Here is a 65,032-nt window from a genome sequence, read left to right as displayed (position 1 = left end):
GATTTTTAAGCCTTTAGACATGGATTGTGTATCTGTGCCATTCAGAGGGTGAATGGGAGAGGCGAAAGATTTAAGTGCCTTTGAACTGGGTAGGTGCCAGGCATACCTGTTTGAGTGTGTCAAGAACTGCAACGCTGCTGAATTTCTCACACTCAGTTTCCCGTGTGTATCAAGAATGGTCCACCACCCAAACGACATCCAGCCAACTTGATACAACTGTGTGAAGCATTGGAGTCAACATGGGCCAGCATCCCTGTGGAACAGTTTCGACACCTTGTAGAGTCCATGTCCAGAGGAACTGAGGCTGTTCTGAGGGTAAAAGGGGTGCAACTCAATATTAGGAAGGTGTTCCTGATGTTGGTACACTCAGTGTACAAGTAAACAGGAGAAAGTGACCAGTAGCAGGATAAATAGATAAAACATTAATGGTAATGGTAATCAATTATCAATGGACAGCAGTGTAATGGAATAATACATCTAATCAATAATCCTTTTAAGCAGAAGTGTAGGTTGTGTCTGAGTAGGTGGAGACCTGTGGATGGGCCTAGAGTCAGTGTGGATAGGCTGTGGGAGAGGGAGAACAGTAGTTGGTTTGCCATTTAACATGTGTGCTATTAAACGGAGTCAGTCTACAATAGGAAGTATAAATGTATTTCATTTTATCTAACAGACAGGGTCCGGGTCTGCGTGACCTTGTCAACATGACCTTATATAAGAATAAAAGGTTTAGGAAGAAGCTTTATCTAAGCTGTGGCCTATTCACATGACCGACGACACACATGGGAGTAATGACTAAAGAATGATTCTGCCCTACTGCGTCCCAAATGGCACCCCAGTCTACTACTTTTGACCAGAGCATATAGGGCTCTGGTCAAAAGTAGTGCATCATAAAGCAAATAGGGTGCCATTTGGTACGCATAAACAGCGCGATACAAGTCAAGGACAGAACATCTGTCCACCAAAACGAGAGTAAATAAACATCCATTACATCTAATTTCTCACAATTATCTATAAAATGTGATGTACAAAAGGATGAAACTTGTGGTATCTACAGTTCTACATAATGCATCAATCCCTCCTGAAACAGAGCAGCTGTAGAAAGCCTTTTAAACACATTCTCTCCTTAGACAGCTGGTTGTTGCCTGTCTGCACAGTGTTCTTTTATTTGGAGACAGAAGTTATGTAATATTAAGTCTTAATTGAGAGACGTGGTTCACTTTGATTAAATTGGTAAACCTAGTGCTAAGCAAAGCAGACATTTGGCAATTCTCTCAAAATAACAGCAATTTATAACCGCTTATTAAAAAAAATCCAAAAGGAGACAATATACAATTGCTATGTCATACCATGACGTCTGTGAAAGATGACAAGTTAATATGTTGTTGTTTATGACCTCAGCCAGCAATAGAAAGCGGTGGACTGGTATGTTGTCACGGCCGTTTAAAGGAGTAGACCAAGGCGAAGCAGTGTTTTTTTTTTTGTATTTTTATTTTATTTTTTACACTCACTCACTCACTCACTCACTCACTCACTCACTCACTCACTCACTCACTCACTCACTTACTCAACAAAACAATAAATATCCAGCCGCCAGCTTAGTGCATCCAGGCAACTAACAAGGACAACTACCCACAAAATCAACATGGAAAATGGCAACGTAAATAGGCTCCCCAATTAGAAACAACGATAAACAGCTGTCTCTGATTGGGAACCCATCCAGGCCACTATCAACCTACAGACCCCTAGACAATACAAAATCCCCATAGATAACAAAAAACCCTTGACAAGACAAACCCTAGACAATACAAAAAACTAAACAAACCACCCTTGTCAAACCCTGACCTAACCAAATAATAAAGAAAGCAAATACAACTAAAGTCAGGGCGTGACATATGTGGAATATGTCACGTAAGATGCTGTGCTTTAAAGATATGTTTGGCACAGAGCCAAGACTGTAAATAAAAAAAGAGGGTGAGCCAACAGCCCGGACAGAATTCTTCTTGAGGAAAATAGTGTCTGTGACTGCTCTGAGTGGTTAAAACGGAGACAACTCTGGTTACGCCGTCTGGGGGGAGACTGTCTGTGACTGCTCTGAGTGGTTAAAACGGAGACAACTCTGGTTACGCCGTCTGGGGGGAGACTGTCTGTGACTGCTCTGAGTGGTTAAAACGGAGACAACTCTGGTTACGCCGTCTGGGGGGAGACTGTCTGTGACTGCTCTGAGTGGTTAAAACGGAGACAACTCTGGTTACGCCGTCTGGGGGGAGACTGTCTGTGACTGCTCTGAGTGGTTAAAACGGAGACAACTCTGGTTACGCCGTCTGGGGGGAGACTGTCTGTGACTGCTCTGAGTGGTTAAAACGGAGACAACTCTGGTTACGCCGTCTGGGGGGAGACTGTCTGTGACTGCTCTGAGTGGTTAAAACGGAGACAACTCTGGTTACGCCGTCTGGGGGGAGACTGTCTGTGACTGCTCTGAGTGGTTAAAACGGAGACAACTCTGGTTACGCCGTCTGGGGGGAGACTGTCTGTGACTGCTCTGAGTGGTTAAAACGGAGACAACTCTGGTTACGCCGTCTGGGGGGAGACTGTCTGTGACTGCTCTGAGTGGTTAAAACGGAGACAACTCTGGTTACGCCGTCTGGGGGCAGACTGTCTGCATCCCAAATGGCATCCTTTTCCCTGCAGATGTAGGTTCTTCATTTGAGCCACTTTGCTACAGCAGGAAAATAATCCTGCAGAAAAAGGAAATGTGAATTATTATGTGGATTATAATGAATGGACATTTTTGTAGCGGTTGACACATTTTTCATAAACTAAAATTTAAGTATGAAATTTCAAAGTGGAATTTATAAACTTCAGAAATCTTTTTAAAGCACAAATACACTACACGTTTTAATTTCCTGCAATGCAGGAAATCAACAATTTGATTGAGAGAAAAAAATTGAGAACAGGGAAAACGGGAATTACGCTGGTACAACATGACAAGATGAATTTGCAACAGACAATAAGAAAACGCAGGTATAAATATCCAGGAGATAAATGAGGAAAAATGGGAGACACCAGGTTGAGGGTGGAGACAAGCACAAGACAGCTGAAACAGATCAGTGTGACACTTTAGGGGAAGAAAACCTTTGAAGTAAACAGGGAAGAAAGGGCGAGGGCAAGGCTGTTTTTTCAGTGAACATTCATAGCCGCTAGTGAAATAATTCTGGATGATGGATGTGAAACCATACATTGACGTTTCCAATTAGAGATGGCAGTTAGAGACTTGCCCAGGTACATTCTCACAGAGAAATATAATTTTGATTTTATGATAGCCTAGTTTAAGACACAATAACATGTGACTCGGAAAGATAACCAGGAATGTGTTTTATATCCTGGCATTGTTTTTTTTCTTCCTCTCTCAAAAGTCCTTTTAAAATAAATGATTGAAATGGATTGTAATAATATTAGTTTACCTAGCATGTTAAATCAAATTTTATTAGTCACATGCGCCGAATACAACAAGTGAAGACCTAACAGTGAAATGCTTACATACAAACCCCTAACCAACTACGCAGTTTAAAAAATACGAATAACAATAAGAAATAAAAGTAACAAGAAATTTAAGAGCAACAGTACAATAACAATAGCGAGACTATATGCAGGGAGTACCGGTAAAGAGTCAATGTGCGGGGGAACTGGTTAGTCGAGGTAATTGACGTAATATGTACATGCAGGTAGAGTTATTAAAGTGACTATTGTCGTGGAAATATTGAATCAAACATTTCTCAGATACCGGAGCTTGTGAATTCAAATAGACTTTATTACAAACAAAGCTGAGCAATTCCATTCCAACCTTCTTGTTCAGAACATGAGTATTTCTACATTTCCATCAGACATGTTCCCTCCCTTCTATGTAGGTTAGATTATATTGGTGGTGCAAACACAGGTCCACTATAAACAAAATAATACATATATTACATATATTTTCCCATTATAAGTACATTTCCAATAGATTTTAGTGAACACAACCATGTCTTCCCAATATATAGTTGAGGTCGGCAGTTTACATACACCTTAGCCAAATACATTTACAGTTTTTCACAATTCCTGACATTTAATCCTGTAAAAATGTCCTGTTTTAGGTCAGTTAGGATCACCGCTTTATTTTAAGAATGTGAAATGTCAGAATAATAGTGGAGAGAATGATTTATTTCAGCTTTTATTTATTTCATCACAATCCCAGTGGGTCAGAAGTTTACATACACTCAATTAGTATTTGGTAGCATTACCTTTAAATTGTTTAACTTGGGTCAAACATTTCAGGTAGCCTTCCACAAGCTTCCCACAATAAGTTGGGTGAATTTTGACCCATTTCTCCTGACAGAGCTGGTGTAACAGACAGGTTTGTAGGCCTCCTTGCTCGCACATGCTTTTTCAGTTCTGCCCACAAATTGTCTTTAGGATTGAGGTCAGGGCTTTTTGATGGCCACTCCAATACCTTGACTTTGTTGTCCTTAAGCCATTTTGCCACAACTTGAGGTATGCCTTGGGTCATTGTCCATTTGGAAGACCCATTTGCGACCAAGCTTTAAGTTCCTGAATGATGTCTTCAGATGTTGCTTCACTATATCCAGATAATTTTCCCCCTTCATAATGCCATCTATTTTGTGAAGTGCACCAGTCCCTCCTGCAGCAAAGCACCCTCACAACATGATGCTGCCACCCCCGTGCTTCACGGTTGGGAAGGTGTTCTTCGGCTTGCAAGTCTCCCCCTTTTTCCTTCAAACATAACGATGGTCATTATGGCAGAACAATTTTATTTTTGTTTCATCAGACCAGAGGACATTTCTCCAAAAAGTATGTTCTTTGTCCCCATGTGCAGTTGCAAACCGTAGTCTAGCTTTTTTATGACAGTTTTGGAGCAGTGGCTTCTTCCTTGCTCAGCGGGGTTTCAGGTTATGTCGATATAGGACTCGTTTTACTGTGGATATAGATACTTTTGTACCGGTTTTGTCACGATCGTGTGGAGGATTGACGGACCAAAACGCAGCAGTAGGAAAATAAGCCATATTCCTTTTAATGAATACAAAGGTAAAACGAAACAAAAACACTTACACACTAAACAAAACAAGAAAACGATCGTGAAGCTAATAACGAAGTGCACACACAGGCTACAAACGTATAACATAGACAATTACCCACATCAAATGAAAGCCTATGGCTACCCTAAATATGGCTCCCAATCAGAGACAACAGAAATCAGCTGTCTCTAATTGGGAACTCATTCAGGCAACCATAGACTCTCCTAGAAAACTAAACCAACATAGACACAGCTAGACACATGCACTACACACAAACCCATACACTACACCCAACACCCCCTTTACCATATAATCACCCAAAACCGACAAAACACAAACATTCCCCATGTCACACCCTGACCTAACTAAAATAATAAAGAAAACAAAGAATACTAAGGCCAGGGCGTGACATAACCCCCCCCTTAAGGTGCGAACTCCGGGCGCACCATTACACAGTCTAGGGGAGGGTCTGGGTGGGCTTCCTTCCACGGTGGCGGCTCCGGCACTGGTCGTGGTCCCCACCCCACCACAGTCACTAACCGTCTCCTTAGCTTCCTCCAAATGACCCCCCTCCACATTAACCCCACTGAATTAAGGGGCAGTTCCGGACTAAGGGGCAGCTCCGGACTAAGGGGCAGCTCCGGACTAAGGGGCAGTACCAGGGTAAGGGGCAGCACCAGGATAAGGGAGAGCACCAGGATAAGGGGCAGCACCAGGATAAGGGGCAGCACCAGGATAAGGGGCAGCTCCGGACTGAGGAACGGCAGCTCCGGACTGAGGGACTGCAGCTCCGGACTGAGGGACGGCCCATGGCTGGCTGACGGATCTGGCTGCTCATGGCTGGCTGACGGATCTGGCTGCTCATGGCTGGCTGACGGATCTGGCTGCTCATGGCTGGCTGACGGATCTGGCTGCTCATGGCTAGCGGACGGATCTGGCTGCTCATGGCTAGCGGACGGATCTGGCTGCTCATGGCTAACTGACGGATCTGGCTGCTCATGGCTAACTGACGGATCTGGCTGCTCATGGCTAACTGACGGATCTGGCTGCTCATGGCTGGCTGACGGATCTGGCTGCTCATGGCTGGCTGACGGATCTGGCTGCTCATGGCTGGCTGACGGATCTGTCTGCTCATGGCTGGCTGACGGATCTGTCTGCTCATGGCTGGCTGACGGATCTGGCTGCTCATGGCTGGCTGACGGATCTGGCTGCTCATGGCTGGCTGACGGATCTGGCTGCTCATGGCTGGCTGACGGATCTGGCTGCTCATGGCTGGCTGACGGATCTGGCAGATCCTGTCTGGCTGACGGATCTGGCTGCTCATGGCTGGCTGACGGATCTGGCTGCTCATGGCTGGCTGACGGATCTGGCAGATCCTGTCTGGCTGACGGATCTGGCAGATCCTGTCTGGCTGACGGATCTGGCAGATCCTGTCTGGCTGACGGATCTGGCAGATCCTGTCTGGCTGACGGATCTGGCAGATCCTGTCTGGCTGACGGATCTGGCAGATCCTGTCTGGCTGACGGATCTGGCAGATCCTGTCTGGCTGACGGATCTGGCAGATCCTGTCTGGCTGGCGGCTCTGGCAGATCCTGTCTGGTTGGTGGCTCTGGCAGATCCTGTCTGGTTGGCGGCTCTGGCAGATCCTGTCTGGTTGGCGGCTCTGGCAGATCCTGTCTGACGAATGGCTCTAGCGGCTCCTGACTGATGAACGGCTCTGACGGCTCGGGACAGACGGGCGGCTCTAATGGCTCGGGGCAGACGGATGGCTCAGATGGCGCTGGGTAGACGGATGGCTCAGATGGCGCTGGGTAGACGGATGGCTCAGATGGTGCTGGGTAGACGGATGGCTCAGATGGCGCTGGGTAGACGGATGGCTCAGATGGCGCTTGGCAGACGGGCAGTTCAGGCATCGCTGTGCAGACGACAGACTCTTGCCGGCTGAGGCGCACTGTAGGCCTGGTGCGTGGTGCCGGAACTGGTGGTACCGGGCTGGGGACACGCATCTCAGGGCTAGTGCGGGGAGCAGCAACAGGACGCACAGGACTCTGGGGACACACAGGAGGCTTGGTGCGTGGTTTATGCACTGGTGGTAAAGGGCTGGAGACACGCACCATAGGGCTAGTACGTGGAGGAGGCACTGGTTGTACTGGGCTGGGGACTGTCACAGGAGAGTTAGTACATGGGGCTAATATAGGAGGTGCAGGACTAGGGAGGCGTACAGGAGGCCTGGTTCGTGGGACTGTCATTCCCAGACGGTTAGCACGCACATCAGGACGAGCATGGAGAGCTGACTCAGGTAACCTCACATCCCGCACACGCTCTGTCGGGTGGATGTTGTGCCTCACGCACCAACACAGCAGCTCCCTCATTTCACTCTCTTCCAACCTCCCCAATAAATCCTTAACAGTCTCTGCATCATTCCCATTGCTCACCTCCAATATCAGCCCGACTGGCTCAGGTTCCTTCTTAGAGTCCTCACGGGTAGCACGGGAAGTTGACGCAGTTCTCCTATCTGGACTCGCCACACTCCCCATGAGCCCCTCCCCAAGAAATTTTTGGGTATTACTCGCGGGTCTCCAGCCTTGCTTCCGTGCTGCCTCCTCATATCGCCTCCTCTCGGCTTTCGCTGCCTCCAGCTCTTCACGAGGGAGGCGATATTCTCCCGGTTGTGCCCACGGCCCCTTACCATCCAGTATCTCCTCCCATGTCCAAGAATCCTGTGTAGGTGGGTCCTGTTGCCGCTTTACATGCCGCTTGGTCCTGTAGCGGTGGGTAATTCTGTCACGATCGTGTGGAGGATTGACGGACCAAAACGCAGCAGTAGGAAAATAAGCCATATTCCTTTTAATGAATACGAAGGTAAAACGAAACAAAAACACTTACACACTAAACAAAACGATCGTGAAGCTAATAACGAAGTGCACACACAGGCTACAAACGTATAACATAGACAATTACCCACATCAAATGAAAGCCTATGGCTACCCTAAATATGGCTCCCAATCAGAGACAACAGAAATCAGCTGTCTCTAATTGGGAACTCATTCAGGCAACCATAGACTCTCCTAGAAAACTAAACCAACATAGACACAGCTAGACACATGCACTACACACAAACCCATACACTACACCCAACACCCCCTTTACCATATAATCACCCAAAACCGACAAAACACAAACATTCCCCATGTCACACCCTGACCTAACTAAAATAATAAAGAAAACAAAGAATACTAAGGCCAGGGCGTGACAGGTTTCCTCCAGCATCTTCACAAGGTCCTTTGCTGTTGTTCTGGGATTGATTTGCACTTTTCGCCCCAAAGTACATTAATCTCTAGGAGACAGAACGCGTCTCCTTCCTGAGCGGTATGATGGCTGCGTGGTCCCATGATGTTTATACTTGCGTACTATTGTTTGTACAGATGAACGTGGTACCTTCAGGCGTTTGGAAATTGCTCCTAAGGATGAACCAGACTTGTGGAGGTCTACAATGTTTTTCTGAGGTCTTCGCTGATTTCTTTTGATTTTCCCATGAATATCAAGGAAAGAGGCACTGAGTTTGAAGGTAGGCCTTGAAATACATCCACAGGTACACCTCCAATTGACTCAAATTATGTCAATTAGCCTATCAGAAGCTTCTAAAGCCATGAATTCCTTATTTGGAATTTTCCAAGCTGTTTAAATGCACAGTCAACTTAGTGTAAGTAAACTTCTGACTTACTGGAATTGTGATACAGTGAATTATAAGTGAAATAATCTGTCTGTAAACAATTGTTTGAAAAACTACTTGTGTCATGCACAAAGTAGATGTCCTAACCGACTTGGCAAAATTATAGTTTGTTAACAAGAAATTTGTGGAGTGGTTGAAAAATGAGTTTTAATGACTCCAACCTAAGTGTATGCAAACTTCTGACTCCAACTGTAATAACATAATTTGTGGCTCCTGTATTGTTGGTAAAAATGCATAGTCACTATCCCACACCAGTTTAGGTCTATGTCACTTGGAAATGATTAACCTATGTACCCTGTGGTTGCCTTGACTAGATTCTATATGGCTCCAGTCTGGTCTTAGTTTATTCACATAGATACCACTTAGTTCTGTTTCTTTATGTCTAATGCTTAACTCTGTGTTGGACCAAACCAGCACTTCCATAGTCTTACCACCTTCATTCTGTTTACATATGTCTTATGTTTAACCTTATATTGCTTCTTCTTCCAACGGAAGTAGTATGGGCACTGGAAAATTACCAGAGACTCTCCATCATGGGTACTGGAAAATTACCAAAGAGCTGGATTTTTCACCCACAATAAGCATAGATGGTAACAGAGAGTAGCAGTGTTGTAAAAGAGAGCAATGCAAATAGTCTGGGTAGCCATTTGATTAGATGTTCAGGAGTCTTATGGCTCGGGGGTAGAAGCTGTTTAGAAGCCTCCTGGACCTAAACTTGGCACTCCGGTACCTCTTGCCGTGCAGTAGCAGAGACAACAGTCTATGACTAGGGTGGCTGGAGTCTTTGACAATTTTTAGGGCCTTCCTCTGACACTGCCTGGTATAGAGGTTCTGGATGGGCCGTACGCACTACCCTCTGAAGTGCCTTGCGGTCGGATGCCGATCCGTTGCCATACCAGGCAGTGATGCAACCAGCCAGGATGCTCTCGAATGTGCAGCTATAGAACCTTTTGAGAATCTGAGGACCCATGCCAAATCTTTTCAGTCTCCAGAGGGGGAATAGGTTTTGTCGTGCCCTCTTCAAGACTGTCTTGGTGTGCTTGGACCATGTTAGGTTTTGGTGATGTGCACACCAAGGAACTTGAAGCTCTCAACCTGCTCCACTACAGACCTGTCGATGAGAATGGGGGCGTGCTCGGTCCTCCTTTTCCTGTAGTCCACAATCATCTCCTTTGTTTTGATCACATTGAGAGAGAGGTTGTTGTCCTGGCACCACACGGCCAGGTCTCGGACCTCCTTCCTATAGGCTGTCTCGTCATTGTCTGTGATCAGGCCTACCACTGTTGTGTCATCGGCAAATTTAATGATGGTGTTGGAGTTGTGCCTGGCCGTGCAGTCGTGAGTGAACAGCGAGTACAGGAGGGGACTGCGCACGCATTCCTGAGGGGCCCCTGTGATGAGGATCAGTGTGGCGGATGTGTTGTTAACTACCCTTACCACCTGGAGGCGTCCCGTCAGGAAGTCCAGTATCCAGTTGCAGAGGGAGGTGTTTAGTTCCAGGGTCCTTAGCTTATTGATGAGCTTTGAGGGCACTATAGTGTTGAACGCTGAGCAGTAGTCAATGAATAGCATTCTCACATAGGTGTTCCTTTTGTACAGGTGAGAAAGAGCAGTGTGGAGTGCAATAGTGATTGCATAATCTGTGGATCCGTTGGGGCAGTATGTAAATTGGAGTGGGTCTAGGGTTTCTGGGATGATGGTGTTGTAGTGAGCCATGACCAGCCTTTCAAAGCACTTCATGGCTCCAGACGTGAGTGCTACGGGTTGGTAGTCATTTAGACAGGGACTATAGTGGTCTGCTTAAAGCATGTTGGTATTACAGACTCGGACAAGGAGAGAAAGAAAATGTCAGCGAAGATTCTTGCCAGTTGGTCAGCGCATGCTCGTAGTACCCGTCCTGGTAATCTGTCTGGCCCTGCGGCCTTGTGAATGTTGACCTGTTTAAAGGTCTTACTCACGTCGGCTGCGGAGAGCGTGATCACACAGTCTTCCGGAACAGCTGGTGCTCTCATGCATGTTTCAGAGTTATTTGCCTCGAAGCGAGCATAGAAGTAGTTTAGCTCGTCTGGTAGGCTCGTTTCACTGGGTAGCTCTCGGCTGTGCTTCCCTTTGTAGTCTGTAATGGAATGCAAGCCATGCCACATCTGACGAACGTCAGAGCCGGTGTAGTATGACTCGATCTTAGTCCTGTATTGACACTTTGCCTGTTTGATGGTTCATCGGAGGGCATAGCGGGATTCACACCATGACAGCGCAATACATAAGGGGTGGAACAGTGGCAAAGGTACCCACAGGACAAACAGAATAATATTAGTTTGAGGAGACATTAAATAGCATTAATACAACTAAAATCATTCTAAACACACCTTTAGTTTACAAAGTTAAACAGATGTATTTTTTCTTCATAATAAGCAGGAGTAATATTCTTAGATCAGAATGACAGCAGACTGTTCAGGGTTAGAGTCCAGCTCCTTGAAAGCGGCAGCTCTAGGCTTTAGCTCAGTGCGGATGCTGCCTGTAATCCATGGCTTCTGGTTGGGGTATGTACGTACGTAAGTTGAGTGAACTGTCAAATGTCTACTATTTTATAAGTAACTTTTCAGCAAAAAAATGGAATAACATGGACTAGAGCTGCACATCCTATCTATCAGCTACATTTCTATGGCTCATGCTGACGCTTATATGGAGAACTCTGTAGTTATCTGTAACCCTGTGGTGCTGTTTGCATGTGTGACTATCTGACTGATAGATGCCACACCCTGTCAGGATGGATGAAAGAAAGAGCAGGAAGGAGAAGGGGGGAAATTGTAGAAGGAAATATGTAAAATGAGAGGGCACACTGCAGCTATTGTTCCTAGTTTGTATCTCTTATCTTGAATGGACCGCTCAGGTGACATGCATGCAGATGTACACGGGTACTGACCAGGGTCATGTTCACTAGGCATAAAATAGAAGGAAACGGTCAGAAGGGGAGTGAAACTGGGAGGTACTACCAGAATTTGTCCAATAAGAAACATGTGTTTCGCTTTCCGTTGCACAACATTTTGATTATTTTTTGCTACGGTGTGCCCCAATGAACACAACCCAGAGCAAGTGCCTCAATATGTCTAAGTAAGACTGGGGGTCAATGTTCTCTCTAATTGTTTTCACACTGAGCAAATTTCAGGTCTACTGAGCGCGAGCTTGTATGTTGTGAATATTCTGTGCAACTTCCTGCGTGCGTTTACTGTGAACACTGAGATTGTACCCACTTTAAGTTACAGTTTTAACAGTGATCATAATGTAGGCCTACCAGAATGGCCTACCATTAAAAACAATATTATTTACATGGAAATAGCAGTTCTAGCATTCAGCCTACAGTAGCAGCCAATGTTTGGTATTCAATGTAGAATTACATTCCATGAGACTTTTTTAAAAACCATGCAGGGATTAACATTAACCTGTTTATCCACTTGTCCTTCAGACAAGGAAGTGCCAAAAAATGTTGTTGTGTTGTGTTTGATGCAAGAAACCACTTTACAAAATAAAATTCATTATTATTCCCATACCATTATTATTGTTACAAAGAATCAGACACAAATGTATGGTATCCTCTGCCTATTGGTTACTTATTAGCTTATTCAAACCTGTCTCAAAATATAACACTGCCCCTTTAAGACATAAAAAAGCTCTTCACTTGACTCGTTTTTCAAAGATGCTGACCAGAAATGAGCCATAACTCAATAACTAGCAAAGAAGATGAATACATCTGCACACGTGGCTACATGCAGCTCTCGCTTTGATCTCACAACAAGTTAATCTACTCGCAACCGCTCATCACGTTGCATTGAAAGTGGAAAATATTACATTGATTTTATGAAACATTTTGAGAAGAGGGAAATGTTGATTTGTGTTAACTAACGGGGAAACATTTTTTTGTACTTCTCTGCACGGGCTGGTATTTCTTTAGCGCAGCAGTCCTGGGGGAGCTGCAATCCCAGAGGAGTTTTGTAGGGAACATTGCATGTTGTCAGTTGCATAACATAGCCCTAGGTCTAGACATTCATTTAAAAGTGACAGTTTACTCCGAATACAAATGAGCATGATTTGAGTGAACAGGGTGTACAGGCAGGCCTCTGGCTTCACTACTGAGCACCAAGCAGCATGTAGAGTACAGCCCTCTGGCAATACCTTTTTCACTGAGCACCAGGGTCATCTGGCTAACTGGCATCGCTCTTCTCATCTCATCGTACTGCTAAAGGATAAACAGTATTGTGCCAAGCCTCTCTTCATAAGTGCCTCCTATTCTTCTGCTTCATCCTTATCACAGTGCTTTAACAGTCACTTCCAGATGGATGAATATTGTTGGTTGGTCTCCCCTCTCCTCTCCCCTTTGGTCCTGTTGCTTCTGTGCTACTGTACACAGGCTTTCCCTCAAACCAGGTGCTGGTTCTACTTAAAGTAGTAATGCGTAATAAAACTGACCCATCCCTAGGATGAGATGATACTGTATATCAGAGAGCATTGAAATGGCCATTTTCACCAGCGATTAGCGAGGTTGTTGAGGTGAAGTATGTCTTGTTAATGTGACTCTGTCTGTAGCCTGCTTCCAGACACATAACTCAAGGGTTACTGCATAGTCAGTCACACTTTCACTGAATCTCCTACATTCCCTAACAAACCTGTTGTAAGGAAATCCGCTATAAGGACTCCATTCTGTTATGGAGAACAAAGATACAAACTTAACAGAGGAATAGCTTCTGACGTCACTGATACAATACGAAGTTAATGGTTAGTTGCTGTTGACATCGATAGATCCTACATACCTTAGTGATTTTGATTCTGTTGTGGTACTCATGTATGGAGTCGTAGAAGTCTTTCACAACATCCTGGAACTCATCAGAATCCTCGTTCATTCTGGACGTTTCAGGCAGGTTGGACAGTAGACTGTAGTTCTCATCTGAAAAACAGTGCAACATATTGTCGCAATATAAGTGCAATATAGCATGACGGAAAACGGTGCAACATATTAAATAGCTTTGTTAAGATAACAGGGATATTGTGTCAGTAATTACATAGCATCTCACAAATCTAATTCTTATTTACCAAAAAATAAATAACATAAGAATAAGCTCACATACACTATTTGCAAAGTTCTCTTTACCTTGTATATCTGAGTACAAGTCTTCTGAGCTCAGCATCTTCCTGGAGATGGTTACTGACTTCCCAGAAGCCACGTTGTACTCTTGCATCTTCTCAAAGTTGATGATGTGCGGCAGGTTGTTGAGCAGGATGTCGATCTTTTTCTGCCTCATCTTCCAGGCGTTCTCCATAAACACTGTCGGCTCCGGAGCGTACGCGGTCTTCGTCCCTGACGACGCTGGGTCGTGCCACAGCCATTGCACCGTCCGCAGGATGTCAGCGTCTGACGTCGTTGTGGATATCCTCCTCAGCAGGAGCTTCATGTCCGGCATCGCCCCGGTAACAGTCTTTGAACCCGGAGATGGTTGCCGTGGTTCCCTGGATGGTGACCTCCACGGCATGTTTCCTCTTGATGAGGTCCAGACACCTCCTGATTGGTTGATTGATTACATTTTTTTGTAAATGTAAAAAAAATGTGCTTGCGGGCACCAATATTACAAATTCCATATGATATCTTTTAATATTGATATGAGCAAGGCATATCGTAATCTAGGTTTATTCTTAACCTACACCATTCTGTAAAATGAATACTGTACATGACTGTTCCTGCAGGCATAAAACAGATCTTTTCACAGGCTCTTGAGTAACCATAGTTAATTGCCTGCTGATGGGCCATCAACTGTGAATGGGCTTCCCCTTGTATTCAAACCAGTTACGTAAGTTTATACCATCAGAACACACCTGTCCCAATGGACAATCCGCAAGCAGTTGTCTGGACTTCAAATAAAAGTAAACATTTCACAACGTATTTTCTATGAACCGATATGATATTGAATGGAAAAAATGCAACTGACATCGATATAGATTTTCCATATCGGTGCACATTACTATAAAAAAAACACAGTGTACACACAGACATACACACGTACCTGTGGTACTGAGACAGGCTCCTCAGGCTGCGGTGCTCTAGCTTCTCCTCATGCTTTCTCAGGGTGACCTTCTTGTTCAGGGCAATGTCCACTCTGATCAGGTCACAACTGTAGCCAGCGAACACAAAGAGTGTTGCCGTGTTGGCTGACTGGATGGCCTCCTGCAGAGACACCTGGACACACTGATCGAGGTGTGAGCCAGCAGCAGGGAGGGAAGAGGTAGCCATGGCACCATCGTCACCATCATGCCGAGTCATCTTCCTTATCTTCTTGGACAGCTCCAGAACCTTCTGCAGCTCCTCCTCCTCGGTCAGGGACCTCTTTGTGGTTTCCATGGAGTACTGGATGGCCAGGGACATCTGGGCCTCCTCGTCCAGGGTAGAGGAGAGTTGCGTGGCCCAGGACAGCCCTCCGTCCTGGGCAACCAGAGGAGCAAGAGCACCCTCATCATCATTACCCCCTCCCTCCACTAGCAGATCTGTAGCCTGCTCCTCCATGTCATTGCTGTCTCTGTCTGGGCCCTGGTCGGTGCTGGGGGCAATGGGTTCCCCGGCCGTATACAGATCCTCCTCAATGTCAGTGGTTCTGGTCAGACTAGAGAGGCCAGAGTCCACCATCTCATCGATGGCTGAGAACAGCCTCTTTGCTTCCTCTAGAAGACCTGGGATTAGTACATATGTTTTCAGTGATTGCAAAACAACAATGCCAATAGAATAACTCCCTTCTCTGAAGATTATTCTGGCCACTGTGCTTCCATATGCTCTTTAGGGTCTAGGCTGGGTACAACACTTAAAATTTATGTAAAAATGTTTTTTTCAAATATATGTGATCGCTATGAGAATAATGAAAGTATGTACCTATGTCTGGAGCTGAGAGGTCGTTGGAAGTCTGGTTAGTATGAGTCAGAACTGATGTGGAAGCCTGTAAGGAACCATCTGAGGACCTTCTCTGGAAGCTCTGATGGGACGTCATATTCCACGCAGCCTCAAAGATGTCCTGTAGGGAGATCACAAAGCTAGAATACACCAGAGACATACTGTATATAGACATACAGAAATATATAAATACACACACATATATAGTGGACAGAGGAGGCTGGTGGGAGGAGCTATAGGAGGATGGGCTCATTGTAATGGCTGGAATGGAATAAATGGAAAGGCGTCAAACATGTGGTTTACCTATACTTGATACAGTTCCGTGAATTCCATTCCAGCATTACAATGAGCCCATCCTCCTATAGCTCCTCCCACCAGCCTCCTATGATCTCTGAACTACAACTACATAAACTCGTCCAGTTAGTTGTCGGGTGATTTTTTTAAAACACACTTTTATTTGCAGTTTGTCAGGAATACGTACCTTATATACAAGCATTCTCAGATCATGACGCCCGGAAATGTTTTCACTGGCGACTTCCTGGTTGTTCGCCATGCCACCGGGTAGCGGCGCTTTTGCGCCAGCTACAGGATTTATGAATTACATTTACAGTAGCAAGGCCACTTGAGTATTTTATTTTAATTGAACCTTTATTTAACTAGGCAAGTCAGTTAAGAACAGATTCGTATTTACAATGATGGCGTACCCCGGCCAAACCCGGATGACGCTGGGCCATATGAGACTCCCAATATCAGCCGGATGTGATACAGCCTGGATTCGAACCAGGGACTGTAGACCGCTGCGCCACTCGGGAGTAAGTAGGCCTAATTAGTCAGAATATCCTAATTGGTTAAATCTGCAAATATTCATGGAACATGAATGGAGGGGGAGAGAGTCAGAGGACGCTGATGATTCTAGTTGGGTCATGTTCATGACTACAATGTAGTTAAACACTATAATTTGTAGCCTAATGTATGTATGTATGTATGTATGTATGTATGTTTATACCTTAATCCTTCAACAAGAGAGTCTCAGGAGAGCAAAGATGATATTGTCATTATGCCCTTGTGAAGCAGAGCCATTGGCAAATAACACAGTTTATCCATTAGGTCAGGGTTTCCCAAACTCGGACCTTGGTTCCCCCCTCCCTGGGTGCACGTTTTGGTTTTTGCCCTAGCACTAGACTGATTCACGCTTTGATGATTTGAATCAGCTGTGTAGTTCTAGGGCAAAAACAAAAATGTGCACCCAGGGGGGCCCCTGGACCGAGTTTGGGAAACCCTGCACTAGATGATAGTGCCCTCTCATGCAGGGTTTCCCAAAGTCGGTCGTGTGTGTGTGTGTTTTCTTTAAACGTGGAGCGTGTTATTATCACTGATATTGAATTCATTGACCATTAATAATAATACTCATACATGGTGTTACTGGTCTCCTTTTTTAAACAAATCTTTATTAAAATGAAACATGTTACAGGGTCTCAACTTGTCATGTAAAACATGGGAATAGCTCAATCGCAAACGCCTTGTGTCCTCTCTCCTCGTCTCCTTCTAAAAACGCATTGGAGGAGAAGGTCAGAGGGGCGGGACCTCTGCTTTCTTATCCAATGGATTTTGAGAAGGAGATGAGGAGAGAGGATGTGAGGAGTATGCAATAGAGATCTTCCCCATGGCTGAAAAATGTATGGGGGGAGGGATAAGACTTTGGAGCAATGAAAATACCCATTGACTGGCAGAGTTGCCTCAAGGCACATAACTAAAGTCCTAATGTCCCAAAGATAAATCAATCACAGAGGCATCCTTCAGCTTATCTTATGATACTTTAAATACAATAAGGCAGGAATATCAGTTATCTTACCATGTCATTTTTCCTGTGAGATTTTTTTTGTCATCTAAAATGTGAAAATATTGAAATATGCAAGCAAGAGTGTAAAATATATTTAAAATGCATGAATGAGTGCAATAACACAAGATTCAAGCACCCCGTGTAAAAGTAAAGGGTGAGTGGTTCTGAATCTTACTGCCTTCAATGATATCACATTTTATCAACTTCAAACAAATATTCCCCTCAATGCTAGGCAGTGGTGGAAAAAGTACCCATATGTCATATTTGAGTAAAAGTTAAGATACCTTAATAGATAATGACAAAAGTGAAAGTCACTCAGTAAAATACTACTTGAGTAAAAGTCTAAAAGTATTTGGTTTTAAATATACTTAAATATCAAAAGTAAAAGTATAAGTATTTTCAAATTCCTTATATTAAGCAAACCAGACAGCACTATTTTCTTGTTTTTTAAATGTACAGATAGCCAGGGTCACACTCCAACACTCAGACATTATTTAGTGAGTCCGCCAGATCAGAGGCAGTAGGGATCTACTCTTGATAAATGCGGGAATTTAACCATTTTCCTGTCCTGCTAAGCATTCAAAATGTAACGATTAATTTTAGGTGTCATGGAAATTGCATGGAGTAAAAAGTACATTATTTTCTTTAGGAATGTAATGAAGTAAAATTAATGTTGTCAAAAATATAAATAGTAAAGTACAGATACCCCCAAAAAACTACTTAAGTAGTACTTTAAAGTATTTTTACTTGAGTACTTTACACCACTGGTTCTAGGTCACTACAGTTTCCCATCATCGTTAAAGGTCTGATACATCTCTCTTTATCAGAGTCCAACTAGTAGAGATGTATTTGAGAAGCCCCTAACATCTGAAAGCCTGTAATAAATAATAATACTGTATTTGGTCATGAGTAATTGCAGAGCTGTCATGAGCAGCAGCTCCAGAATTGTAATAGTGTACATGTTGAATCATTTATCAAAGAATATTGCACTGATCCCTCACAAGAATAACAAAGGCACTTTGGACCTGCTTTAAAACCTCTAACGAGTCACAAACCCGGATCCGGGATCCCCCCCCCCCATCAAAAAAGCTGACTAGCATAGCCTAGCCTAAAGCCACAGGGATATCATATAATAAAATGTTCATGAAATCACAAGTCCAAGACACCAAGTGAAAGATACACATCTTGTGAATCCAGCCATCATTTCTGATTTTTAAAATGTTTTACAGGGAAGACACAATATGTATTTCTATTAGCTAACCACCATAGCAAAAGACATAACTTTTCTTTCCACCATTTTTTTCCTGCATAGGTAGCTATCACAAATTCGACCAAATAAAGATATAAATAGTCACTAACCAAGAAACAACTTCATCAGATGACAGTCTGATAACATATTTATTGTATAGAATATGTTTTGTTTGAAAAATGTGCATATTTCAGGTATAAATCATAGTTTTACATTGCAGCCACCATCACAACTCTCACCAAAGCAACTAGAATAACTACAGAGAGCAACGTGAATTACCTAAATACTCATCATAAAACATTTATGAAAATTAGACAGCGTACAGTAAATGAAAGACAAAGATCTTGTGAATCCAGCCAATATTTCAGATTCTTTAAGTGTTTTACAGCGAAAACACAATTTAGCATTATATTAGCTTACTACAATAGCCAACCACACAGCAGCATTGATTCATGCACATTAGCGATAGCGAATAAACCAGCAAAAGATATGACATTTTTCACTAACCTTCTCAAAACTTCATCAGATGACAGTCCTATAACATCATATTACACAATACATATATTGTTTGTTCGAAAATGTGCATATTTAGCGGCACAAATCGTGGTATACAATGAGAATAGTAGCCAAGCTGCAAAGAAAATGTCGGGAGAAATCTTGGGAGAGGCACCTAATCTAATCAATAACTAATCATAAACTTGACTAAAAAATACAGGTTGGACAGCAAATGAAAGATACATTAGTTCTTAATGCAACCGCTGTTAGATTTTTAAAATTAACGTTACTACGACATACAGCGTGCGTTAAAGCGAGACCGCACCGAAATTAATGGCGGAATAGTAGTTTTAGTAGGTCTGTCGGTCTGTATAGTAGGTCTGTCTCGCGTCATGGCGAACGTTGAAAAGAGTGCACCCCACGTTCCAAGACCCTTTATATGGCCTCAGATCTGCCTAGCAACTCCATTCCAATTCTCACTGCTTGCTGACATCTAGGGGAAGGCGTATGCAGTGCATGTCGACCAATAGAATACATGCAAATTAATAAACTGACCCTGAATACATGCAAATTAATAAACTGACCCTTTCTCACTTCCTGACAGGAAGTTTGCTCCAACTTGAGTTCTGTTTTACTCACAGATATAATTCAAACGGTTTTAGAAACTAGAGTGTTTTATATCCAATAGTAATAATAATATGCATATTGTACGAGCAAGAATTGAGTATGAGGCAGTTTAATTTGGGAACAAATTTTTACAAAGTGAAAACAGCGCCCCCATATTGACAAGAAGTTTTAACTAGTAATATGAATATCATGGATAAGGCACTTAATTACAAAAAAACATTGACACCCTTCTGTTTTATGGGGTTACAACTGTACATGGTGGCTAAATGTGAATATGAAATAGTTTTGTTTCAGTCAACTATATAAATCAACCAGCATCAGCTCTGTATCAAAACCATATCCACTGGGCACACCACGTCATTTCAACGTGGACAATCAATGTGCTTTAGTAGTAAAGGCCAAAATCAATCATTTATCAGATGATCAAATGTTGTTATACCTAAAGGAGTTCTAAAATTCAAAATCAAATAGCTAAGGGATTCATAGTATGACCATCTAAAACAATTCCATATGTCAGCTTAGCGCAATATAACATTAAAGATCTGACATTGTTACAAAAAGATACAAATGTAACATTTTATATAAGTTGTGTCTTAAAAATAGGTTACCATGACATAGTCCTGGTTGAAATTTCACCCTCAAAACAATCGTTTACATTGATTACTTTTTGCAAATCCAATACATTTTACACATGCATTCCACATCATGATACATAGACATTCCGTTGAAACAATGTTATTTCAACCAGTTTATCCCCAGTGGGTAATCCCTGAGTCGACAGGATTTAGGCTGATGAGGCTTGATGGTCTCAGGCCAATGACATCTCCAGATATCAGAAGCCTTTGAAAATATTGATCTTGTGTTTGTCAGCCAGAAGCATGGTGACGTTGTACTCAATGTCCGCATCATGCACCCCAGTTTTGCGGAATTCGCCTCCGTGGTAATTCTTTTGCCAGTAGTGGTGCCAGTTCCCATACTGGTCCGCTCCGAACCCGTACACACTCACCTAAATGATACAATACAACATTATGCAGAGATACTCATCCACCCTGGATTTGGACATCAGTGTCCACCAGCTCATGCTTTGCAGTCACGCTCATGGTGTATAGAACTTTGGCAGACAGACAAATGGAAGTGAAGGTGGGTGGACTCACCTTATCACAGATATGCACAGCGAACAATAGGCTGAGGAAGCCAGTGGAGGGATACCGGCCATGACGCTCCAGCCATGTCTCATAGACATATTTAAAGAAGGTTGGACTGTATATCAGCACCTGCAAAACAAAACAAAAAACTTTGACCATGTGAGAAGTTGAAATCATTACATTTGAATGTTATCAACCAACCAATCACTCTTCAAAATCTGCATTCTTTTGTCTCCAGGTAAGGTAAACTAAAGCAGATTGACCCATACATAGGGCTTTGGTCAAAAGTAATGCTCCACTATAGGGTGCCATTACAGACAGACCCAAAGGTTCACTCACCCTGTTCTTGTTTGCCTTAATCCTGGACCGGACAGGAAAGTATGTTCTGCGGGAAGCAAAATGCATAATATAAGTACTATCAAAGTATTATCACAGATACACTATATATACAAAAGTAGGTGGACACCCTTTCAAATGAGTGGATTTGGCTATTTCAGTCACACCAATTGCTGACAGGTGTATAAAATTAAAAACACAGCCATGCAATCTCCATACACAAACATCGGCAGTAGAATAGCCCTATTGAAGAGCTCAGTGGCTTTCAACGTGGCACGGTCATAGGATGCCACCAAGTCAGTTCAGCCACACAAGCTCAGAACAGTGCCACTGAGTGCTGAAGTGCGTAAAAATCGTCCGTCCTCGGTTGCAACACTCATTAGAGTTCCAAACTACCTCTGGAAGCAACATCAGCACAAGAACTGCTCGTTGGGAGCTTCATGAAATTAGTTTCTATGGCCGAGCAGCCACACAAGCGCTATACGCAATGCCAAACGTCGACTGGAGTGGTGTAAAGCTCGCCGCCATTGGACTCTGGAGCAGTGGAAACGTTCTCTGGAGTGATGAATCATGCTTCACCATATGGCAGTTCGAACGGACGAATCCAAGTTTGAGGAGCTGTTTTTCATGGTTCGGGCCCCTTAGTTCCAGTGAAGGGAAATCGTAATATTACAGCATACAATAACATTCTAGACAATTCTGTGCTTCCAACTTTGTGGCAAAAGTTACGGAAGACCTTTCCTCTTTCGGTATGACAATGCCCCCGTGCACAAAGTGAGATCTATACAGAAATGGTTTGTCGAGATCAGTTTGGAAGAACTTTACTGGCCTGCACAGAGCCCTGACTTCAACCCCATTGAACACCTTTTGGATTAATTGAAACATCGACTGCGAGCCAGGCCTAATCACCCAACATCAGTGCCTGACCTCACTAATGCTTGTGGCTGAAAGGAAGCAAGTCCCAGCAGCAGTGTTTCAACATCTAGTGGAAAGTCTTCCCAGAAGAGTGGAGTGGAGGGGGGGGGGGGGGGGGGGGGGGGGGGCGACCAACTCCATATTAAAGCCCATGATTTAGCAATGAGATGTTCGACTAGCAGGTATCCACATACTTTTGATAATGCAGTGTAAAAGGGGAGACCAAAGTATCTTTGGTACTGTCAGTATAAACCACCATCTTTGATCAAGTTCATCAAGAAACACCAACTTTGTGGTGGCCCGGCTATCGGCATTGGCTAACAGACTACTGAATATGAGCTCCTCATGACAAACTAGTAGCCTATACCAGTAATATGTTCAGTAAAAAGGTTGTCATGTCTGGAAAAGAAACCCAATTTCAGGTTAGAAAATGTTACAGTTCATAGTGAATTTGTGACACTGATACTGTTTTGGTTACTGTTTTGATACTTGGTTTAACTGTTTGTGTTGGTACAGTAACAGTTTGTCACATTATTTATGTTTTTACAGATGATCACAGTGACAGTCCTAACGATGAAGATGACCAGATCCAGATGCAAACGGCAGAGGCTTGTTTCCCATCAAGGGTCATGCATAAGGTCATACGCTATTATGATTTAAAACCACACTCTTAAGATGTGCTGGGTGTGAGGTCAAATAACCAACGTTGATTTGGGAATGATTTGATTTGCACCGCAGGTAGGCTAGGCTGTATGAAAAGAAAAGCTGCACAGTGTAGAACCAATTAAATAAAATGTAATATACTGATCAAAAATATATAAACGCAACAACTTCAAAGTCAATTGAATAAATTCATTAGGCCCTAAACTATCATGAAACATGGGACCAACACTTTACATGTTGAGTTTATATTTTTGTTCGGTGTCGATACCAAAGTTGACAGCTATGCTGCCTTCATCAAGATTCATGCTGCACTGTGTTTTAACTTGAGCTCTAAGACTTCTTGACCATCAGACCCATAACATATATACAGTCCCAGTCAAAAGTTTGGACACCTACTCATTCAAGGGTTTTTATTTGTACTATTTTCTACATTGTAAAATAATAGTGAAGACACCAAAGCTATGAAAGAACATATGGAATCATGTAGTAACCAAGAAAGGGTTAAACAAATCCAAATGTATTTGATAATCTTCAAATAGCCCCCCTTTGCCTTGACGACAGCTTTCGCTATTCTCTCAACCAGCTTCACCTGGAATGCTTTTCCAACAGTCTTGAAGGAGTTCCCACATATGCTGAGCACTTGTTTGCTGTTTTTCCTCCACTCTGCAGTCCAACTCATTCCAAACCATCTCAATTTGGTTGAGGGATTGTGGAGGTAAGGTCATCTGATGCAGCACTCCATCACTCTCCTTGGTCAAATAGCCCTTACACAGCCTGAAGGTGTTCTGGGTCATTGTCTTGTTGAAAAACAAATGATTGGGTTGGCGTATCGCTGCAGAATGCTCTGGTAGCCATGCAATTGCAATGTGCCTTGAATTCTAAATAAAATCAGACAGTGTCACCAGCAAAGCACCCCCACACAATCTTACCTCCTCCCTCTTGCTTCACAGTGGGAACCAGACATGCAGAGATCAGCCGTTCACCTACTTCAACTGTATGTATGTACAGTTGAAGTCGGAAGTTTACATACACCTTAGCCAAATACATTTTAAACTCAGTTTCACAATTCCTGACATTTAATCCTAGTTAAAATTCCCTGTTTTAGGTCAGTTAGGATCACCACTTTATTTTAAGAATGTGAAATGTCAGAATAGTAGTAGAGAATTATTTATTTCAGCTTTTATTTATTTCATCACATTCCCAGTGGGTCAGAAGTTTACATACACTCAATTAGTATTTGGTAGCATTGCCTTTAAATCGTTTACCTTGGGTCAAACGTTTTGGCTAGCCTTCCACAAGCTTCGCACAATAAGTTGGGTGAATTTTGGCCCATTCCTCCTGACAGAGCTGGTGTAACTGAGTCAGGTTTGTAGGCCTCCTTGCTCGCACACACTTTTTCAGTTCTGACCACAAATTTTCTATAGGATTGAGATCAAGGCTTTGTGATGGCTACGCCAATACCTTGACTTTGTTGTCCTTAACTTCTTATGGCTGGGGGCAGTATTGAGTAGCTTGGATGAATAAGGTGCCCAGAGTAAACTGCCTGCTACTCACGCCCAGAAGCTAAGATATCCATATTATTAGTAGATTTGGATAGAAAACTGTTTGAATGATGTCTGTGAGTATAACAGAACTCATATGGCAGCCAAAAACCTGTATGTATGTACAGTATGTATACCCCAATTCCGTGATATCCAAATTGGTAGTTACAGTCTTGTCCCGTCGCTGCAACTCCCGTATGGACTTGAGAGAGGCGAAGGTCGAGAGCCATGCGTCCTCCGAAACACGACCCTGCCAAGCCATACTGTTTCTTGACATACTGCTCACTTAACCCGGTAGCCAGCCGCACCAACGTGTCAGAGGAAACACCATACAACTGGCAACCATGTCAGCGTGCATGCACCTGGCCCGCCATAGGAGCCGCTAGAGCGTGATGGGACAAGGACATCATGGCCGGCCAAACCATCCCCTAACCCGGACAACGCTGCGCCAATTGTGCGTCGCCTCATGGGTTTCCCGGTCGGCTGCGACAAAGCCCGCGATTGAACCCGAATCTGTAGTGACACCTCAAGCACTGCCTTAGACCGCTGTGCCACTCGGGAGGCCTTACCCACAACATTATTAAGCTACCCAGATACTCAGGACTGGTCTGGAACCAGAAATTAGCCCTGCCATTTCTAACACACCGGCCCATTCTTTCCCCTTGAGGCCCCCACACTGGCCCAGTTCTTCCTTGAGGCCCCCATTATTAGCAAGATAGTGATCATGTTGCGCAGAAAATCCAAGTTAGACAGGCCAACTTGGCTAAAAATGGACAAACCCATCTGGCATTTGCCCGAAATGCCTGATACTCAAGGTGCCAGTAAAGATACAGGAGAGGAGTGGGGGGAGTTGGGCCGGTTTTATGACTTAAAAGCAGGACCTAAATAGTTTGCAGAAACTCTCCCTCTGGTTCTCTAGTATGGGAAGACAAACCTCTTTGTTCCAGTCTCTTCGCTGCCAAAACTTTTACATCAATAAAAGGGGAACATTATTCCTAACATTTAAATGCTAAGAATAGTCGATGGGGATCTAAAGAATAGTTATGTCATATTGTTTGTTATTTTGTGATGTCATTAAGGATGGTATAACAAAGTAACTAACTCTGAAAGTGTAGGTATTCTATGTATCAACTTTACATCTAAATGTTGTATAAAATATATAAAATATGAGAATACTTTTGTGAAGATAGCAATGTGATTTTAGCCTTCTAAAAACTGGAAAATTGTTTTTCATATAAACTTGTGCCCAGTCAGTAACCATGCACAAGTGAGCACAGATAGTGTCGGCGCGATGGAATGTTCCCTTTTTACCCGAGCATAAAAGCCTTGGTAGCGAAATTTACATTAGACCAAGCAGACGGACAGTGTAAGCTGGACGTCACGAATGGTTAAAACTACAACACCAGAAAGAGCGGAGCGGTGGTTACACGGCTGAAAATGGTGAGACCAGTCCATTGTCGGGTTACTACTGGCGTGTAGTGTACGGGAGCTGAACCCTGAATATTCAATCATTGAGACCACTACGAAACCAGAAGACGTGAGACCGTGGTCTACATGTTGAAATGGTTAGAAACTCTGAAGCTCTCAACCTCAACAAGAGTGAAGATGAAAAAGACCAAAACATTCACAGTCTGCGGCTGTGCATGCAAAAGTGGTCCTAGAACTTTGACTAAAAGACACGAGGTGGGAAGGAAGAATCCCTCTCAGACAACCGTTGGTACATCTGAAATATATATTCTAACAAACACTTCACTACCAGAGCAGTTCTACAACTAAGGACATTGTGACCACGGGTGGACAACCAGAACCTTACATCGAGCCACTCCATCGAGCCGTTCCAAACGTAACAAGATAAGTTGAATCTCTGTCTCTCCCTTTACCTTTCTTTCCATTGACCCCTCCCTTTTATAACCAAGCAGTGATGCTTTTGTTCGTCCACTAGGGACCTGTTTTCATTGTATTACGTCTAATCAATCATCTATACCGTGTGTATATATGTATTCTGTTTAATTAATTATTTAGTTAGTAAATAAATAATTAAGCCAATTTGTGTATTGCTGATTCATCAATAAAGTTAGGGTTGTTGCAGATAGCAAAGAGTATGTGACGTTCAGAATGAGACTGATATTAGGTAATGATTAATAATTGACTGTTATTGATGTAAGAGATATCTATATCTTTAGAGTTTAATTCGTTAAACAACTTTTCGCGGTTAATTTAGTCGAGTAACAATTAAAAACAGTTGATAAAATAAATAACAGTCATCAGATTAATGATAGTCACATCACAACAGAAAGTTTACACAGCTTGAAGGATAAATGATTCCGGACCTCAGTGATGAGAACGTTGTTTATACTTTAATCTTTGCCGACAATTCCACAGGCGTCAACTACAGTTTCTATTGAAGATTTGCTAAGGTGCACTTACATACTTTATGTGAACGTGTAGTGCATGGTTATTGATCACTCACTTGTTGATGGACCCGGTGGTCAAGGCACTGGTGATCCACTGCAGGTCCAGAGTCTTGAAGGGGATGAGTAGAAGACTGGTGGTGTTGTCCAGATCTATGGCGCTCTCTGGGTACATGACATGAAGCGTAGTCCGGCTCCCAACATCCTCCTCAAAGCCAGAGGTAGGAGCCATGTTCATTCTGCAGGAGCAGGGTTACGGTTAAGGTAGTATATTCTGCAATATAACATATGGAGCAGAACACTGGTGGTGTTGTCCAGATCTATGGCGCTCTCTGGGTACATGACGTGATGCGTAGTCCAGCTCCGGACATCCTCCTCAAAGCCAGAGGTAGGAGCCATGTTCATTATGCAGGGTTACGGTTAAGGTAGTATCTTCTGCAATATAACATATAGATGATACTACTTCCACATACTAATCAACATAGCTGTTTTGAGGGTGGGATGCCTGGAGGTTAAAAAAAACTTGAATTTGTATCTAAATGAAAAAGTATTTCATTTGGAATGTGAACATGGTGATGAATCATGTGGCATTCCTGCATCTCCACATGATCATACAGTTCATATGTGTCCCAGTAACAGTGAGTGCATTGAGGGGAAAGCTGTGATTCTGCCTGGTCAATTAATCTAGTTAGTTCTGCAGAGGATCTCTCCTTCTCTGTGTGTTTGTGTGTTAAGTGAGTGTGGGATGAGCAGTATAATCCATTTCAGCCAAGGACTTTCCTCCTCATTTACACATTGATAGTTGGTCTGGTTCCTCATTGAAAAACAGTGCAGAAATCAAATCTAAAGCTGGACTTACATGTTGACTGCATGAACTTTACAAAAACCATGTGATCAAAGGTCATGCAGTTAATAAATTAGTCGCTTTCAAGTCGCTTCTCACCAACTGCGCCATGCAGCCATTACCTGAATTGTGGGATGCACCATTTGTCAACCAATTATTAGGGTGTTTTTGGTTAACCCACACGAACGTGACCAAAAGTGACTGAAACAGGAACCAACTTTGCTACATGGGATACAAATGAAAGTGATGCGACCAATTAATTGTAGCCTATACATGTTATGTTTTGTTTGAGTGTTTGATATGGGGGTATAGGAACATTTGACTTTTAGAAAGTACAACTTTTATAAACGATTGCAGCTATGTTGACACTGCCAAGTTGAACTGAGCCTTGCTGTTAACCACCCCAGTATTTAACTTTCAGCTGTCGCAGATGCACCTCCCCCGACTTTAACCCGTCAACTTTCGTCTACAGTCGGCTTCGTTAACCTTACTGCTCGAACAAACCCAATTTTATTCGAGTGTATTGGCCAGTCCCTCCAGGATACCGTGTAATCATAATGTTTAGCAAAATCAACAATTCCCTGCTAATTTTACCATTCACTGCACTATTTCAGCAAAAAACAGTCATTGCATAAAACTGACCCATCACTGTAATACAAAGAGGGCTCGTAATTGACCAATCATTGCACTATTATCACATAATGTGGTTCCATCAAGCCACACGTAAACAAACCTTTTCCCCTCATCAGCGCATTTCCGCAACAAGTTTTCCAAAATCGTTGCATATTGCTATGCAAAATTGCCGAATTGCCGCTGCAAAATCAAGCATTTTTTCCTGCAAATATCACAAAAAATCCCAGCGAAATCTTGGAGGGAATGGTTGGAAGTTGGTAAATAAACTGAAAAGGTTCATACCCCCACCTATGTGCTGGAGTGTGTCTAGTCTCACCACGTATAAAACCAAGGGTTATTCACTGCCACCTGCAGGTAGCCTTTCCTGTAGTCAATGACCAAAAGCGCACTCTTTGGCCTCATGGGTAGAATGTTAATTAATAAAGATTTCAGAAAATCCGGTGTTTCTGTCAAACAACTTTGTTATATTTCAGTCTTCTGTGATGTATATAAAGTGTCATATTTGTAAATTTCAAATTTAAACTATCTGCGATGGTACAGGTGTCTTTTACAAGCTCATAACGATGTGTGTGAGGTATATACTTTTGTTTAAAAATAGATTTGTTTCAGACTACCAAAAGTCAGTGTGGCCCTAATTAACCCACTGCAATAAAAGGTTTTAAAGGAACGTTTTCTCAGGAGTACATTTCATTAGCTGACCCCTTCTGCTGACCTGGATGGAATTCTGCCATCCAACCCATATCAAGTCCCAGTTTACTACTACAAAATAGCAAAAGCCCTCAATGGTGCTGCACATCATGCTAAAACAGCTTTTGGGCTTTGACTATCAAATTCTATGAGTCAAACTAACATGGGAACAACAGGTAGGGCAGCTGACAGGTGTGACACGATGTGAGGAACTGTCTATGCTAGGGTGATATTGATGACATCAAACCAAATGTGGCGTCGACACCTACATGTACCTCATACCACGATCAGATCACAATATAATTCAACAAGGGAGATGATATTCATAGCCTATACAAACACCTCGATGGAACAAACTTGTACTTTCATGTGGTATTGTCATGATCATTGTAGTCTATAAAATGCTTTGTATACCGTTTGTATACTGGCTCAGGTGTAATCTTATCAAAGGTGGGGGTGGGAATCAAGAAACTGGACTACAATGGTTGCACTTGCAAATAACATCAAAACCTAGATCTTGGTCAGACATGAATGCTATACAGAACAAAATCTTATCTGGCTTTGCAACTCCATTCCTAATATAATATTCTGAGGTGTGACAAACAAAAAACAAGCTTTCTCAGTCACCTGATGATGACATCACTGGAGTCGATGAGGGGTCCGTAGTGGGAGCCCTTGAGGTTCCCAGAATTCCCCACCACAGCACAGGTCCTACAGCGCTCAGGCCCAGCGTCCTTGTAGAGGTCGTCATCATCAGGGATGACCTGGAACAACTTCTCCACCACCTCGCCGAAGTTGGCCGGGTCCTTCTGTCCCTGCAACCGCTGGACAGAGACGGAAACCGTCAATCCTTTAGCTGTGTCTTCAACCACTCTGGACAGAGCAGAGCCAGAAGAGGTAGACACACAGCATAGACAGCCCAGCTACCACAATGTTCGCAGAACCATATGTTTCTTAGCGCTTGGTGAGAGCATGGTTGTCCTATGGTTATTTTGCATACAACCTTCCCGTAACGTTTCCTCATGGTTCTATTTAAACTCATGTTCTCAGAATGATCTGAAAACGTTAAGAAACAGCCTTTTTCTGTGGGAATTCCAGTATTTCAGCACAATGTTTTCTGCAGATTTCCTCGTCATTCTATTTAAGGTCATGTTCAAGAAAACTCCATAAAAACCACAAAACATTAGTTCAAAGAATGTTATTTAAAAACATGTACATTCTGTTCTCAGCATCAAAAAACAATCCTATTAAATGGATACTTTGGGATTTTGGTAATGAGTCCCTGTATCTACTTGCCCAGTCAGATGAACTCTGGATACAATTTTTTTATCTGCGTGCATTTTGAAGGGAGTTGCTAACTAGCACAATTCCTAAGTAGCGTTAGCGCAAAGACTGGTAATCTGCTAGCAGATACCCATAGACTTCCAGTCATTGAGCCAACACTAGTTAGTACTTGCTCTCAAAACTACCTCTATATTAGCCCTATACCTTTATATATTGCTCTTATCCAGAGCAACTCACAAGAGCAATTATGGTTAAGTGCCTTGCTCAATAGCACATCAGATGTTTCACCTAGTTGGCTCTGGGATTTGGCCCAACACTCTTAACCGCTTGACAACATGTTGCCCTACTGGACGCAGACACATATAAACGGTATCCACTGCTTCATCTGACTCTGGGGTAGTAGGTAAAGGGCTTCATCTGACTCTGGGGAAGTAGGTAAAGGGCTTCATCTGACTCTGGGGAAGTAGGTAAAGGGCTTCATCTGACTCTGGGGTAGTAGGTAAAGGGCTTCATCTGACTCTGGGGTAGTAGGTAAAGGGCTTCATCTGACTCTGGGGAAGTAGGTAAAGGGCTTCATCTGACTCTGGGGAAGTAGGTAAAGGGCTTCATCTGACTCTGGGGTAGTAGGTAAAGGGATTCATCTGACTCTGGGGAAGTAGGTAAAGGGCTTCATCTGACTCTGGGGAAGTAGGTAAAGGGCTTCATCTGACTCTGGGGAAGTAGGTAAAGGGCTTCATCTGACTCTGGGGAAGTAGGTAAAGGGCTTCATCTGACTCTGGGGAAGTAGGTAAAGGGCTTCATCTGACTCTGGGGAAGTAGGTAAAGGGCTTCATTGCCAAAGTCCCGAGGTATCCCTTAAAGTATGTTCAGATGTGTTGGTCATGCCCACTAATTGGATCTTAATGTGTGCTTGTTTCCTTTGAAATAGAGTCTGTTTGAATAGACTAAAATGACCAGCTTTGGTGGAGCAGTGGATTCATTCAATGGATAGACAGCAGAAGATCATAGGTTTGAATCTGGGCAATGCCACAGAAAAGTGAAAGACTAAAGTTACATACATGGGATGCTTTAGTCAATTTCAGAATGTCTGGAATAGAAAAGGCAGAAATAAAACAATTCAATAAGCATTCGCAGCCAGTCATCCAAAACATAATCCTATGCAGTCGTTAAATTCCTATAGAAGGCTGAGGATGTGTGTTCAACAGGCAGACAAGTTTCAAACCATTTAAATGCATTCAAATCATTTTTAGTGAAGAACTTTAGTGTTATTGTGGCATACGGTGGTTACATTCAGATGCGAAAAAAACAATGTTTTTTTTTTTTTACATATTTAATGCCTAAGCAAATTAATTTCAACTAACCTATAACTGTCAATATGGTGACCGATTAGGTTAAAAAATAGAATGTCTCTGAAAGACTGAGCAACAGGGAGTGGAAGTTTTCCCCCTCTGTTTATTGAATCTAAACTTTTCTAGCAGTGTTGAATGGTTTTCATTCAGTTCTTTCTGGTGCAATCTTAGCCACCTCATAGTAAAGCATAGCTGACTAGGAGATGGCATTGTTAAGAAAACAAAGTTAATTGCGTTGGTACGTACATATCATTAATAATGTAGTCATGGACACATTGTTTCAACCCTTGTCCTGATTATCATTGGGATGGGTTGCCTGATGTGACTGAACCAAACTCATCTCTGATTATTCACCTGTAAGTCTCACAACATCTCATCTACCATCACCTGTACATGTCAGTCAGCAGACTGTCCCCCCAGATCATCAGAGGGTGGACTAACCCTAAACTCTAACCCTTAATTTATGTCCATATCCCGGTTCAACCCTAACACTTGCCTCAACCCTAACCCTAACCCTAGCTTCAAGTCCACATCCCAGTTCAACCCTAACCCTAGCTTCAAGTCCACAACCCAGTTCAACCCTAACCCTAGCTTCAAGTCCACATCCCAGTTCAATCCTAACCCTCACAGTAGTAACATCTCACCTGCCACCAGTGGTATGTGTCGGTAGTCAGCAGGCTGTTCCTCCTAGACATCAGAGGGGGGACTGACAGGTTGAACCGCTCAGTGAACCAGGGGTCGTCGTCCAGCTCTGTCATACACTCTCGACAGCCACACTGGCCGTTAGAGAAGAAGCTGTCTGACTTGCGTATGGCATATTTGAAGAAGTACAGAGAGGGATCTCTCAACGTGAAACTGAAGAGGAACATGGTGAAAGTTACAATAAAGGCTAACACAGTAAATGCCCTGAAGTTCTTCTGCATCGATAGATACATGGTGTAGTGGTAGACAAAAATGAAATTTTCAGGGAAGCGAAAAACAGAGAAGCCCCTTATTGAAAATTCAGATTTCCAAGGGATGTCTGAGCAGAATTCCTCCCCTGGAGATTTCTTGGCTATAACAGCATGAACACTGGGTTGCTCTGATGAACAGAAACAGGCCGTGTCTTCATCACAATTACAGGCTCCACTTCAAGCCGTTGGAAAACAATAACATCTCAGTAAAAATGTGACCAGAATATTAGCTCCTTATTATTTTGTAGGGAAAGCCTTGGCCTTCTATAGAAAATGTTTTGATCAGACAAAAATCACTCCATTGAAATCCATAAACGAGGAATCCTTGTGCATGTCCATTACTTGTCTGCTGACCAGTAGTATGGTAATTCCACTGTGGTACACAATCCAGGATGGTCCTGTCAACTTAACGATGGCCAGATAACTACATCCATCTGCTCTTCTGCTGTTGACAGTGTGAGATCAGTGACTGGTGCATCTAGCATTCACTTCCTGTTCAGTCAATCATCCACCTAGAAGGCAAACAAGACATTTAAAACAAATACACAAATACACACGGTAAATTAACGATGCAAAAAAAAAGAAAGAAGAAAGCCCTTCAACAGCTTTCAACTTGAAGTATTCCCAGAACCAATTCTAACTTTATACTAAAAACAGAGAAGCAGGAAGACCTCCTGGGATCTACTTCCACATTAAAGGACAGAGCTCCACTATGCAGCAGGCTGGGTTTACTGTTAACATGTCACAGTATTGTTCACATTCAGCCAAGGCAAGTCTATAGCCACATTCCATACAGATAATCTCTCGTCAAATTATAGGCAGAGTTGATAAATAAGGGATTAGCAGAAAAACATACTAACTTCCCATTTTTGCTCATTACAAATCTGTGTCATGTCAATTTAGTGCAGATCTCCAATACAAAGGGACACAGAGACCAGAGGCTGGGAGTGTTACATTTTTTTTTCAAAAGAGGATTCTACCAGGAAACACTGGGTTTGCCCTGCAGGGAGACAGAGGAGCAGCAGTTGTGAAGGGCGTCTATGAGAGATGAAGAGGAAGATAATGGAATGGAGGAATGTCTGAGGCTGTGTGGGAGGGATCGTGACCTTTCTGTGGAAAGGTTGATCTGAGAAAAACATCACCCTCTCATAATCACATCTGAACTGCCGGCCTTGGCACATATCCACATCACCTGTAAGGTGTAGACAGTAGGCATATCGTGCTAATGCTACTCAGAGTCACAAGTCTTTGTAAGACATATGGGTATAATCCAACATCTAAAATGTGTGATGTTCTCATTTGAACTTCCATTAGATGTTTATTTGGAACATATGGTAGGTTGTCATTTTGGGAAGGCAATTTGACAGGTGTGTGTGTGTTTGAGTGAGAGAGAAAGAGTGTGTGGTGTGTGTATGTGAGAGTGTGTGTTCGATGTGTGTGTGTGTGTGTGTGTGGTGGGGTTAATGCACACTAATGTAAGAGGTGGTGTATTAAAAGTAAATGTTAAAACATACCTAAGTATCAAAAGTATAAATAATTTTTAATTCCTTATATTATGCAAACCAGACTTCACCATTTTGTTGTTTTCAGCCAGGGGCACACTCCAACATAATTTACAAATAAAGCATGTGTGTTTAGTGAGTCCGCCAGATCAGAGGCAGTAGGGAAGACCAGGGATGTGAGAAACTGACAATTTTCCTGTCCTGCAAACCATTCAAAATATAAGGAGTGCTTTTGGTTGTCAGGGAAAATGTATGGAGTAAAAAGTACATTATTTTCTTCAGGAATGTAGTGAAGTAAAAGTTGTAAAAATATCAATAGTAAAGTACAGATATCCAAAAAAAACGACTTAAGTAGTACTTTAAAGTATTTTTACTTAAGTACTTTACACCACTGTTTAATCCCAAATAGCACCCCATTACATAATGGTGCACTATCAATGACATTTAGTGCTATACAGAAACCCAGCCTAAAACCCCAAACAGCAAGCAATGCAAATGTGGAAGCACTACTATGGGCCCTGGTCAAAATAGTGGACTATAATGGAGACGCACTCAGCCTTGGACACAGGATAACATGGATGTTTCCGATTTATACTAGAGACTAGAGAACACTTCTCATTTTAGAGAGCGGTAGTCAACAGTTCTCCCACTAGTTAAAAATATACGTCATTTTCATCAGACTGGCGTTAACCGTCAATGTACACCGTTTATTTTTCACTTTAACCAGAATTAAACCCCAGGTTGTCACGTTCCTGACCTGTTTTCTGTTATTTTTGTATGTGTTTAGTTGGTCAGGACGTGAGTTGGGGTGGGCATTCTATGTTTTGTGTTTCTATGTTTAGGTCGTTTGTAATTAGCCTTATATCGTTCTCAATCAGGGACAGGTGTTTGACGTTTTCCTCTGATTGAGAACCATATAAAGGTAGGCTGTTCACACTGTATGTTTGTGGGTGATTGTCTTCCGTGTCTGTGTATGTTTTTTACCCTTTTTTTTTTTTGTATGTTTTTTACCCATTTTTTACCCTTTTCTCTCTTTTGATCCAGAATCTCCTCCACGTGAAAGACTTTGTCTTTACCCATCGTTACCTGCTGGAGTTCCTTCTCATAAAAGGAACCCTCTATAAGCTCCCCTTCATAATATTTTAACTTGTAGACAGGGGGTATACGTGGTCGACATTCGGTAACTGTGAACAGCTCATCGCTATAACCTTGCTCATATTTTTTGTCGAAAACACCCCTCAACTTGGATATACGTACCAAGTCCCCCACTATGAATTTAAAATCTATTTTTTTCTCACGGCAAAGGGGGAACAAACCATACAGATTTTTAAAGACTTGAAAATAGTTTTCAGAAGAGACCACGGAGGGTTTCATACGTATACTCTTATGGTAGCTGTTTTTGTACCCCTTTACTAAATCTTGAACTATATCCACATATCTATGGGTGAGCTGTAAAGTATTTCCACATCCTCTCCTTCAAAGTTCTGTTAAAGCGTTCAACAACTGAAGCTTTCAAATCAGAACCTGTAGCAAAATGTACGATATTGTGCTTCTTCATGTGTTTCTGAAAAGTATTATAAAAAAATTATTTACCGCCTTCCATCTGCACTTTCTTGGGTGCTTCTCCTTCCTTCAAGATAGGCTCAAAGGCCCGGGTCACCTCTGCCCCACTCTTAATTTTTAAGACACTTACAAATGCTATTTTAGAGAAAATATCTATAACCGTTGGCATGTATCGATTTCCATCATTTTTATCTGCAATCGCCTGCATGTCACATAGATCCACCTGAAACTAAGACGAGTAGATGAGTAGAAAAAACTACATTTTGTGGAAATTGTTTTCGCACAGGTTTATGCAGAGTGTAAGCATCCTGCTCTGCTAGCCATTTATTCACTTGAGCATCTGTCACACCCTGGCCTTAGTTATCTTTGTTTTCTTTATTATTTTAGTTAGGTCAGGGTGTGACATGGGGGATGTATGCGTTTTGTATTGTCTAGGGGGTTTTGTATGTTTATGGGGCAGTTCAGTCTAGGTGTATGTACAGTCGTATGAAAAAGTTTGGGCACCCCTCTGAGGCTGCATAATAATTTACTCTGTCGTCACAGAAAATGATCACAGTGGCATGCCATTCATTTTCGAATAAAAGCTGAGTACTGGGGTATTGTCCAGACAAAGATTTTTAATGTAGCAATATTAAGTTGTATGAAATTAAATCAGATGTGAAAAATAGGCTATGCAAAAATGTGGGCACCCTTGTCATTCTGTTGATTTGAATACCTGTAACTACTCAGCACTGATTAATTGGAACACACAATTGGTTTGGTGAGCTCATTATGCCTTGAACTTCATAGACAAGTGCATCCAATCATGAGAAAAGGTATTTAAGGTGGCCAATTGCAAGTTGTTGTTCTCTTTGACTCTCCTCTGAAGAGTGGCAACATGGGGGCCTCAAAACAACTCTCAAATGACCTGAAAACAAAGATTGTTCAACATTATGGTTTAGAGGAAGGCTACAAAAAGCTATCGCAGAGATTTAAGCTGTCAGTGTCCACTGTGAGGAACATAGTGAGGAAATGGAAGACCACAGGCACAGTTCTTGTTAAGGCCAGAAGTGGCAGGCCAAGTAAAATATTGGAGAGGCAAAGGCGAAGGATGGTGAGAACGGTCAAAAACAGTCCACAGACCACCTCCAAAGACCTACAACATCATCTTGCTGCAGATGGTGTCACTGTGCATCGTTCAACAATTCAGCGCACATTGCACAAGGAGAAGCTGTATGAGAGAGTGATGCGGAAGAAGCCTTTTCTGCACACACGCCACAAACAGAGTTGCTTGAGGTGTGCAAACGCACATTTGGACAAGCCAGCTTCATTTTGGAATAAGGTGCTGTGGACTGATGAAACAAAGATTGAGTTATTTGGTCATAACAAGGGACGTTATGCATGGCGGCAAAAGAACACAGCGTTCCAAGAAAAACACTTGCTACCCACAGTAAAATTTGGTGGGGGTTCCATCATGCTGTGTGGCCAGTGCCGGTACTGGGAATCTTGTTAAAGTTGAGGGTCGCATGGATTCCACTCAATATCAGCAGATTCTTGGGAATAATGTTGAAGAATCAGTCACAAAGTTGAAGTTATGCCGGCGCTGGATATTTCAACAAGACAACGACCCAAAACACTGCTCAAAATCTACCCGGGCATTTATGCAGAGGAACAAGTACAATGTTCTGGAATGGCCATCCCAGTCCCCAGACGTGAATATCATTGAGAATCTGTGGGATGATTTGAAGCGGGCTGTCCATGCTCGGCAACCATCAAACCTAACTGAACTGGAGATGTTTTGTAAGGAGGAATGGTCCAAAGTACCTTCATCCAGAATCCAGACACTCATTAGAGGCTATGGGAAGCATCTAGAGGCTGTTATTTTAGCAAAAAGAGGCTCTACTAAATATTGATGTGATGTTTCTATTGGTGTGCCAAATTTATGCACCTGTCTAATTTTGTTTTGATGCATATTGCACATTTTCTGTTAATCCAATAAACCTAATTTCATTACTGAAATATTACTGTGTCCATCAGTTATTTGATAGATCAAAATGAAATTGCTGATCCAAACACCCAATTATTTATAAATGGAAATCATGGAAATTGTCAGGGGTGCCCAAACTCTTTCATATGACTGTATGTCTATGGTTGCCTAGATTGGTTCTCAATTAGAGACAGCTGTCTATCGTTGTCTCTGATTGGGAACCATATTTAGGCAGCCATATTCATTAGGTAGTTCGTGGGTGATTGTCTATGTCTTTACGTTAGTTGCTTGTGTCTGCACTTTCCTTTTATAGCTTCACGGTCGTTTGTTGTTTGTTATAGTTTGTCAGTGTTCTTCGTTTCGTTTTCGACTTCAAATAAAAGAAGATGTATAGTTATCACGCTACGCCTTGGTCCTCCTTTCTTTCACTATACGACGATCGTGACAGCATCGCCTAACCTGCTACCTGTTTCTTCGGCTATATCTCTCTGTAAACGCTCCTTACCCCCATAAGACCCTGGGATAGAGGGGGTATAATAAATATTTTTCCTCATCTGCTCCGCCATCCTTCTTGCCTCTCTGATGTACAATAACATTAATGAGACCCTTTAAAATAATGAGAACATTTCATTTTAATTTTGTATTTTATTTGTGCATACATTTTTTAAGTATTACGTATCCATACACACAGCTTTGATGTAAACACAGGCTTTAACACAGACTTTAACAGAAACAGATGCACTATCAGGTTACATAAACACTCACTCGATACCGTGAGAACTTCCAGACAGGATGTACATATATGGGCATAACCACGTGACCCATAAAATACCTCATCAATCACTTTTTGACCTGTGCCAAATACCCTATTATCTCTAATGTCTAATCCCTGAAAGTGATGTGAATACTATGAAAACAGCACAGCTTACTTTTATGCCCCTCCCTGCTCTCTTGCTATAGCGTGTGTGTTTGTGTGCTGCTCTTGGAATGGGCATTTACTCTTATTTGTGGCAGATTTAAATGAGCTTCTGGCAGGTAGCCTAGTGGTTAGAGCATTGGACCAATAACTGAAAGGTTGCTAGATCGAATCCCTGAGCTGACAAGGTAAAATTCTGTTGTTCTGCTCCTGAACAAGGCAGTTAACCTGCTGTCATTGTAAACAAGAATTTGTTCTAAACTGACTTACCAATTTAAATAAAAATGAATACCGAAAAATAAGTGTAGGACCTTTCACATCAGCTATGACTATTGAATATGCATTTAGTTTGCTTTTCTGAAACTCTACAACAGAAAAAATAGCGCACCTGGAGAAGTGGCGGCCTGGTTAGCTCTTTGCGTAGTGTCACAAATTAAAAAAAATGAAGCCTTCCAATGATTGAGGTTTAAGCTATGAAGCCTGTAAGAATATTTGATAAGCTGGTGGTGCTCTTACTGTTGAGCTGATCTGTGCGTGTTAGTAGGCATAAATGAGGCTGCATTTCGGATACACATGTCCATGTGTAGGGCTACATTTCAGATACATTTTTGAACATTTGATAAGTTGTAGGACTAGGACCAGTTTCACTTGTGTTATTAGGGCTCTAAAACAACACTAGTTGTGCCACCCCTCCCTCCCTGGATCCAGGCCTGTGTAGGCCTACATTGTACAGAATCACTAGCCAAATATTATCTAGGCGAGGTGCACAATTGAATTAAAGGGCAACTTCACATCCTACAAAAAATGTTTGTTTCGATTTTTCAGACCTCAGAAATGGTCTCCTGATGTGGTGTTGAGCATTGTTGTGGACTTAGAGGATGCGATTTCTGTTGTGTTTCTATAAAACAGTGTCATTTTGAGAGAGAAAAACCTGACAAAACTATAGGAAAACTACTTTTTCAAACAGGGCACCTTTTTTTCGCTGGGCGTGTTGTTTGGGGACATTTCTAGCAGAATTTGACTATACCCACTTCTCCAGGCACCACTACACCACTGGATAGTGTCTTACGTTTGGCTTTTTAAGCCAATTGTGGCTAACCAGGGGTGGGATAATGTCAATGTGGCTTTGACTGAATAGTAAGTATACTGGGAGCTTTCCGTGTCTGATAATGGTGAGATTTGTTTTTGACAGTTTGTGTTGGACCACGTGGAAAATGCATGTACATTCAGAATTGTTTGGCGAGCTACTCAAAGGTTAGTCTTGTAAATCCGACCCTTGGCAACATTGGAACATTGTGGGAAGTAACTTGGATGTCTAGAGAAACTCCTGATAGGAGATCTGTGTGCTAACCCTACTAGTATTTCACAATCAACTTGGAGACCCCTGCTCTAGCCTAATAGCCACATCACTGCATTTGAGGTTATCCTCCTGATTGCCAAATACCACTTGAAGTCAATTTGATCTTAGCAGTAGGTTATGAGTTCAATTTATAAAACCGTGAACACAGAATCCATGTTTGTAGATGTTCTGATTTTAACAACATACAGTGCCCTTCAGAAAGTATTCATGCCCCTTGACTTATCCCACATTTTGTTGTGTGACAGCCTGATTTCAAAATGGATTTACACTTTTTTTTATCTCTACATACAATACCCCATAATGACAAAGTGAAAACCTGTTTTTAGAAATTGTTGCTAATTTATTGAAAATGAACTACAGAAACATATAATTTACATAAGTATTCACACCCCCTCAATAAATGTTAGAATCATCTTTGGCAGTGATTACAGCTGTGAGTCTTTCTGGGTAAGTCTCTAAGAGCTTTAAGTTCTTCAAGCTGTGTCAAGTTGGTTGTTGATCATTGCTAGAAAGCCATTTCAAGCCTTGCCATAGATTTTCAAGCCGATTGAAGTCTAAACTGTAACTAGGCCACTCAGGAACATTCAATGTTGTCTTGGTAAGCAACTCCAGTTCATATTTGGCATTGTGCTTTAGGTTATTGTCCCGATGAAAGATGAATTCATCTCCTTGTTGGAAATAAGGTTTTCCTCTAGGATTTTTCCCGTACTTAGCACTATTCCATTTCATTTTATCCTAAAAAAGTCCCTAGTCCTTGCCAATGACAAGCATACCCATAACATGATACAGCCACCACCATGCTTGAAAATATAAAAAGTGGTACTTAGTGATGTTTTGTTGGATTTGCCCCAAACATAACGCTTTGTATTTAGGACATAAAGTCAATTTCTTTGCCATATTTTTCAAAGTTTTACTTTCCTGCCTTATTGCAAACAGGATGCATGTTTTGGAATATTTTTTATTATGTACATGCTTAATTTCATTCTGTCAGGTTAGTATTGTGGAGTAACTACAGTGTTGTTGATCCATCCTCAGTTTTCTCCTGTCACAGCCATTAAACTCTGTAACTGTTTTAAAGTCACCATTGGTCTCATGGTGAAATCCCTGAGTGGTTTCCTTCCTCTCCTTCAACTGAGTTAGGAAGGATGCCTGTATCTTTGTAGTAACTGGGTGTATTCACGATCTACTTTCTGAAGAATTTGTATGTCATTTTCCCATTCCCATTAAGTTTTCGGGAGAAAGTCACTCTCGCCACGATCGCACAGGCCACACGCATGTTTCACGTTGTCAGACCTGTCACACTCATCTTTTGGACTTGTGACATTTATTTAACCAAGCAATAGCAGCTATCTCTACATGCTTCAATAGCAGCTATCTCCACCTTTCCAGAAACAAGTCGCTCACCGTTGCCGCTTGTTATAGACCCCCTCGACCCCCAGTTCTGCCCTGGACACCATATGTGAAGTGATCGCTCCCCATCTATCTTCAGAGTTCGTACTGTTAGGTGACCTAAACTGGGACATGCTTAACACCCCGGCCATCCTACAATCTAAGCTAGATGCCCTCAATCTCACACAAATCATCAAGGAACCTACCAGGTACAACCCTAAATCCGTAACCATGGGCACCCTCTTAGATATCATCCTTACCAACCTGCCCTCTAAATACACCTCTGCTGTCTTCAACCAGGATCACAGTGATCACTGCCTCATTGCCAACTTGCGTACTGGGTCCACGGTCAAATGACCACCCCTCATCACTGTCATTTGCTCACAAAACACTTCAGCGAGCAGGCCTTTCTAATCGACCTGGCCCGGGTATCCTGGAAGGATATTGACCTCATTCCATCAGTAGAGGATGCCTGGTTACTCTTCAAAAGTGCTTTCCTCTCCATCTTAAATAAGCATGCCCCAATAAAACATTGTAGAACTAAGAACAGATATAGCCCTTGGTTCACCCCAGACTTGACTGTCTTTGACCAGCACAAAAACATCCTGTGGCATTCTGCATTAGCATCGAATAGCCCCCGCGATATGCAACTTTCTAGGGAAGTCAGGAACCAATATACTCAGTCAGTTAGGAAAGCTAAGGCATCTTTTTCAAACAGAAATTTGCTTCCTGTAGCACTAATTCAAAAAGGTTTTGAGACACTGTATAATCCATGGAGAATAAGAGCACCTCCTCCCAGCTGCCCACTGCACTGAGGATAGGAAACACTGTCACAACTGATAAATCTAAGATAATCGATAATTTCAATAAGCACTTTTCCACGGCTGGCCATGCTTTTCACCTGGCTACCCGTACCCCCCCCCCCCCCCCCCCCCCCCCGCTTCTCCTACACCCAAATCCAGACAGCTGATGTTCTGAAAGAGCTGTAAAATCTGGATCCCTACAAATCAGCTGGGCTAGACAATCTGGACCCGCCTATTCAACTTCTCTTTTGTATCGTCTGAGATCCCCAGAGATTGGAAAGATGCCGCGGTCATCCCCCTCTTCAAAGGGGGAGACACTCTAGACCCAAACTGTTACAGACCTATATCCATCCTTCCCTGCCTTTCTAAAATCTTCGAAGCCAAATTAATAAAACAGATCACCGACCATTTCAAATTCCACCGTACCTTCTCCACTACGCAGTCTGGTTTCCGAGCTGGTCATGGGTGCACCTCAGCCACGCTCAAGGTCCTAAACGATATCATATCCGCCATCGATAAAAGACAATACTGTGCAGCCGTATTCATCGACCTGGCCAAAGCATTCGACTCTGTCAATCACCGCATTCTTATCGGCAGACTCAATAGCCTTGGTTTCTCAAATGACTGCCTCGCCTGGTTCACCAACTACTTCTTAGATAGAGCTCAGTGTGTTAAATCAGAGGGCCTGTTGTCCGGACCTCTGGCAGTCTCTATGGGGGTACCACAGGGTTAAATTCTCGGGCCGACTCTCTTCTCTATATACATCAATGATGTCGCTCCTGCTGCTGGTGATTCTCTGATCCACCTCTACACAGACGACACCATTCCGTATACATCTGGCCCTTCTTTGGACACTGTTCTAACAAACCTCCAAACAAGCTTCAACGCCATACAACACTCCTTCTGTGGCCTCCAACTACTCTTAAATGCAAATAAAACTAAGTGCATGCTCTTTAACCGATTGCTGCCCGCACCCGCCCGCCGACTAGCATCACTACTCTGGACGGTTGTGACCTAGAATATGTGGACAACTACAAATACCTACAGTTGATGTTGGAAGTTTACATACACCTTAGCCAAATAAATTTAAACTCAGTTTTTCACAATTCCTGACATTTAATCCTAGTAAAAATTCCCTATTTTAGGTCAGTTAGGATCACCGCTTTATTTTAAGAATGTGAAATGTCAGAATAATAGTAGAGAGAATGATTTATTTCAGCTTTTATTTATTTTATCACATTCCCAGTGGGTCAGAAGTTTACATACACTCAATTAGTATTTGGTAGCATTGCCTTTAAATTGTTTAACTTGGGTCAAACATTTCGGGTAGCCTTCCACAAGCTTCCCACAATAGGTTGGATGAATTTTGGCCCATTCCTCCTGACAGAGCTGGTGTAACTGAGACAGGTTTGTAGGCCTCCTTGCTCGCACATGCTTTTTCAGTTCTGCCAACAAATTGTCTTTAGGATTGAGGTCAGGGCTTTGTGATGGCCACTCCAATACCTTGACTTTGTTGTCCTTAAGCCATTTTAGCACAACTTTGGAAGTATGCCTTGGGTCATTGTCCATTTGGAAGACCCATTTGCAACCAAGCTTTAAGTTCCTGACTGATGTCTTCAGATGTTGCTTCACTATATCCACATAATTTTGCTTCTCCTTGATGCCATCTATTTTGTGAAGTGCACCAGTCCCTCCTGCAGCAAAGCACCCTCACAACATGAGGTTGGAAAGATGCCGCGGTCATCCCCCTCTTCAAAGGGGGATGACCGCGGCATCTTTCCAATCTCTGGGGATCTCAGACGATACGAAAGAGAAGTTGAATAGGCGGGTCCAGATTGTCTAGCCCAGCTGCAGCCTTGCGAGGGTTAACACGTTTAAATGTTTTACTCACCACGGCTGCAGTGAAGGAGAGCCCGCAGGTTTTGGTAGCGGGCCGTGTCAGTGGCACTGTATTGTCCTCAAAGTGAGCAAAAAAGTTATTTATTCTGTCTGGGAGCAAGACATCCTGGTCCGCGACGGGGCTGGTTTTCTTTTTGTAATCCGTGATTGAATGTAGACCCTGCCACATACCTCTTGTGTCTGAGCTGTTGAATTGCGACTCTACTTTGTCTCTATACTGGGACTTAGCTTGTTTGATTGCCTTGCGGAGGGAATAGCTACACTGTTTGTATTCGGTCATGTTTCCGGTCACCTTGCCCTGGTTAAAAGCAGTGGTTCGCGCTTTCAGTTTAACGCGAATGCTGCCATCAATCCACGGTTTCTGGTTTGGGAATGTTTTAATCGTAGATTCTATATGGCTCCAGTCTGGTCTTTGTTGGCTCAACTTAGCTTATTCACATAGATACCACTTAGTTCTGTTTCTTTATGTCTAATGCTTAACTCTGTGCTGGACCAAACCTGCACTTCCATAGTCTTTCCACCTTCATTCTGTTTACATATGTCTTATGTTTAACCTTATACTGCTTATTCGTCCTACTTCCAAAGGAAATAGTATAGGCACTGGAAGATTACCAGAGACTCTCCATCATGGGTACTGGAAAATTACCAAAGAGCTGGATTTTTCACCCACACTAAGCATAGATGGTAACAGAGAGTAGCAGTGTTGTAAAAGAAAGCAATGCAAATAGTCTGGGTAGCCATTTGATTAGATGTTCAGGAGTCTTATGGCTCGGGGGTAGAAGCTGTTTAGAAGCCTCCTGGACCTAGACTTGGCACTCCGGTACCTCTTGCCGTGCGGTAGCAGAGAGAACAGTCTATGACTAGTGTGGCTGGAGTCTTTGACAATTTTTAGGGCCTTCCTCTGACACCGCCTGGAATAGAGGTTCTGGATGGGCCGTACGCACTACCCTCTGAAGTGCCTTGCGGTCGGATGCCGATCAGTTGCCATACCAGGCAGTGATGCAACCAGCCAGGATGCTCTCGAATGTGCAGCTATAGAACCTTTTGAGAATCTGAGGACCCATGCCAAATCTTTTCAGTCTCCAGAGGGGGAATAGGTTTTGTCGTGCCCTCTTCAAGACTGTCTTGGTGTGCTTGGACCATGTTAGGTTTTGGTGATATGCACACCAAGGAACTTGAAGCTCTCAACCTGCTCCACTACAGCCCTGTCGATGAGAATGGGGGCGTGCTCGGTCCTCCTTTTCCTGTAGTCCACAATCATCTCCTTTGTTTTGATCACATTGAGAGAGAGGTTGTTGTCCTGGCACCACACGGCCAGGTCTCTGACCTCCTTCCTATAGGATATCTCGTCGTTGTCGGTGATCAGGCCTACCACTGTTGTGTCATCGGCAAACTTAATGATGGTGTTGGAGTCGTGCCTGGCCGTGCAGTCGTGAGTGAACAGCGAGTACAGGAGGGGACTGTGCACGCACCCCTGAGGGGCCCCTGTGTTGAGGATCAGCGTGGCGGATGTGTTTTTACCTATGAGAGAGAGAGAATGATGTGCACCAAAAATCTATGTCTCCCAGTGTGTAGCATACAGGCAGGCCTCTGGCTTCACTACTGAGCACCAAGCAGCATGTAGAGTACAGCCCTCTGGCAATACCTTTTTCACTGAGCACCAGGTCATCTGGCTAACTGGCATCGCTCTTCTCATCTCATCGCACTGCTAAAGGATAAACAGTATTGTGCCAAGCCTCTCCTCATAAGTGCCTCCTATTCTTCTGCTTCATCCTTATCACAGTGCTTTAACAGTCACTTCCAGATGGATGAATATTGTTGGTTGGTCTCCTCTCTCCTCTCCCCTTTGGTCCTGTACTGTTGCTTCTGTGCTACTGTACACAGGCTTTCCCTCAAACCAGGTGCTGGTTCTACTTAAAGTAGTAATGCGTAATAAAACTGACCCATCCCTAGGATGAGATGATACTGTATATCAGAGAGCATTGAAATGGCCATTTTCACCAGCGATTAGCGAGGTTGTTGAGGTGAAGTATGTCTTGTTAATGTGACTCTGTCTGTAGCCTGCTTCCAGACACATAACTCAAGGATTACTGCATAGTCAGTCACACTTTCACTGAATCTCCTACATTCCCTAACAAACCCGCTGTAAGGAAATCCGCTATAAGGACTCCATTCTGTTACGGAGAACAAAGATACAAACTTAATGTATTTACACGCTGTTGTTTTGTTGCCATGTTTTGTGGTGACTGTCATTAGGATTAGGCAGCATGAGATCAGTGCGACTGAGGCCCTGAAAACGTCTCAGCCAGCCTGGCACCGAGCACCATGATGAGAGAGGAGAGGAGGATGAGAGAGGAGACCCCAGAAGTCTTTTAAAGAGCAGATGATCAATTCTAGCTATCCACTGGGATGGGCCGTTATTTGAAATTGTTGTCCAATTATATTCCACTTGCAGGAGGGAGAGAGAGGGGGGAGAGAGGAAAGATGCATTTTAAAGTAGCATTTAATATACAACACACATCCTTCCTAAGAACCAGTGAAGAAAGCTCCCTCTTGTCTCTTAAGAGACATGAGAGAAGGACGAGCCTCCAGGAAGGTACAGACACGTAACACTGGGATTTGTTCCTCTGCTGAGGTGGTGCTAAACCAGCATCCTAAACAACAGCATTCAGATCACAGGGGAACAGGTGTCTACACCTGAGATTTAATACTGGGTTCAGACACAAGTCTCTCTAGATGGGTTAGTAAGTGTGTGTGTATCTCCCTCCTTTGATGTTCGGGACAGGAACATCATCTCTGTGGAGAGGAGAGCCTCAGTCAGGATTAGGATTGAGGCAATTATAATTGTGTTCATTATTGAATTAGATTCATTCGTCAGTGTAAGGACCGATGCTGGAGAGGAGAAGCAGGTACGGGGATTAGAACATTTAATATGGAACAGATATCCAACAGGACAGAGACAGCGTCAGAACCGGGTATGCCAAGACAAACAAACATTCATCCTGAAGCAGGGTGCAGTTGTGCAGGTGGCCTCTTTGTGGACTGTAGAAATCATACAAATTCCAATAACAATAAGGGGTATTATTATTGTAATTCTGTGTTTTATGAAGGGTTTAAAACCAGGATTTAGTTTTGGTGGATAGTACAGTATCATAGTTCACCATGTACAGTATCATAGTTCACCATGTGTTATTACAATGGAAAGCTGCACTAAAGTTCATCATCTATTATTAAAATGGAGAGTTGCAGTGGAGCTGTTAAGATTGCCAGGATTGTGAGGAGACCAGAATAGTCTTGACCAGACTGAGGATACAGACACCTCCTAACATACAGTGCCTTCATAAAGTATTCGAACCCTTTTACTTTTCCCATTTTTTTTTGTGTTACAGCCTGAATTGAAAATTGATTAAATAGCGATGTTTTGTCACTGGCCTACCACAATATCCCATAATGTCAAAGTGGAATTATGTTTTTAGACATTTTTACTAATTAATAAAAAATGAAAAGCTGAAATGTCTTGAGTCCATAAGTCTTCAAACCCTTTGTTATGGCAAGCCTAAATAAGTTCAGGAGTAAACATTTGCTTAACAAGTCACATAATAAGTTGCATGGACTCACTCTGTGTGCAATAATAGTGTTTAACATGATTTTTGAATGACTACCTCATCTCTGTACCCCACACATACTGTAAGGTGCCTCAGTCGAGCAGTGAATTTCAAACACAGATTCAACCACAAAGACCAGGGAGGTTTTGCAATGCTTCGCGAAGAAGGACACCTATTGGTAGATGGGTAAAAACATTATTGACATTCAATATCCTTTTGAGCATGGTGAAGTCAATAATTACACTGTGGATGGTGTATCAATACACCCATTCATTACAAAGATACAGGTGTCCTTCCTAACTCTGTTGCCGGAGAGGAAGGAAACCACTCAGAGATTTCACCATGAGGACAATGGTGACTTTAAAACAGTTACAGAGTTTAATGGTTGTGATAGGAGAGAACTGAGGATGGATCAACAACATTGTAGTTACTCTACTTTTCATGACTCAGGATAAAACCCAGATGCAGACACAGGAGGCAGATAGTTAGAATCTCAGATATTTATTAAGACATGGGGCAGGCAAAGGGCAGGTCGAGGGCCCTATTGTGTTATTGACTGTACGCTTGTTTATTCGATGTGTAACTCTGTGTTGTTGTTTGCGTCGCACTGCTTTGCTTTATCTTGGCCAGGCCACAGTTGTAAATGAGAACTTGTTCTCAACTAGCTCACCTTGTTAAATAAAGGTGAAATAAAAATAAAATTAAATGGGGATTTACGGCTTCCTACAAGACCACAAAACGTGTAGGCCACATTTCAAGCTGCCTTTGAAAAGCCAGTCAATATTAATTAAAGGGGCAGTGCTGTATTTAGAGACAGCCTTGAATATGCAAATAAGCCAATATGCAGAAGGGTAGCCTACAGTGTCTAATTCTCTGTATGGTATTAATAGTGCATTTTATTTTGTAAAGGGATTTCTTGCATCATACAACACAATGCAATTTACAGTCACGTATCTCTTGAATTTTTGATTTATTTTTTAAATATAACCTTTTATTTAACTAGGCAAGTCAGTTAAGAACAAATTCTTATTTACAATGACGGCCTACACCGGCCAAACCCGGACGACGCTGTTCCAATTGTGTGCCACCCTATGGGATTCCCAATCACGTTTGGTTGTGATAAACCTGGATTTGAACCAGGGTGTCTGTAGTGACACCTCAAGTACTGAGATGCAGTGCCTTAGACCGCTGTGCCACTCAGGAGCCCCATGGTATATTTGGCCCATGGTGTGGTGATCCAGACCAAGTAAAAAATAATTAATATCAAGCTCTTCATAATGTAAAAACACTTAAAAAGTCTCATGTCATGTTGGCCTGTATTGAACACCACATATAGGCTATATCATAGAAATCAAAAGCTATTTCCATGTGATAATGTTATGGGATTTGCTCCATTGGTTTTGTTGGTAGACCTACATTATACTCAAATAGCCACAATAGCCTATTGGCTACTGTCTAAAACTGTAAGGGTACAGCCTCGGTGTCCACTGTAAACGCACGGAGGAAGTTCCACAACGTTCAAGTTTCCACTTACAAGACCTAAAATTTGCTCAGTGCCCTAAAACTTTTTGAGGGAACATTGCCTATGACATGGTACAGCCACCACTATGTTTGAAAATACCAAGTGAAAGCTATGATCCCTTATTTATGTCATTTGTCCACTTCAATCAGTGTAGATGAAGGGGAGGAGACAGGTTAAAGACGGGTTTTTATTAAGCCTTGAGACCATTGAGACATGTATTGTGTATGTCTGCCATTCAGAAGGTGAATGGGAATTACAAAAGATTTAAACGCCTTTGAACGGGATATGGTAGTAGGTGCTAGGTGCACCGGCTTATGTCAAGAACTGCAAAGTTGTTGGATTTTTCATGCTCAACAGTTTCCCGTGTGTATCAAGAATGGTCCACCACCCAAAGAACGTCCAGCCAACAATGGGAATCATTGGAGTCAACATGGGCCAGCATCCCTGTGGAACGCTTGACACCTTGTGGAGACCATGCCCCGACGAATTGAGGCTGTTCTGAGGGCTAAAGGGGGTGTGCAACTCAATATTAGGAAGGTGTTATTAATGTTTTGTACACTCAGTGTATATCCCATATACCCAAGTATATATGCTCTGCCCTTCATTAGTAGGAGTCTTCTACCAGTTCCTCAATATCCTTGATTATGCATTCTCAAACAGTCGATAAAAACTTCTACTACATAATACACTTGTGTGACCAATATTTCCACAGTGACGTGTTCCTCTTCCATTTCTTGTAAATACATTTGTTTGTTTGCTTGCTTGGTTGACGACATCTGCTACTCTTTCACTCAGCCTACTGAGTCCAGTTGTCTCACTCACACAGAACTACCCTACGCCTTGACCTCTTTCTTCCCTCTTTCTCCAGATGACATCCTGCGAGGTCTGGCCGCCCAAGAACCTGCCCGCTCGACCCCATCCCCACCTCCAGACCATCTCTGGAGACCTTCTGTCCTGTTATGCGGGGTGGAGCAGTGAACCCAAGTGCAGACTCAGACGAGGAGACAGGGATAAGGTAACCAAGGTATTTATTGAAAAGCAGGGTGGAGATGGGGAGCAGGCCAGGGGGAGCTCGGGCGGGTAGCAGGGAACCAGGAACTGAGGCTTCGGCTGGGGCAAGGGCAGTAGGGGCAGGGTAAGCAGGTCCAGAGCGGAATCCAAGGAAGCAGTAGAGAGGGAGTCTAGGGCAGGGAAGCAGGACTGACGAGATGAGGGACTGGCGACAGGGACCAGAGTCAGAGCGGACGGAACTGTAGCGGAAAGAAAAGCAGCATCAGGCTAGGGAAAACAGGCACCACAGGATAACAACCTCTATGCAGGAACAAACGGCTTGAAATGCAGACTGACTGAGCAGAGTCTACGATCTGGCAGCGTGTTAGTGGCAGGGCTGAGTATTTGTAGAGGTCTTGATTATGGAACAGGTTGCAGCTGGTGGGGACCAGCTCTGACTCCAGCACACCTGTCTCCCCTCACACAATCAGATACACCCACACAGAGAGAGAGAGGGAGAGAGCACTGGGGGAGTGGCGGCAGGTTAGGGAGACACAGAATGAGAAGTAGAGGGTGTTGCAGAGGCAGATTTAACACTCCCATTCCTCACTTCCCTCATCCCTGACCACTGGCTGCGTCCTCTCTGACTTCAAAATGGCCCGAGTCGCTCACCTCCTCAAGAAACTAACACTCAACTCATCTGACGTCAAAAACTATAGACCTATACTACCGGCGTCACCTAGAACTGTCTTTGTTTTTGAAAGAAAAGCACATTTTTTGTCCATTAAAATAACATCAAATTGATCAGAAATACAGTGTAGACATTGCTAATGTTGTAAATGACTATTGTAGCTGGAAACGGCTGATTTTTTTATGGAATACCTACATAGGCGTACAGAGGCCATTATCAGCAACTATCACTCCTGTGTTCCAATGGCACGTTGTGTTAGCTAATCCAAGTTTATCATTTTAAAAGGCTAATTTATCATTAGAAAACCCTTTTGCAATTATGTTAGCACAGCTGAAAACTGTTGTCCTAATTAAAGAAGCAATAAAACTGGCCTTTTTTAGACTAGTTGACTATCTGGAGCATCAGCATTTGTGGGTTCGATTACAGGCTCAAAATAGCCAGAAACAGAGACCTTTCTTCTGAAACTCGTCAGTCTATTCTTGTTCTGAGAAATGAAGGCTATTTAAAGTGAGTAATTGCCAAGAAACTGAAGATCTGGTACTACTCCCTTCACAGAACAGCGCAAACTGGCTCTAACCAGAATAGAAAGAGGAGTGGGAGGCTCTGGTGCACAACTGAGCAAGAGGACAAGTACATTAGAGTGTCTATAGTCGTGGCCAAAAGTTTTGAGAATGACACAAATATACATTTTCACAAAGTCTGCTGCTTCAGTTTGTATGATGGCAATTTGCAAATACTCCAGAATGTTATGAAGAGTGATCAGATGAATTGCAATTAATTGCAAAGTCCTTCTTTGCCATGCAAATGGACTGAATCCCCCCAAAACAATTCCACTGCACTTCAGCCCTGCCACAAAAGGACCAGCTGACATCATGTCAGTGATTCTCTCGTTAACACAGGTGTGAGTGTTGACGAGGACAAGGCTGGAGATCACTTTGTCATGCTGATTGAGTTTGAATTACAGACTGGAAGCTTCAAAAGGAGGGTGGTGCTTGGAATCATTGTTCTTCCTCTGTCACCCATGGTTACCTGCAAGGAAACACGTGCCGTCATCATTCCTTTGCACAAAAAGGGCTTCACAAGCAAGGATATTGCTGCCAGTAAGATTGCACCTAAATCAACCATTTATCGGATCATCAAGAACTTCAAGGAAAGCGGTTCAATTGTTGTGAAAAAGGCTTCAGGGCGCCCAAGAAAGTTGATCTCCTAAAGTTGATTTAGCTGCGGGATCGGGGCACCACCAGTACAGAGCTTGCTCAGGAATGGCAGCAGGCTGGTGAGAGTGCATTTGCATGCACAGTGAGGCGAAGACCTTTGGAGGATGGCCTGGTGTCAAGAAGAGCAACACAGAAGCCACTTCTATCCAGGAAAAACATCAGGGACAGACTGATATTCTGCAAAAAGTACAGGGATTGAACTGCTGAGGACTGGGGTAAAGTTATTTTCTCTGATGAATCCCCTTTCCGATTGTTTGGGGTGCTACCATCAGTCCTGTGTCATGCCGACAGTAAAGCATCCTGAGACCATTCATGTGTGGGGTTGCTTCTCAGCCAAGGGAGTGGGCTCACTCACAATTTTGCCTAAGAACACAGCCATGAATAAAGAATGGTACCAACACATCCTCCAAGAGCAACTTCTCCCAACCATCCAGTAACAGTTTGTTGACGAACAATGCCTTTTCCAGCATGATGGAGCACCTTGCCATAAGACAAAAGTGATAAGTAAGTGGCTCGGGGAACAAAACATCGATATTTTGGGTCCATGGCCAGGAAACTCCCCAGACCTTAATCCCATTGAGAACTTGTGGTCAATCCTCAAGAGGCAGGTGGACAAACAAAAACCCACAAATTCTGACAAACTCCAAGCATTGATTATGCAAGAATGGGCTGCCATCAGTCAGGATGTGGCCCAGAAGTTAATTGACAGCATGCCAGGGCGGATTGCAGAGGTCTTGAAAAAGAAGGGTCAACACTGCAAATATTGACTCTTTGCATCAACTTCATGTAATTGTCAATAAAAGCCTTGTACACTTATGAAATGCTTGTAATTATACTTCAGTATTCCATAGTAACATCTGACTAAAATATCTAAAGACACTGAAGCAGCAAACTTTGTGGAAATTAATATTTGTGTCATTCTCAAAACTTTTGGCTACGACTGTAGTTTGAGAAACAGATGCCTCACAAGTCCTCAACTTGTAGCTTCATTAAATTGTACCTGCAAACACCAGTCGACTCCGGGAGGCGACTCCGGGATGCTGGCCTTCTAGTCTGCTAAATTCCAAAAAGGAAAAAAATGTAAATGCTTGCTTTCCACATTAACGATTCTCTGTCGCGATACTAACAAATCTGCCTCTGATTCTGATTTCCTATGAAAGAAAAGATGGTATAGGCTAGTCTCCCTTGGCAGAAGGATTGCCTCCCCCATTAACAATGTTTCAGCATACATGTCATCTGCACAAGAACCAGCATCGTTTGGGTAATAGATGGATGTGGAAGAAATCCGCCAACAGCCTCATCCATTTGTGCCCTGGCCTAAACTACCTGAACGTACACAAAATTGGTACCTAGCTAAATGAAGCTCGAGAGGATATTGTCAATTAGTGTGTTTTGCACACAAGTAATTTTTTGCATGCGCCATGACAGCTAACGTTAGCGTTATACACTGACTGTGGCTATAATTAGCCTAGCTTTCTTCGTGTCCTGTCATTTTTCCAAGGGGATTATTTTTCAAGAGCACAATTCCCAGTTGCATTTTAAGCCCCCCCTTAGACAAATTTGTGATTTGAAGCCCCCCCTTAGACAAATTTGTGATTTGTTGGGAGAGTTGTCTGTCTGATGAGCACCCTCCACAGATTTTCCCCCTCCCTTTTCGATGTGGCCAAGAGAATCCCGTAGGTTCCTCAGACCTAGTACTGTTGCTCTAGGTCTGGGATTTTGAGGTATAGTCTCAAAAGAAACCCTGTTTCAGGTTGAGGTCCAGGGAGTTACAAAAAATCCAGCAATAGAGAGATATGTGCTTCAGGCCAGAGTTTGTCTGGTGTTAATAACATGTTCTCCCCGTAATAACCTTCTACCATTTGTCCCCTATCTAGTTCTCTATTCTGACCTATAATAAAGGTCTAGATCCACATACAGTTGAAGTCGGAAGTTTACATACACCTTAGCCAAATACATTTAAACTCAGTTTTTCACAATTCCTGACATGTAATCCTAGGTAAAATCAGAATAATAGTAGAGAGAATTATTTATTTCAGCTTTTATTTATTTCATCACATTCCCAATGGGTCAGAAGTTTACATACACTCAATTATTATTTGGTAGCATTGCCTTTAAATTGTTTAACTTGGGTCAAACTTTTTGGGTTGCCTTCCACAAGCTTCCCACAATAAATTGTGTGAATTTTGGCCCATTCCTCCTGACAGAGCTGGTGTAACTGAGTCAGGTTTGTAAGCCTCCTTGCTCGCACACACTTTTTCAGTTCTGCCCACAAAGTTTATTTAGGATTGAAGTCAGGGCTTTGTGATGGCCACCCCAATACCTTGACTTTGTTGTCCTTGAGCCATTTTGCCTCAACTTTGGAAGTATGCCTTGGGTCATTGTCCATTTGGAAGACCCACCATATTTTAACTTCCTGACTGTTGTCTTGAGATGTTGCTTCAGTATATCCAGATAATTTTCCTGCCTCATGATGCCATCTATTTTGTGAAGTGCACCAGTCCCTCCTGCAGCAAAGCACCCCCACAACCTGATGCTGCCACCCCCGTGCGTCACTGTTGGGATGGTCTTATTTGGCTTGCAAGCCTCCCCCTTTTTCCTCCAAACATAACAATGGTCATTATGGCCAAACAGTTCAACTTTTGTTTCATCAGACCAGAGGACATTTCTCCAAAAAGTACGATCTTTGTCCCCATGTGCAGTTGCAAACCGTAGTCTGGCTTTTTTTATGGCGGTTTTGGAGCAGTGGCTTCTTCCTTGCCGAGCCGCCTTTCAGGTTATGTCGATATAGGACTAGTTGTAACGGGCTTCTTCCATCTCTTCATCCGAAGAGGAGTAGCAAGGATTGGACCAAAGTGCAGCGCGGCTAGTGTTCAACATGTTTAATAAAATAACAAGTGAAACACTACAAACAACATACAAAATAACAAAATGTGCAGAAACCGAGACAGACCTATCTGGTGCAGACAATCACAGAGACAGGAAACAAACACCCACAAAATCCCAACACAAAACAAGCCTCCTATATATGAGTCTCAATCAGAGACAACGACTACCATCTGTCTCTGATTGAGAACCCACACTAGGCTGACATAGAAACAGACAAACTAGACACACAACATAGAATTCCCACCCAGCTCACGTCCTGACCAACTAAACACATACAAAACAACAGAAAACAGGTCAAGAACGTGACACTAGTTTTACTGTGGATATAGATACTTTTGTACCTGTTTCCTCCAGCATCTTCACAAGGTTCTTTGCTTTTGTTCTGGGATTGAGTTGCACCTTTCACACAAAAGTACGTTCATCTCCTTCCTGAGCGGTATGACTGCTGTGTGGTCCCATGCTGTTTATACTTGCATACTATTGTACAGACTTGTGGAGGTCTACAATTTTTCTGAGGTCTTGGCTGATTTCTTTTGATTTCCCCATGATGTCAAGGAAAGAGACACTGAGTTTGAAGGTAGGCCTTGAAATACATCCACAGGTACACCTCCAATTGACTCAAATTATGTCAATTAGCCTATCAGAAGCTTGCCAAAACTAAAGGCACAGTCAACTGGTCAACACAGTCAACTTTAGCATTTTGGGACATTATAACATAATCTTACAAGCATTATAACATCATCTTACAAGCATTATAACATCATCTTGCAATTTTCCATGACAAACCCCACCCACTTTGCCAAAGCATAGCCCCCACACCGCTAGAGGGATTACTTCAACCACCAATTTACCATCCTGAGACAAGGCCGAGTAAAGCCCACAAAGATCTCCACCATGGCACAACTCAAGGGGGGGTGCCAACCCAGACAGGAAGATCACATCAGTGACTCAACCCACTCAAGTGACACACCCCTCCTAGGGACGGCATGAAAGAGCACCAGTAAGCCAGTGACTCAGCCCCTGTAATAGGGTTAGAGGCAGAGAATCCCAGTGGAGAGAGGGGAACCTGCCAGGCAGAGACAGCCAGGGTGGTTCGTTGCTCCAGTGCCTTTCCGTTCACCTTCACACTCCTGGGCCAGACTACAATCAATCATAGGACCTACTGAAGAGATGAGTCTTCAATAAAGACTTAATGGTTGAGACCGAGTCTGCGTCTCTCACATGGGTAGGCAGACCATTCCATAAAGATGGAGCTCTATAGGAGAAAGCCCTGCCTCCAGCTGTTTGCTTAGAAATTCTAGGGACAGTAAGGAGGCCTGCGTCTTGTGACCGTAACGTACGTGTAGGTATGTACGGCAGGACCAAATCAGAAAGATGGGTAGGAGCAAGCCCATGTAATGCTTTGTAGGTTAGCAGTAAAACCTTAATCAACCCTTGCCTAAACAGGATGCCAGTGTAGAGAGGCTAGCACTAGATAATATGATCACATTTTTGGGTTCTAGTCAAGATTCTAGCAGCCGTGTTTAGCACTAACGGAAGTTTATTTAGTGCATTACCCGGGTAGCCGGATATGAATGTCATCTGTTACTAGCAAATTGTATTTCCCAACACCCCTGGGAAAATTCACATTTGCACAACTCAGTGACACAAGGGATTAATTGAGCTGGTCTTGGCTCACTGATAAGTCTATTCAAGCTGCATACTTGAGGGGTGTGTTATAGAAGTGACTGACAGGATAATGCTTGGTTAAGAATAGGGATTTGGTTTCGTAACAGCTTGTTACGCACTATCAGCTCTGGCCACACTATCTTTACAATAATATAATTTGGCAGGTGCTTATATTTGTCCTATTTCACACGTAGGCCTACAAGTGTGTATTAGATAAAACACATTTTGCATGTCCCAAAGAGACCCATTATTAACAGCAACCCTGAAGCATGTAGGGTTAATAGCCTTGCTCAAGGGCACATTGATTTTTCACCTTGTCAGCTACCTGCCGCACCCAAGGGTTATGTGTTGATGGCCCACATAAAAATATATCCTATGATTTGCACAGCTCTGGTGGGTAAAACCTACCACTGTTTGGACAAACAGAAGAAGAAGAAAAAAGTTCAACCTGAACACAGTAGTTGAGGTGAGCGAGGGGTGTGTTGTAACAGAGATGACTTGTCACTATCCAAGTGAGATTAATATGTTTGCGTAACCCAGCAATGTTCCAAAAGGTATCTGTGTTTTACCCCACAATGTACCAGACATGTTCTCTAAAGTCTAAAGACAGCAGTGTCTTCACAGAAACACTTGGGACCCAACCAAAGCCAGATAGTGCTATCATCCTACACCACACCACCCAGTCCTTGGTTTGGATTGAAGCTCTTACTCCCACTACTCTGTTCTTCCCTCCTACAGGTGTGGGGCTGTGCCCTCCGCTGTCTTCAGTGATAGAGTTATTATGTAGATGGAAACTTCACATACATTAGAGGTGACTTGGCTGGTAAATAAGGTTAAAACATCCCCAGAATCTCTATACTGTAGCTCTGGAGAGGAGTGGACAGGAATGATTCAGATATACAACAACACAACATACTGTGTACAATAACTTATGGACAACATATGAGAAAAACTACAACAATCTTAAGTTCAAGGTTTTTAAATCTCAATATTGCCTTGGCTTTCTGTTTTATTAGAATAACTGTTTGGGTTTTATTAACAAAGAGAATCAGAGCAAAGAGCATAAACCCTTCAACAGAAGACAACAGATCTCCCCACTGGGCACAAACTGGTTGAATCTATGCTGTTTCAATGTAATTTTTCAATGTATTGTGATGTGGAATCTACGTTGAAAATACATTGGATTTGAAAAAAGTTATCAGCTATTGTTTTGAGGGTGAAATTTCGACCACAGGATTATGTCATCAATGAAACCAATTTTCAACATAGGCAAAACGTGTATAAAATATGTTGCATTTCTACCTTTGAAATAATGTCAGATCTTCAACGTTATATTAACTATCCGAAAAAAAACTGTAGGCTGGGCAGCACCTCCTACTGGAGAGTTGATCTGGATTTAGTCTCCCATCCAGGGTTTTAACCAAGCACAGTTTAGCTTTAATATTTGTCACTACCAATGACTACTACCAATGTGCTATCATGAGAATAATTTTTAAGAGATCTCTTAACAAGTAAATGGATTCACTGTTGCTATCAAAGTCATTCCAAAGGGTAGGTTTAACACAGCAAATGAAATGTAAGCATACTTCATAATACATCATTATCATCAATTATATTAGGCCTATATAGCATTTGCAAAGTCATCAACAGCTATTGTTTCAATTCAACCCAGGGTTCAACTACAAATAGGCAATACTTAGGCCTAGGTCAGGGGTGTCAAAATCATTCCATGGAGGTCCTAGTGTCTGCAGGGATTGGCGTTTTCCTTTCATTTAAGACCTAGACAAGCAGGTGAGGGGAGTTCCTTACTAATTAGTGACATTAATTCATCGATCAAGTACAAGGGAGGAGCTAAAATCCGCAGACACAGCCCTCCGTGGAATGAGTTTGACACCTCTGGCCTAAGGTTTTTCAAGCTTTGTTTGATTTCACATGTAATCTTCAAGGTAACCATTAATATGTTGAATTCACGTCTCCATCTAAACCAAAAATATAAGTTAAAGAATAGGACTGAATCAAATCACTTTAAATGCACTTTAAATAAAGTTTGATCTGATTTAGTCCTATTCTTTAACTTTGCTTGTTGGTTGAGAACATATAAACATATGAATCCAACATATAAATGACTAATATGTAGACAAAGTGGAATTAAAGCCAGACTAAGTCAGTGGCACAAAAGATACATCTGCTTCAAATGTTGATATTTGGTTGCGTTGACAACCAAACACAATTCAATTATACTTTTGCAATACAGTAAATAGCATATTAACTTGTTAACAAATTATATTCTGGATTCACATCTTCAACTTAACCAAAAATAAAAGTTAAAGAATAGGATTAAGCCAGTGGTTCAGATGAAACTATCCAAGCATTAGATGTCCGTTAAATGTTTGTATTTGGCTGCGTTGTCAACCAAATACAATTCAGTAATACTTTTGTAATACAGTAAATCTTACAAACTAATATTACACTATTTATTCAACCAATGAGTAGCACATCCATGGCCACATTTTAAGGTTAGCTTAATGTCATTATAAATGTATTCCTATGTAATCATAGGAAGTGTGCATGTTAAAGATGCAGATTGGCATTTATTGTCATGAGTCTTTTCCTGGAGGTAGCGCTACAGAAGGGTCACTAGCTGGCAAAGCCACAAAGTCATAAAATATTATTTTAAACCAAATCCTAACCGCACTGCTAACCCTAATGCATAACCCTAACCTTAAATTAAGACCAAAAAGCACATTTTTATATTCATGAATTTTTACGATATAGCCAATTTTGACTTTGCAGCAGGCCAATCTAGTGGAAACCGATCACTTCTGCCTCCAGGGCAAGACTTATGACAATAAACATCAACCTGTGTTCAAGATTGCATGCAAATGCCGCAGGTCTGTGGAGATCATCAAAATTACTATAATTATCTGCGCAGAATCTTGAACAGCATTGACTGACTGACTTCCGGCGCCGACAGAGCTGGCCGCCTTGCTTCGCGTTCCTAGGAAACTATGCAGTATTTTGTTTTTTTACGTGTTATTTCTTACATTGTTACCCCAGGTAATCTTAGGTTTCATTACATACAGTTGGGAGGAACTGCTGAATATAAGAGCAACGTCAACTCACCATCATTACGACCAGGATTATGACTTTCCCGAAGCGGATCCGGTGTTTTGCCTTCCACCCAAAACAATGGATCTGATCCCAGCCGGCGAACCTAAACAATGTCGCCGTAAAAGGGGCAAACGAAGCGGTCTTCTGGTCAGGCTCCGGAGACGGGCACATCGCGGACCACTCCCTAGCATACTACTCGCCAATGTCCAGTCTCTTGACAACAAGGTTGATGAAATCCGAGCAAGGGTGCCTTCCAGAGAGACATCAGAGACTGTAACGTTTTTTGCTTCACGGAAACATGGCTCACTCGAGAGACGCTATCGGAGTCGGTGCAGCCAGCTGGTTTCTTCACGCATCGCGCCGACAGAAACAAGCATCTTTCTGGTAAGAAGGGGGGCGGGGGGGGGGGGGGGGGGTATGCCTTATGATTAACGAGACGTGGTGTGATCATAACAACATACAGGTACTCAAGTCCTTCTGTTCACCTGACTTAGAATTCTTCACAATCAAATGTCGACCGCATTATCTACCAAGGGAATTCTCTTCGATTATAATCACAGCCGTATATATTCCCCCCCAAGCAGACACAGCGATGGCCCTGAACAAACTTTATTTGACTCTATGTAAACTGGAAGCCACATATCCTGAGGCTGCATTCATTGTAGCTGGGGATTTTAAGGCTAATCTGAAAACAAGACTCCCTAAATGCTATCAGCATATCGATTGCGCAACCAGGGCTGGTAAAACCCTGGATCATTGTTATTCTAACTTCCGTGACGCATATAAGGCCCTCCCCCGCCCTCCTTTCGGAAAAGCTGACCACGACTCCATTTTGTTGCTACCAGCCTACAGATAGAAACTAAAACAAGAAGCTCCCGCGCTCAGGTCTGTTCAACGCTGGTCCGACCAATCTGATTCCACGCTTCAAGACTGCTTCGATCACGTGGATTGGGATATGTTCCGCATTGCGTCCAACAACAACATTGTTGTTATTAAAACAACAGCAGTTATTAAAACATTCCCAAACCAGAAACCGTGGATTGATGGCAGCATTCGCGCGAACCACAGCGTTTAACCAGGGCAAGGTGACCGGAAACATAACCGAATACAAACAGTGTAGCTATTCCCTCCGCAAGGCAATCAAACAAGCTAAGCGTCAGTATAGAGACAAAGTAGAGTTGCAATTCAACAGCTCAGACACAAGAGGTATGTGGCAGGGTCTACAGTCAATCACGGATTACAAAAAGAAAACCAGCCCCGTCACGGACCAGGATGTCTTGCTCCCAGACAGACTAAATAACTTCTTTGCTCGCTTTGAGGACAATACAGTGCCACTGACACGGCCCGCTACCAAAACCCTGCGGACTCTCCTTCACTGCAGCCGAGGTGAGTAAAACATTTAAACGTGTTAACCCTCGCAAGGCTGCAGGCCCAGACGGCATCCCCAGCCGCGTCCTCAGAGCATGCGCAGACCAGCTGACTGGTGTGTTTACGGACATATTCGATTAATCCTTATCCCAGTCTGCTGTTCCAACATGCTTCAAAAGGGCCACCATTGTTCCTGTTCCCAAGAAAGTGAAGGTAACTGAGCTAAACGACTACAGCCCCGTAGCATTCACTTCCGTCATCATGAAGTGCTTTGAGAGACTAGTCAAGGACCATATCACCTCCACCCTACCTGACACCCTAGACCCACTCCAATTTGCTTACCCCCCCAATAGGTCCACAGACGACGCAATCGCAACCACACTGCACACTGCCCTAACCCATGTGGACAAGAGGAATTCCTATGTGAGAATGCTGTTCATCGACTACAGCTCAGCATTTAACACCATAGTACCCTCCAAACTCGTCATCAAGCTCAAGACCCTGGGTCTCGACCCCGCCCTGTGCAACTGGGTACTGGACTTCCTGACAGGCCGCCCCCAGGTGGAGAGGGTAGGTAACAACATCTCCACCCCGCTGATCCTCAACCCTGGAGCCCCACAAGGGTGTGTTCTGAGCCCTCTCCTGTACTCCCTGTTCACCCACGACTGCGTGGCCATGCACGCTTCCAACTCAATCATCAAGTTTGCGGACGACACTACAGTGGTAGGCTTGATTACCAACAACAATGAGACGGCCTACAGGGAGGAGGTGAGGGCCTTTGGAGTGTGGTGTCAGGAAAATAACCTCACACTCAACGTCAACAAAATAAAGGAGATGATTGTGGACTTCAGGAAACAGCAGAGGGAGCACCCCCCTATCCACATCGACGGGACAGTAGTGGAGAGGGTAGTAAGTTTTAAGTTCCTCGACGTACACATCACGGACAAACTGAATTGGGTGGACAAACTGAATTGGTCCACTCATACAGACAGCGTTGTGAAGAAGGCGCAGCAGCGCCTCTTCAACCTCAGGAGGCTGAAGAAATTCGGCTTGTCACCAAAAGCACTCACAAACTTCTACAGATGCACAATCGAGAGCATCTTGTCGGGCTCTATCACCGCCTGGTACGGCAACTGCTCCGCCCACAACCGTAAGGCTCTCCAGAGGGTAGTGAGGTCTGCACAAAGCATCACTGGGGGCAAACTACCTGCCCTCCAGGACCCCTACACCACCCGATGTCACAGGAAGGCCATAAAGATCATCAAGGACAACAACCATCCGAGCCACTGCCTGTTCACCCCGCTATCATCCAGAAGGCGAGGTCAGTACAGGTGCATCAAAGCAGGGACCGAGAGACTGCAAAACAGCTTCTATCTCAAGGCCATCTATCTCAAACAGCCACCACTAACATTGAGTGGCTGCTGCCAACACTGTACTCTATATCATCTACTGCATCTTGCCATCTTTATGTAATACATGTATCACTAGCCACTTTAAACTATGCCACTTTTATGTTTATATACCCTACATTACTCATCTCATATGTATATACTGTACTCGATACCATCTACTACATCTTGCCTATGCCGTTCTGTACCATCACTCATTCATATATCTTTATGTACATATTCTTTATCCCTTTACACTTGTGTGTATAAGGTAGTAGTTGTGGAATTGTTAGGTTAGATTACTCGTTGGTTATTACTGCATTGTTGGAACTAGAAGCACAAGCATTTCGCTACACTCGCATTAACATCTGCTAACCATGTGTATGTGACAAATAAAATTTGATTTGATTTGATCACTTGCACAATATAATATACTTTTAATGTAATCTCAAATGCAATCCAGGTTATTTCTTTAATGAGTCTAATGCGAATGATATACTGCTTTTCCGAGACTGGGCCCAAATCCCTGTCATTCGCGTGAAGAAAAGACGGAAATAGAGGGGACGGAGATTGGAGTGCCTTGTGAGAATTTGTCGTCGAGTGGGTAACCCGCCTCTACTATCCGTTCTATTGGCCAAGGTGCAATCACTGGAGAATAAACTGGATGAGCTCCGTTCGAGACTATCTTACCAACGGGACATTAAAAACGGTAATCTCTTATGTTTCACCGAGTCATGGCTGAACAAGGACATGGATAATATACAGTTGGCTGGGTTTTCCATCGGCAGGACAGAAAACTACGTCCGGTAAGACGAGAGGTGGGGGTGTGTGTCTTTTTGTCAATAACAGCTGGTGCGCGATGTCTAAAATTAAGGAAGTCTCAAGGTATTGCTCGCCTGGAGGTAGAGTACCTCATGATATGCTGTAGACCACACTATCTACCAAGAGAGAGTGTTCATCTATATTTTTTAGTTACCATCCATTTACCACCACAAACCGATGCTGGCACTAAACTCAACGAGCTGTATAAGGCCATAAGAAAACAAGAAAATGCTCATCCAGAAGCAGCGCTCCTAGTGGCCGGGGACTTTAATATAGGCAAACTTAAATCCGTTTTACCTCATTTCCACCATAATGTCACATGGGCAACCAGAGGAAAAAAACTCTAAACCACCTTTATTCCACACACAGAGATGCATACAAAGCTCTCCCTCGCCCTCCATTTGGCAAACTAAAGCAGGAAGTACCAGTGACTCGCTCAATATGGAAGTGGTCAGATGACGCGGATGCTACGCTACAGGACTGTTTTGCAAGCACAGCCTAGAATATGTTCTGGGATTCATCCAGTGGCATTGAATAGTTTAGCACCTCAGTCACCGGCTTCATCATTTATTTTACATTTTAGTCATTTAGCAGACGCTCTTATCCAGAGCGACTTACAGTAGAGTGCATACATTTTATTACATTTTTTTTATTACATTTTCATTACATTTTACATACTGAGACAAGGATATCCCTACCGGCCAAACCCTCCCTAACCCGGACGACGCTATGCCAATTGTGCGTCGCCCCACGGACCTCCCGGTTGCGGCCGGCTGCGACAGAGCCTGGGCGCGAACCCAGCCCAGCCTGGGCGCAAACCCAGAGACTCTGGTGGCGCAGCTAGCACTGTGATGCAGTGCCCTAGACCACTGCGCCACCCGGGAGCCCGGGAGCCCTTCATCAATAAGTGCATTGACGATGTCGCCCCCACAGTGACCGTACGTACATTTCCCAACTAGAAGCCATGGATTACAGGCAACATCCGCACCAAGCTTGACAATTTAGCTGTGTCTGAAATTCTAACAACCTTTTGAGAAGGGCAGTCCTCAGACACTATTGGTTCTCTTTGGCACAACAAGATTAAATGCATTTATCTTATCATCTATTTTCCATTCCTTTATTTCCCATCTTCTCCCATTTGGTGCCTACACCTACTACAGACTGAAGACGGAGCTGTTGCCAAAACGATTGTGTTGTAGGATCCCCTCGCCTTTATACTCTACAGATAAATGCTTTCAAATAACTGTCAAATTAAGCAGTACTTTCCTACCGTATCACCAATGGGGACATGTGAAACATTTCTCACAGAGTATCTCCTCCATATCCATTTACAAATTATAGTATAGAACGTATAACATTTCTGACCCATTAATTACTTTTAGTAAATTGTGCCGCTTGACCTCGGAGTGAGTGGTGGTGCGTTTCATGTTTGTTAATTGTGAGGAATACATCCTCAGGCTAGGAGAGAATGTAATACACAATGTGCTGCACCACAGGAATGGAATTCATATTGTTAGCTTGTGTAAGTACAGCACTGTTTGTTGATTCAACTCTTTTCATTCTCACAGAAGCATACCACACACACATCCACACACTGGGGAAGGGACATCTGTGATTCAATTTTCTGAGTAGATTGAAAGCCAACATAGAAGTCAGCTCGGAGA

The 65,032-nt window shown here is 43.0% G+C and overlaps 3 protein-coding genes across 3 annotated transcripts in view; all 3 read right to left on the bottom strand.

Moving 5' to 3' along the window:
- The window catches only part of LOC129831082 (CMP-N-acetylneuraminate-beta-galactosamide-alpha-2,3-sialyltransferase 1-like), a 16,119-nt gene extending 15,816 nt beyond the window's left edge, over nucleotides 1–303 (bottom strand). The window contains exon 1 of the mRNA XM_055894109.1: nucleotides 107–303. The gene's annotated coding sequence lies outside the window, so the exon portion shown is untranslated. The remainder of the gene's footprint in view (nucleotides 1–106) is intronic.
- A 13,809-nt stretch (nucleotides 304–14,112) lies between these two features.
- LOC129831081 (uncharacterized) lies at nucleotides 14,113–15,844 on the bottom strand. Its single transcript, XM_055894107.1, has 3 exons — nucleotides 15,710–15,844; nucleotides 14,853–15,513; nucleotides 14,113–14,353 (listed from the first exon to the last, which is right to left on the bottom strand). Exons 1-3 carry the CDS (start codon nucleotides 15,822–15,824, stop codon nucleotides 14,200–14,202), a joined length of 930 nt encoding a protein of 309 aa, XP_055750082.1. The 5' UTR covers nucleotides 15,825–15,844; the 3' UTR covers nucleotides 14,113–14,199.
- Nucleotides 15,845–18,946: 3,102 nt separating this feature from the next.
- Nucleotides 18,947–33,353, bottom strand: LOC129831080 (CMP-N-acetylneuraminate-beta-galactosamide-alpha-2,3-sialyltransferase 1-like). The gene is made up of 6 exons (XM_055894105.1): nucleotides 32,391–33,353; nucleotides 29,741–29,937; nucleotides 27,009–27,188; nucleotides 21,423–21,468; nucleotides 21,093–21,212; nucleotides 18,947–20,944 (listed from the first exon to the last, which is right to left on the bottom strand). Exons 1-6 carry the CDS (start codon nucleotides 32,679–32,681, stop codon nucleotides 20,771–20,773), a joined length of 1,008 nt encoding a protein of 335 aa, XP_055750080.1. The 5' UTR covers nucleotides 32,682–33,353; the 3' UTR covers nucleotides 18,947–20,770.
- Between the last annotated feature and the right edge of the window lie 31,679 nt (nucleotides 33,354–65,032).

This window comes from Salvelinus fontinalis, chromosome 32 (genome assembly GCF_029448725.1).
Source record: "Salvelinus fontinalis isolate EN_2023a chromosome 32, ASM2944872v1, whole genome shotgun sequence".
Lineage (NCBI taxonomy): Eukaryota > Metazoa > Chordata > Actinopteri > Salmoniformes > Salmonidae > Salvelinus > Salvelinus fontinalis.
The sequence above is the reverse complement of the archived record's forward strand: the minus strand, read 5'-3'. Positions and strand labels throughout refer to the sequence as shown.

What these genes read in the sequence shown, in the direction of transcription:
- LOC129831081 (XM_055894107.1), bottom strand. Translation starts at nt 15,824, where the DNA reads ATGACGTCCCATCAGAGCTTCCAGAGAAGGTCCTCAGATGGTTCCTTA. An exon ending in CCTCTCAGCTCCAGACATAG is followed by an intron (nt 15,514 to 15,709) that starts GTACATACTTTC and finishes TACTAATCCCAG; the next exon opens with GTCTTCTAGAGGAAGCAAAG. An exon ending in AGCCTGTCTCAGTACCACAG is followed by an intron (nt 14,354 to 14,852) that starts GTACGTGTGTAT and finishes TCAACCAATCAG; the next exon opens with GAGGTGTCTGGACCTCATCA.
- LOC129831080 (XM_055894105.1), bottom strand. Translation starts at nt 32,681, where the DNA reads ATGTATCTATCGATGCAGAAGAACTTCAGGGCATTTACTGTGTTAGCC. An exon ending in ACACATACCACTGGTGGCAG is followed by an intron (nt 29,938 to 32,390) that starts GTGAGATGTTAC and finishes GTCTCTGTCCAG; the next exon opens with CGGTTGCAGGGACAGAAGGA. An exon ending in CTGTGCATATCTGTGATAAG is followed by an intron (nt 20,945 to 21,092) that starts GTGAGTCCACCC and finishes TGTATCATTTAG; the next exon opens with GTGAGTGTGTACGGGTTCGG.